This window comes from Nicotiana sylvestris, chromosome 6 (assembly GCF_000393655.2).
Source record: "Nicotiana sylvestris chromosome 6, ASM39365v2, whole genome shotgun sequence".
In the NCBI taxonomy this organism is placed as follows: Eukaryota; Viridiplantae; Streptophyta; class Magnoliopsida; order Solanales; family Solanaceae; genus Nicotiana; species Nicotiana sylvestris.
The window spans coordinates 31,514,375-31,586,463 of record NC_091062.1 but is presented as its reverse complement, the minus strand read 5'-3'; the positions used below and the strand labels follow the sequence as shown (position 1 = coordinate 31,586,463).

General features: G+C 38.6%; 2 protein-coding genes across 4 annotated transcripts; both read right to left on the bottom strand.

Annotated features, from left to right (window-relative positions):
• Positions 1-38,931: 38,931 nt before the first annotated feature.
• On the bottom strand, positions 38,932-41,134 carry LOC104244525 (protodermal factor 1-like). Its single transcript, XM_009799968.2, has 3 exons — positions 40,876-41,134; positions 39,678-40,230; positions 38,932-39,530 (listed from the first exon to the last, which is right to left on the bottom strand). Exons 1-3 carry the CDS (start codon positions 41,036-41,038, stop codon positions 39,200-39,202), a joined length of 1,047 nt encoding a protein of 348 aa, XP_009798270.1. The 5' UTR covers positions 41,039-41,134; the 3' UTR covers positions 38,932-39,199.
• Positions 41,135-45,648: 4,514 nt separating this feature from the next.
• On the bottom strand, positions 45,649-49,968 carry LOC104244524 (phosphatidylglycerophosphate phosphatase 1, chloroplastic/mitochondrial). Of its 3 annotated transcripts, XM_009799964.2 has the most exons (5): positions 49,146-49,966; positions 48,963-49,040; positions 47,577-47,650; positions 47,396-47,503; positions 45,649-45,936 (listed from the first exon to the last, which is right to left on the bottom strand). In XM_009799964.2, exons 1-5 carry the CDS (start codon positions 49,786-49,788, stop codon positions 45,823-45,825), a joined length of 1,017 nt encoding a protein of 338 aa, XP_009798266.1. In that variant the 5' UTR covers positions 49,789-49,966; the 3' UTR covers positions 45,649-45,822. The 3 variants fall into 3 exon arrangements, with proteins under 3 accessions (XP_009798266.1, XP_009798267.1, XP_009798268.1); XM_009799965.2 differs by lacking the exon at positions 48,963-49,040 and having other exon boundaries at positions 49,146-49,967; XM_009799966.2 differs by lacking the exon at positions 45,649-45,936 and having other exon boundaries at positions 47,410-47,499; positions 49,146-49,968.
• Between the last annotated feature and the right edge of the window lie 22,121 nt (positions 49,969-72,089).

Here is a 72,089-nt window from a genome sequence, read left to right as displayed (position 1 = left end):
CTTGATTGCTCCTAGGGCCATTACCATACACCGATTCTTGGATTCCTTGAAAATACCCCGAACAGTTCATCATCCAGATTTTGCAAAGGGTTTCTGCAGTTTCCGCTTCATGTATGATAGATATGGCCACGTGGGCCGGTTCAATAATCCAGCCTTTAAGCTATGCAGTAGAAGTAACCGACAAAAATGGGAGGAACACAGACGGGTGGCTTTTATGATAGCCTTTCTGGGCCTCATAATATTCCCAAGGAAAGATGGTAATATCGATTTGAAGATAGCAGGGGTCGTCAGTACCTTGCAAACCATAGGGAAAAGCACTTTAGCACCTATGATCGTGGCTGACATCTTCCGAGCTCTCACTGCGTGCAAAGCTGGGGGCAAATTTTTCGAGGGATGTAACCTGCTGTTACAAATGTGGATGACTGAGCATTTGTGCCCTCGCTCTCAGTTATTGAGTTATGGTTCGGTTGAGAAAACTTGTATAGGTGAATTTTACACAAGAATCAAAGGGTCTAGTCTACCTGAAGGAGTCACGGCCTGGGCATTATTATTTCGGAAACTCAATGCCAGCCAGATACAGTGGGTGCTTGGATGGTTGCCTGTCGAAGAAGTCATATATATGCCAGCAGCCCGACCGCATTTTTTGCTGATGGGACTCAAAAGTATCCAGCCCTATGCACCATATCGGGTTCTGAGGCAACTCGGGAGGTATCAAGTAGTACCGAGAGATGAAGATTTGAGTACCCAGGTGGTCGAAGTTATTCCTGACGGTCGGTTCCCCGAGGAAGAGGTTCGCCAAATCTAGAGTGAGTGTCAACATCTGATGGCAAACACTTGTGTGTCAGATAGGGTCAAAGGGGAAGTTGCCCAGGGTATCACGATTGGTTCAGAGGTGACGTGACATGTGGAAGACCGGCTAAAAGACCTCATATCGAAGATTTCGCCAAGTCGTCCCAAGAGCAGTGGGACTGGTTAGCAAAGGAAGAAGGCTATCGAGTTGAGATTGGTAAACTAAAGCAGCAAGTTGAGAGTCTGAAATTCGAAAACAGTGTACAGGTTGCCGCGGATCAAGGTGAAAAGAATAGACTGGCTCGAGAAAATGAAGCACTTAGGGCCCAAATCCGGCAGTTGAAGATAACCATCGATAAGCAACCGAGGAGCCGATCCGATGAGAAATTGATAAAAAGATTGGAAAACAAAGTCAGGGAATGGCGGGATGAATTAGAAAAATCTGAGAATGTCATGGCAGAACTTAAAGCACAGTGGGCTACAAGAACAGAGGAGCGTCGCCAATACTTGAATCAGTTGAAAAGGGACCATGAGAAAATTGTTGCCAATTTAAAGAGAAAAGTGGTTGCCCTTGAGGGTAAAGTGGTTAGGCAGGCTAGAAATTTTGAAATTGAAAGTGGACATTGTTACGACTTGTTGGCCCGAATGGAGATAGAAGTGCAGCGGATGCAAGACCAACACCTGCAGGACTCTCGAGCTTTAAAGACATGCAGCGATCAGATAAGACGCTTGCTCATAGAAAAGAAGCAAACAAAAGACAGGATTAGAGCCATTGCTCACGCCATTTTCAGGAGATGTCGGGTTTGTGAAGACATGACTCATACTACTTTTGTCTCAGCAGTGATGATCTATGTGAAGCGAACCATGAATGAGTTAGAGCAGCTTGAAAGGGATTTGGATCCTAGGCCCGCGGCGAGGCCGAACGACGCCCCGCAGACACCTAAGTTTGAAGAACTAGAATATGCATAGTCCGTGTCTGTAATTTTCTACCATTTTGAGTCAGTCTTTCGTATGTCCGTTATCTTTTCGAGTCAAGTATGTTCGCAGTCTTAGAGTCTGTATTTTGTTTTAATTTGCGTCCGTTAGTTTCATTCCAAAAGGTGTTGAGTTTGCAATAGTTTATTTTAGTATTGAAAGTTGAAAATTTTATTTCCACCCTTTATTTTCTCATTTATTTTCACAAACTACGCTTGGTCTGATTCGTGCGGGGTCGCGATACGTAGGCAATCTCCATAGGATTCGACCATAATCGTAAGAAAAATAGAAAGAAGAAAAGAAGAGAATAGAAAGAAAACCGAGAAAGAGTGAAAGAAAGAAAAGAGCGAAAAAACAAAAAGAGAAAGAAAAGCACAAGAGAGGGATGAGGTGAAGAAATTTGAAAGAAGGGTAAAAAGAAACAAGGAACGAAGTGCCGGGATGACGCATGCAATCGAGCAAACACATAATAGAAATAATTAATTGTATAAGTGCATTCATGCCAACGTGCGGTTGTTAAATCTGTTAAGACTTAATCGCTAACAAAGTGGTTGTCTAATGTGTGAGTCCAGGCAGGTAGTTAGTTGATTGGCAATTCTGGAAACTCACCCATACAACACCCGATCGAAGGATCAAGTAAAAATGACAGGGCAGGATTCGGAAATCAGCATCGTAGACCATTCAAATGAGGTTGAGGTAACAGATGTGGGTGCTATGAAAGAAGAAATGAGGAAGTTAAAAGCACAAATGGCTGAAATGCATCGGGCATGGTCTCAGGGACATCCGACACCACTATATCCCGCTAATCCATCTTACATCCCACCCTTGGCCCAAGCTCAGGAGCCCACAACTCCCCACGCATCTTCAGCTTGCCCCTATCATGCCCAGGGTTATGGTACCACTTCATATGCTCCCCCAGCTCCACCCCCTAAACAGAACCCTCCACCACCCATGGTTCCCGTCTTTGTGGCACCTCCCCTGGCCCCACTACATAGATCGTCTAGAGAGCCGCTATTCCAAGCTCACGACACCCAATATTACCCTCCCGAACCCACTTTCAAAGCACCTGAGTCATATACCTATTCTCCCCACTTTGAAATCCCTAGAGAGGTTGAGAAACCGGTTAAGAATACAGAACAGGAGGAAGTGATTCGTAAAGTCAAAAGCCTGGAGTAATCCTTCAGGAACATGCATGGTTTAGGTAACCAAGTCAGCGTCGCATACAAAGATTTGTGCCCTTTCCCTGATGTTCAGCTGCCTGCGGGGTTTAAAATGCCGAAGTTTGACTTGTATGAGGGGCACGGTGACCCAGTAGCCATCTGTGTGGCTTTTGTAGCAAAATGAGAGGTGTTGGGGGAAAGGACGAATTGTTGATAGCATATTTCGGTCAAAGCTTGAGCGGGTCAGCGCTAAAATGGTACACGAGACAGGACCCTGGCCGATGGTATACATGGGATGATTTGGCACAAGCATTCATTGGCCATTTTCAATATAACCTTGAGATAGTCCCCGACCGTTTGTCATTGTTAAAATTGGAAAAGAAGCCTAGGGAAAGTTTTAGAGAGTTTGGTTTCCGCTGGAGGGAACAAGCAGCGAGGGTTGATCCTCCGATGAGGGAGAGCGAGATGGTAGATTACTTCTTGCAAATATTGGAACCTACCTATTTTGGTCATCTAGTGACATCTGTCGGGAAGTCGTTTAATGAAGTGGTAAAGATGGGAGCCATGATTGAAGAAGGATTGAAATCTAACAAGATCTTGAGCTACTCGGCGTTGAAAGCAACCACCCAGGCCATCCAAAGCGGTACTGGTGGTGTGCTTGGAAAGAAGAAGAAAGAAGAAGTTGCTACAGTTGAAGCTAGTGCTTGGTCCAGGCCCAATAACCCTCCACTCTACTACAACCAACCCAGACCCCACCACCCAAACTACCAATATACCCAATATGGCCCACCGCAACACTATTACCCACCACCAGAACCACACTTTTCTGTCCACCACGCCCAGACCTACACTCAGCCCCTGGTGCATTCGCAATGGCGTACACCGAATCCCCAAAACACACATCCACCCCCACAAAACACCTATCCACCTCCCAAGGCAAACAGACCAGGAACCAGCTTCCGCCCAAACCAAGCTTCTAGAAGTGAGAAGGCCCCAAACAGGAAAACATTTACTCCATTGGGAGAATCTTACACTGCTCTCTTCCATAGATTGAAACAGTTGGGAATGTTGACCCCGATTGAATCCAAAGCACCAAACCCCCTTCCCAGAAACCTGGACCATTCTGTTAGCTGCGAGTATTGCTCAGGGATGCCGGGGCATGATACTGAAAAATGTTGGAAGTTGAAAAACGCGATACAAGAGCTCATTGATAATCGCCGTATTGAAGTACAGGCTCCAGAGGCCCCGAACATCAATCAAAATCCGTTACCAGCGCATTATGAGACCAACATGATTGAACTGATACATAAGGGGACAGAGCCTAAAAAACCTTCGCAGGTGGTTATGGTGATTCGTTCTACGGAAGCCAAAGAAAAGACAGTGAGTGCAAGGCCAGTGGTTCAGTTAAAAGCAATAAAAGACAAGCCAGTGTTGGTAATGGGAAAGGGACCATTTGTGGCTGCAAAAAAGCCGCAGCCAGTCAAGTTAGTGGTACCAGGGTCATCATCTGCACCCGTGGTGGTTGTGAAAGGAGCCTACGTAGAACCGGTTGTCATAAAACCAGTAGTCCAGTTACCCATGGTTGATAGCAAAGTCATACCGTGGAAATATGACAAGGTAGTGGTGACATACAAAGGAAAGGAAATTGAGGAAGAGAGTTGTGAAGCACAAGGACTAACCCGGTCAGGACGTTGTTTCGCTCCTGAAGAATTGAGAAAGGCTAAGGGCGCTAAAGACAATCCAGCGCCAGTCAAAGAAGTTGTGACGGAAGAAGAGGCAGAAGAGTTTCTGAAAAAGATGAAAGTACAAGATTATTCCATTGTTGAACAACTGAGAAAAATACCGGCCCAAATTTTGTTGTTGTCGTTATTGATTCATTCTGACGAGCATTGCCGAGCTTTGATGAAGATATTGAATGAGGCTCATGTGCCCGAAAAAATTTCAGTGAACCATCTGGAGATAATTGCCAACAAGATCTTTGAAGTGAACAGGGTAGCATTTTCTGATGATGAATTGCCTGTGGAAGGCATAGAACACAACAAAGCTCTCTATTTGGCGGTCAAGTGTGAAGGTTCAATGGTTACTCGGGCACTGATCGATAACGGGTCGAGTGCTAATATTTGCACGTTGTCCACATTGAACAAGTTGAAGATCGATGAGGATAGAATCCGCAAAAATAGCATTTGTGTTCGAGGGTTCGACGGAGGGGGAACAAACACAGTAGGGGATATTGTACTCGAATTGACTACTGGCCCAGTCGAGTTCACTATGGAATTTCAGGTGTTGGATGTTGCAGTATCCTATAATATTTTGTTGGGTCGACCATGGATTCACGCGGCGAAAGCCGTGCCTTCCACGCTGCACCAAATGGTCAAATTCGAGTGGGACGAACAAGAAATTGTGTTACATGGGGAAGATCCCACATGCGCCATGAATGATGTCATTGTGCCCTTTATAGAAACTGAAGATGATAAGGGACCATGGTTTTATCAGGACTTCGACACGGTCCCGGTAAGCAGGGTGCCCGAGGGTAAAAGTATGTCATGTCCCAGGGTGGCAGCTGCGACCGTCATGGTAGTATCAGAAATGCTGAATAACGGGTTCGTGCCAGGGAAATGTCTGGGGGCTGAACTTCAGGGCATTATTCAACCTGTGTCCTTGCCCAAAAATTTGGACACCTTCGGATTAGAGTTCAAACCAACAGCAGCAGATGTCAGAAGGGCTCGTAAATTGAAAAAGAAAGCTTGGGTTCTTCCTAAACCTATTCCACGTTTGTCCAGGTCCTTCGTCAGGCCAGGTATCAAGAAACAGTCATTGGAAAAGATGTCAGGTTCATTGATTGGGGCAGAGGGGAATTTGGATAAGGTGTTCAAGAGAGTATTTGCTGAAGTAAACATGGTTGAGGCCGGGGAAGGGTCAAGCGGAGCAGATATACAGTACATCGGACCACATGCCAACATCAACAATTGGGAAGCTACTCCTCTTCCAATTCGGAGGGAGTCATGGTAGTGGGTTTTGTTTTCCTTTTGTCACCTGGATTATTCCAGGGTTTGTAATCCAGTTGCTATGTTCCGTCCGTTTGGATGAGTTAAAACCTTGTTATCTTTACATTTAATGAAATGCAATTTTCTTCGTCCCTAATTCTCTTTCCATTTTCTTTTCTTTTCTTTTTGTACAGTTCTTTTTATGCTGATATCAATGATATGACATGCATGAGGAATCTTCGGCCCAGTTTTAAAAGCCAATCTAGCTCGGAAGTAATAATACAAGAAATCGAGTGTGATGATGGGGTGGATTGTAACAACGATGAAGCTTATGAGGAAATTAGTAAAGAATTAAGTCATTTTGAAGAAAAACCCAAACCTAACCTAAATGACACAGAAGCAGTTAATCTAGGGGACCAAGACAATGTGCGGGAAACTAAAGTAAGTGTTCATCTGGAGCCACAACTCAAGGAGGAGATAATTAAAGTATTGCATGAGTACAAAGATGTTTTTGCATGGTCATATGATGATATGCCAGGTCTAAGCACCGATTTGGTGGTTCATAAATTACCCACTGATCCGGCACTCCTCCCTGTCAAGCAGAAGTTGAGAAAGTTCAAAACGGACATAAGTGTGAAGATCAAAGAGGAGATTACCAAGCAGTTTGAGGCAAAGGTCATTTAGGTTACACGATACCCCACTTGGTTAGCTAATGTCGTGCCTGTGCCGAAGAAAGATGGCAAGACCAAGGTGTGCGTCGATTATCGAGACCTTAACAAGGCAAGTCCAAAAGATAATTTCCCACTGCCCAACATCCATATACTGATTGACAATTGTGCCAAACATGATATTGGCTCTTTTGTGGATTGTTACGCGGGTTATCATCAGATTCTAATGGACGAGGAAGATGCAGAAAAGACAGCATTCATCACGCCGTGGGGAACATATTATTATCGGGTCATGCTGTTTGGTTTGAAAAATGCTGGGGCAACTTATATGAGGGCCATGACAACCATCTTCCATGATATGATACATAAGGAAATCGAGGTATACGTGGATGATGTGATCGTGAAGTCTAGACAGCAATCCGACCATGTCAGAGATTTGAGAAAGTTCTTTCAAAGGCTTCGCAGGTACGATCTTAAGCTCAATCCTGCAAAGTGTGCTTTTGGGGTGCCATCTGGGATGTTGCTGGGGTTTATAGTCAGCCGGCGGGGTATTGAATTAGACCCGTCGAAGATCAAAGCCATTCAGGAGTTGCCACCTCCAAGAAACAAAACCGAGGTGATGAGTTTGTTAGGAAGATTGAACTATATCAGCAGGTTCATTGCTCAGCTCATGGCAACTTGTGAACCAATTTTCAAGTTGTTAAAGAAGGATGCCGCGGTCAAATGGACTGATGAATGTCAGGAGGCTTTTGATAAGATAAAGGGGTATTTGTCAAATCCACCCGTGTTGGTCCCGCCAGAACCAGGGAGGCCTTTGATTCTATATCTGACAGTTGTGGACAATTCATTCGGCTGTGTACTGGGGCAGCATGATGTTACAGGCAGAAAGGAGCAGACTATCTACTATCTCAGCAAGAAGTTCACATCTTACGAGGTTAAGTATACTCATCTGGAAAGGACATGTTGCGCCCTAACTTGGGTGGCACAGAAGTTGAAACATTATTTGTCATCTTACACTACTTACCTTATATCTCGCTTGGACCCTTTAAAGTATATTTTTCAGAAACCCATGCCTACAGGGAGGCTTGCAAAGTGGCAGATTTTGCTTACAGAGTTCGACATTATCTACGTAACACGGACTGCAATGAAAGCACAGGCATTAGCCGATCATTTGGCTGAGAACCCCGTCGATGAAGATTATGAGCCTTTGAAAACTTATTTCCCTGATGAGGAGGTGATGCACATTGATGAATTGGAACAAGCTGAGAAGTCGGGATGGAAACTTTTCTTTGATGGGGCTACAAATATGAAAGGCGCGGGAATAAGAGCGGTACTTATTTCGGAAACAAGTCAGCATTACCCTGTTACAGCTCGGCTTCGTTTCTACTGTACAAACAACATGGCAGAATATGAGGCGTGTATATTGGGATTGAGATTAGCTGTGGATATGTGTGTATGGGAAGTCTTGGTCATGGGTGACTCGGACCTACTGGTACACCAAATTCAAGGAGAATGGGAAACACGGGATTTGAAGCTTATACCATATCGGCAGTGTCTGCATGATCTTTGTCAGCGTTTTCAGGCCATAGAATTCAGGCATATTCCAAGGATTATAATGAGGTTGCTGACGCTTTGGCTACTTTGGCGTCAATGTTGCACCATCCAGATAAGGCTTATGTTGATCCATTGCAGATTCAGGTCCATGATCAACATGCTTACTATAATGTGATAGAAGAGGAAATTGATGGAGAGCCATAGTTCCATGATATCAAAGAGTACATTAGAGCGGGAGTATATCCGATACAGTCCACCGGTGTTTTTCTTTAGTGGAGGAGTGTTGTACAAAAGAACTCCAGATCTCGGGTTGTTGAGATGTATAGATGCAAGACAGGCCACAACTATCATGACTGAGGTACATTCCGGAGTTTGTGGACCGCATATGAGTGGGTATGTTCTAGCAAAAAAGATTCTCCGAGCGGGTTATTATTGGCTCACGATGGAGCGGGATTGTATTGGTTTTGTGCGTAAGTGTCATCAATGCCAAGTACATGGAGATTTGATTCATTCTCCCTCATCAGAATTACATACGATGTCCGCACCATGGCCTTTTGTTGCGTGGGGCATGGATGTTATTGGGCCAATTGATCCAGCAGCATCAAATGGGCACAGGTTTATTTTGGTAGATTTAGATTATTTTACCAAATGGGTGGAAGCTAAGACGTTCAAGTCTGTGACTAAGAAAGTTGTAGCCGACTTCGTGCATTCAAATATCATCTGTCGGTTTGGGATTCCAAAGGTAATCATCACAGATAATGGGGCTAATCTTAATAGTCATTTTATGAAGGAGACATGTGAGCAGTTTAAGATTACACATAGGCATTCTACTCCATACCGTCCCAAGGCAAATGGTGCGGTTGAAGCAGCCAATAAGAATATAAAGAAAATACTCCGAAAGATGGTTGAAGGATCTAGACAGTGGCATGAGAAATCACCTTTTGCATTGTTAGGATATTGCACCACCGTTCGTACCTCGGTGGGGGCAACCCCTTATTCATTGGTATATGGCACCGAGGTAGTAATACCCGCAGAGGTGGAAATCCCGTCTCTGCGAATCGTTGCAGAGGCTGAGATCGATGATGATGAATGGGTGAAAAGCCGTCTTGAGCAGTTGAGTTTGATTGACGAGAAGAGATTGGCATCAGTGTGTCATGGCCAACTGTACCAACGAAGAATGGCAAGAGCATACAACAAGAAAGTGCGTCCAAGGAAATTCGAAGTCAGACAATTAGTACTGAGGCGGATTTTGCCTCATTGGGCTGAAGCAAAAGGAAAGTTTGCCCCAAACTGGCAAGGACCATTTGTAATAACCAGAGTGTTGTCTAACGGAGCATTGTATTTGACAGATGTGGAAGGAAAATGTATAGAAATGGCCATCAATTCCGATGCGGTCAAAAGATATTATGTATGATTTCTTTATTTTCTGAATGTATCTGTTTGTAGTTGGCATATCTTAAAGATTGAAATGAGGAAGGCGTTTTGTTCTACTATCCAAACACTTTTTTTTCCATTGTCACCCCTCTTGAGCCGTGTCTATTTCCTTTCATACCCCTCTTTCGGAATCACCGGCACGATCAGGGAACACAGGTGCCGAACATAAAAGAAAGAAGAGAAAAACAAAAGGAAAGAAAGAAGAAAAAAACAAAACAAAATAAAAGAAAGAAAAGAAAAGAAAAGGAAGAAGAAGAAAAGGAAAAGAAAGAAAAGCAAAAGAAAAGAAAGAAGAGAAAAACAAAGGAAAAGGAAAAGAAAGAAAGGGAAAAGAAAAAGAAAGAGAAAGAAAAGGAAAGAAAGAAAAACACAACAACAAAGTTAATTATAATACAGTGAACTACGTTTGACTTGATCCCGAAAGAGTACGTAGGCAGCCTTACTCCGAGGTTTAGTCATACCAAAATAGAAATCCAAAAATCCCCAAGCAAGAAACTGTGGCAGAAGTTGTGATTTTTGTGAAAAATTGGATTCCGAAAGTTGTAATTTAAACCCATTCGAATTGTTTTGAGCCTTTTATACCTTTCTTTCTAACCCAATCCAAAAGCCTACATTACAATCCAAAGAAAGACCTTTTGATCAATTTCTAAGAAATGCCAGGTCGAACAGGGAGCGGTAATTCGTATCAGTGGCAACACTCTGGTTCAAACAAGAAAGAACAAAAGTAAAAATGAGAGAGTCTTATTGGTGAAAACCTTTACGGGCACCGTAAGGCGACGGGATCTGAGAGAAAATAAGATGAAAGAGTCTTACTGGTGAAAACCTTCACGGGCACCTCAAGGCGAAAGTGAGTTGAGGGATGGCAAACTGAGAAAGGTCCGTTGATGGAAACCGTTGCGTGGTACTGCAAGAAAACAAGGTTAAGGTCTGGGTAATTCAAACCATTGATGGAAGTTCTGGGCAATAAAGTATGGCAATTGAAAGTTGGTTATTCGGAAAGATTGGGCCGATCAATCCAAAATGCATGTCATAACCATTGGTACCAGCCGTCTCGATCAGATAAGTGTCTTTTCCTTCTCTTTTTAAAACAGCCATTTGGTTTTGGATTCTTCTTATCCTTGACTAAAAAAAACCATCGCATTTCATTTTCTTTTGAGGGTTCATTCTAGCTGAGATGTTTCAGTACTAGTTTTGGTCAATGCAAGCAGAAAGGACTTCAAAGCTCACTACCGGTTTCTAGAATTGTAAAGCACAACGTGGTCAGAGCATGTCAAAATAACTTGATGTCAAGTGGAATACAGGGAATTAACGGAGGTTTCATCGGTGAAATGATTGGGGAATGTCGTGGGAAAGGCAAAAGCTTAAACAAAAGGTCAGGAAATGAAATAACAGCGTGGGTGTAAAACATTTAGGTCGCCGGATGTTGGGAAATCTAAAAGTTGGTCAGGAAGTCAAGCGGTTCAGGGACAGTGCGTGGAAGGCAGTTAACACAAAGCAAGCCAGTGGAAGGATTTTTCAGCAAGAAAGCCATCAACTAACCACCGTTTTAAACTGACGAAATTTTCTTTGATTGTAACAGGGGCAGAAAGTTAGCCGTTGAGAAGGAATTCTCCAAGAAGGAAAAACAAGCAGTAATCAGGTTTGATCGCAAAGTGCGGTTTGATTAAATACAAGATAATCTTGAAATGCATAAGGGGAATGGAATTTGGTCGCAAAGTTTGCATGATTAGAATAAGTGCAAGTTGTCAGGACCTTCCTGGATAATAGGACGTAGCTCATATACCCGGGTAAGATACCTTGGTACAGTGAGAAGTAACACCTTAGGTTCATAATTGTTTGGAGCAGTTAGGAGCCCGCCTGGATAACAGAGGAATACATTCAATTTCAAATTTTGAAATCAGGAGTCCGCCTGGAGAATAGAGACATACAATTTAATTTTAGCAATCAGGAGTCCGCCTGGAGAATAGAGACATACAATTTAATTTTAGCAATCAGGAGTCCGCCTGGAGAATAGAGACATACAATTTAATTTTAGCAATCAGGAGTCCGCCTGGAGAATAGAGACATACAATTTAATTTTAGCAATCAGGAGTCCGCCTGGAGAATAGAGACATACAATTTAATTTTAGCAATCAGGAGTCCGCCTGGAGAATAGAGACATACAATTTAATTTTAGCAATCAGGAGTCCGCCTGGAGAATAGAGACATACAATTTAATTTTAGCAATCAGGAGTCCGCCTGGAGAATAGAGACATACAATTTAATTTTAGCAATCAGGAGTCCACCTGGAGAATAGAGACATACAATTTAATTTTAGCAGTCAGGAGTCCGCCTGGAGAATAGAGACATACAATTTAATTTTAGCAATCAGGAGTCCGCCTGGAGAATAGAGACATACAATTTAATTTTAGCAATCAGGAGCCCGCCTGGATAATAGAAGAGTAGTTTCAATTTTAAGTTCAACAGTCAGGAGCCCGCCTGAAAAATGGAGGTGTTAAATATTTTTAGCAGTCGAAATCAGGAGCCTGCGTGGAGAATAGAGGTGATATAATTCAGTTTTAGTTTTCAATCAATCTCTTTGTCTATTTTGAAGTCAGGAGCCCGCCTGAAGAATAGAGGCATGCAGTTCAAGTTTCGGAGGTCAAGAGTCCGCCTGGAGAATAGAGGTATTATCATTCAAGTCTTAGTTTTTCAAATCTCAGCCAGTAACATGTGCTCAGTTTTCAAACTGGGGCAGAAAGTTTTCGTTGTTGTATTTGTGTTGTGAAGTCAGGAGCCCGCCTGGATAACAGAGGAATACATACAGTTCAAGTTTCAGAAGTTGGGAGTCCGCCCAGATAATAGAGGAATACCTTCGAATTCGAGTTTATTCAAGTTCACCAGTTTGGAGAGAAGGAATAACATCTCAAGTCACCAGGGGAATAGCAACAGGGACTTTTATCGAGAAAGAACAAAACAATAAGGCAACAAGGAGACACAAGACAACAAGGCAGCAAGGAAGTACAGGAGCAAGTTTGAAGAATGTAGATAGGATTTTTTGTAATTCATAGAGAATAGTTAATTTAGCTTGTTTTATCTTTGACATGGGGTAATAAGGGAGGTCAGCAAGCAGTAACAACAACAGTAACAACAACAAGCGCAGTGCAATCACAGTTCCTGGTAGTCCCAGCTACCAGACATTCCCGAACTACACTGACCTGATTCCTGTTTAGCCCAGGATATGTAGGCAACCTCTGAAGCAGGACGCGGTCAAACTTTTCAAAAATGCTTCACACGGAATTTTCAAACGGGCAAAAATCGCTCGTATTTGCTCACTTATCTTTGCCCGAAAACCTTTCGTATTTCCGAGCAAAGAGGGGCAGCTGTGAGCACGTGATTTTTGCCCTAAATATAATTATTCCCAAAATCCCAAACAAAATAATTTTCCTTTATTTTTACAATTTTTGTACATTTTGGTGTCATTTTCTGATAATTGTTGCATTCTATTTGCGCATGTTAATTCTATAAAGTGCAAAAATATGCATTTTTTGCGTTTAGGTTTTAGTATCAATTAAGGGTTAATTTGTTTTAGAACAAATCATGAAAAATCACAAAATTAGTTCACTTTTGCATTTTAATTGTGAATTTGTCATGAAATAGTTTTTAAACAATTTTAGGAATTAATTAATATTTGTTTTGAAATAACTAGGATTTCATGTTAGTTTTACATCTCCATAAAAATTAGAAAAAAAGTATAAAAAATGTAAAAGTAAGAAAAGAAAATAAGAAGAAAATAAAAGTAAATAATTTGGTCTTACTAGAAGACCCAAATTTGGACCAGAATCAATCCCAACCCCAGCCCAAACCTATATCATCTTCCCCCCGCCCAATCACACAGAAACCCAGCCCAAGTACCAGCAACCCGGTCCGTTCCCCTTCTAATCGAAACGATTTCGTTTCGTGGTCTCCGAATCAGGACCGCTGGATCTCATCAATCCAACGGTCCGGAACTAACGAGGTTCCTAATTTAAAATGGTCTGAAAGCCCACCCCAGACCCTCGTCTTCCTCACCTCACCTCTCCTCTCAAACCCTAATCTGCGCCGCCCCTAAATCCATCGCCGGCGGTGAACGCAACCTACGTCGTTCACCCCCAGATTAACACCATAGATCCCACATGAATCCCTCTTTCCACTCCCGTTATTAGTTTTCCTCAAATGTTGTCGGAGCTCGTCGAATCTTAGTTTGAAGTTTTCCGACCAAGTGGCAAGCTCATCCAAACCAGCCCAAAATCACACCACATAATCCCCGGTCTTCCCTCAACACTAATCCATGGTTATTTTCCTTCAAATCTCTGTGAAACGGCTCGAATCTTAGATCTAAGAATTTCTGGCCAAAACCCTAAACCAAATCTTTGTGATTTCGAACCGTAGTATCCTTAACCATGTGTTCTCTTGTAAGAACACATGGTTAGGGATGTTACGCGTCAAAAATCTGAAAGGATTCAGATGTTAGCGACTGGCCGGAGTTCCTCGTGCTTCTATGAGTTTTTTTTCCTGTTTCTTTTTACTCGCATGGTTGAAGTTCTAGTTACAATTTTGGTTTCATTAAGTGTTCTATTAAATTTGTGATTTATTTTGTCCATTAGTACAATTCTGCCAATTGCTGATTAGTTCTGAGTTGATATTTGTTTGAATGATTGTGAGTTTATGGGTTAAGAATTAGTTTAAGTTCATTTAATGTTGATCATGTTAGCTTAAGCTTAGTTTGATTTCATTTAGTTTGATTGAGTTAGTATAATTGAACAATTGGGTTTAGTCAGTTTGATTAGTTGATTTCTGAGTGCTAATTAATCAATTTCAGTTAGTTTTAGATTAACTTAGGGGATTGGTTATAGCTGTTAAGGATGAGGGTAGGTTCAGTAACTTTGAGGAGCCTTCAGGGGTAGTCTAGGTATGGAAAAGGTTAATTCTGAGAGGAATAGTAATATTAAAGTATTTGGAAGGGCAGTATAGGTATTGTATGGGTAGGGGAACACCCTAGGGCCTTCTAGAATAAGATTTTAGTGCACATTTCAGCACAATAGGGGTGCTTACTTGTTTAGCAAGTCAAGAATAGCGGGACTAAACTGAAAATAGGGAAGGGACTAATTAGAAAATCAGAATCTGATTTATTCTCTTTTGGTTGCCTATAAAAGGGCATGAAATGCCTTGGGAAAGGGGGTTCTTCTTCTTCCTTCAGCTCTAAGCTCGAAAATCCCCACAAAAGGCTCTCCTCCCTGCTTTCAATTCCAGTTAGTAGTTCCATTCCAGTATTCAAAAAAATAAAAACATCAAAAAATGAGGAAATCAAAAACAATCTTACAGTTTCATTATTAGTTCTGGATTTCAGTTGGGTTTTGGGTTTAGCAGTATTACAGAGGTGTTTAGGTTCAGCTGGGAGGGCTAGGAGTGCATTTGAAGTGTGTGTTGAATTGATCTGTGGAGTCTGCCTGTATTTCTGGTTTTCAAAGCAGTTCCTGGCATGTTCTGTGGTGTATATTGTTGAGTTTGTTGTTGTTGCTGTTTAAAGTAGCTGACTCCTTTCCTTTTCTCTATTTACATTCCAATTTCCAGGTACATTTCTTTGAACCTCACTAATGTATGCTCGTTGAAGTTGAAATGAAATGTTCGAAGGGTCTGTTATTCAACTGAAAGCAGTCTTTATTTTAACTGATATTAATAGTGTAGTTTCATGTTATATAACTGGCAGTTAGGTGTATAATTAAACTTGTTCAGTAAGGTTGATTACATGTTGAATGTTGCATAACGTTGAACTGTTGAATTGGGCATTTGAAATAGTATCGAGCATAGGCCTGGTCTAATTTGAAGGTTTGTGTGAATTCAATAGTCATCAGTAGCAATTGGATCTATGTAAATGACATGTGAATTCAGGAGCAAGTCTGGTGACATTCAGCCTAGTTACTAGTACTTTTGTCATTGGTCATGATAGTGTAGTAGAATGTCTGCTTTTGATTAAAGGTTCTGAAATCATTTGGTAAGCAAACATTAGTTATTGTTGGTAGATTGGTATTGAAACCAGTTAAAAATCATGAAACAAAGCTCGTTCATAATTGGTTTAGTTCATTGAAAGCAGCAGGTCTTGATAGGTAATTGGCAGGACAAATCGATTTAGTAATTTTGGAATTCACAGCTATCAGCTAAATAAGGGTATACATTATCGCTGTGATGACTCGTTGGTGTTATAGCAATTGTTGCAGTTGGAATCTTACTCATATTTGTTGGGCCGTTTGGATCGCATCGAAGCCATGAGGCAGGCCCAATCTTTCTTTGAATTTGGTTCTTAGTTTACTTCAGTGTAATTCAATTATAAATTAATTAGTCATTTAGAATTGGTTATTAAAATGATTAGAATTTGGGATAGCCATTTAGCAAATTCCACGGTCTTCCCTAAAATAATATTACGTTAGAATCTTTAGGCACGATTTTAATCAAAGTACCTTCTTAAACTCGGGTGCGCATTGATGCGACCCAAATCTAAATCTCGACGAAGTCGAAACGTGTTGACAACCACGGGTGCATTGATTGCGACGTGGATCGAAACGCATTTTCACGACGTTGCAATTCTTTTAAAATAAATAACAATAAAAGCGGTTTACGAATAAAAGGCACATAAGCTAGCATGTATTAAAATCAGATGAAATCAAATACAACAGTTAAGCGACCGTGCTAGAACCACGGAACCCGGGAATGCCTAACACCTTCTCCCGGATTAACAGAATTCCTTACTCGGATTTCTGGTTCGCAGACTGTAACAGAGTCATATTTTTCCTCGGTTCGGGATTCAACCGATGACTTGGGACACCATTAATATCCTAAGTGGCGACTCTGAATAATTAATAATTAAATCTCGTTCTGATTGTCCTTTAAATGGAAAAACTCTTTTACGCCCTTGCGGGTGTAGGTGTAAAAAGGAGGTGTGACATGCACTTTAACCCAAACTTATGAAATTCTTTCCAAAAATGCTAACTTCTACTATAGGCGCCGAAATGCTCCTGGGCCATCCAAAGCCTGACCCGAATATACGCCCAAAACTGAAATCATCATACGAACCTATTGGAACCTTCAAATCCTGATTCCGAGGTTGTTTACTCAAAAATTCAATCTTAGTCAATTCTTCCAACTTAAAGCTTTCGAAATGGGAATTCTCTTTCCAAATCAACTCCGAACTTCCCGAAATTCAATTCCGACCATGCGCACAAATCATAATACCTGATGTGAAGCTGCTCATGGCCTCAAACTGCTGAACGACGCTCTAGAGCTCAAAACGACTGGTCGGCTCGTTACACATTCACTACCAAAAAAGTTTCAATTGAGATCAAGTGGCACAAAACGCCTAAAAATACTATTAAACTAAACTATGATGGAGCTTTCTCTACTAACAATAATGCAGCAGGAATATGTGGGTCATTCCGTAACAACAATGGAGATTGGATCATGGGTTATCACAAAGCAATACACTCCTCCTCACCAATTCATGCAGAATTGATGGCCCTGCTAGAAGGACTCAAAATTGCAAAACACTTAAATCTTACAAATATGTAAATGGAAACTGATAACACTGATGTCATTAAACTTATGCATGAGGATTGTACTAATTTTCATAACATTATTTTTTAATGCAGATGGTTAATGCACCAACTGAAGCTCCCAACCCTGAAGCATAACTTTAGGGAAGGCAACGAAGTGGCACATTTGATGGCTAAAGAAGCAATGAAGCACCCCCCCCCACCCAACACACACACACCAAATGTGTTTATCATGCTCGTTCGACTTATTTTGCTGAACAAGAAGTATTGACGAACAAGCATGAACTATGTAATAATGTTAGAAGTATCTCTACCAATATTTGTACTTACTTAGCAAGTATGGGCAATAGTAATGCCCTAAAGACTATGTCCTCCTATTGTAATATGTTTTAAGTAATATAATTATTCGTGCTTTTATGTTCAAAAAAAAAATTGAAAAGCCACTTTACACATTTTCGTACTACAGTATTTTCAAATTTAAAGTTAAATTACTTTTATTAAAAATATTATTTTTTGAGACAAACTAAAATAGAAATTGCGTCACACAAATTGGAAGTGTGTGTGTATATATATATATATATATATATATATATTGTCTATTTTCCCATTCTTTGCTCAAGTGCAACAATTTGGTATTAGCGCCCTCCAATTTCGTATTGGTAAAGTTGTTTCCATGTGACTTATAAGTTACAAATTCGAGCTGTGGAAGCAGCCATCTACATTATACCCCTTGGTGTGGGGCCTTCCCTTGACCTTGTGTGAATGTGGAATGCTTTGTGCACCGGGCTGTCTATCCCTCCGCTATTGAGAACCTATGTGATGGATGAAATTCAGAGAATGATGAACCTGGAACTGGAAGAAAATGTTAAGAAGATAGAATAATATCAAACTGCAGAAATATGTATCTACGAGGAAGGGTACTAAATAGTCTATTCATTAGACTCTTTCAATATTTTATAGCAGAACTCGGAAGGTGAATTATTCATACGACAGAAATTTTACTACCATTTAGCAAAATCCAGCATGCTATAAACTACTTCAGCTTCAGCAAATTGCTTCAGTTTATGATGAATCATCATTCTTCACAATATATTGAGCTTAAATTAAGTGACATGGTCGGTGATACTTCATATAGCTGTCTCTAACTTGAATTTGGGATTGAGGCGTAATTATCGTTGTTATAAACTTTTTTAGACGATTCTATCTGCAGCTTGCAATCTTGGAATGCCCTGCTGTCAAAGCTCTGGAAATTGGGTGATTTTGATGTCTCGGTTTTTAAAACAACTTAATAAGCTTTTAATTTTCACAAGGAAATTATTTAGCACAAAATATTTCTGTTGTCTTCTTCGAAACGGAAAAATTCAAACGTTTGTATGGTAAGGCCAACTCATTTTTACGGGTCGGGTTAGGTGTATGGGTGAGTTTTTCACTGAAAAGAGATACATTTAAATGACTTTTTGTTAGTTCAATGACTATAAATAAATGATCTTCATAACCATTTCGTCGTCACAAACAGTACACATGGAAGAAAACGAGATTGTTGCCATTGGCAGTTCATTCAATATCCCACACGAGATTGTCGTCCAGATTCAGAAAAGGTTCCTTCAAAGTCTTTAATGCGTTTTAGCAGGGGGTGGTGTTTAACCAGAAAATAGGAATTTCGGTCAAAGCTTATTTTTAGAAGAACTTGGGTTACTGATAATCAAATATGGAATAAATAAGAAGAATTAACTTAAACGATAACTGAATAAGTAAAAGAAAGCAAAGTAAATAGTATATTTCAATAATATTTTGTGTCCTTACAAATGTTATTTCTCTCTTTTTATAGTTATTTCTAAGTAAACGTTTCTTTCCTCTCATAACAGAGTCATTATGAGCAATTAATGATATTTAATGTAACGTTATAATTGGCAATCGTGACTGTTTCGTAAAGATTCTATAACGTTTTCCATCATTGAAGATCATTAATTACGAATAATACGTATTTATATTTTTTGCTATCTAGGTTCATTCCTCCGATGTCTCTTCGAATTACCAAGAGGTTCGAGTAACCGTTCCTTCCTGTTTTCTTGAATTTTTGCCCGTGCCTATTAAGGCTCGTATCTCTTCAACTATTCTTTGCCAGTTGTCATTCTTTTATTGATCCACGTGTCTTAACATATCAGCACATAATTAATTCCAAATGTTAACTTGATTTTTCCCAATACAGATAGTCCCCCCCCACTTGCCATTTATTCATCAATTGAATATTTGGGAAGTGAATCTCATTAAAGCGGGAATTTTTGCCACCATTCTTCATATCATTATAACTTCTCCAAAACTGAAGCTTCGCATGTCACTTCCATTTAATGTATGTGGCACGTGGTGACTTTTGATTGGTTCTGCAACCCTTCAGCGCCTTTTGAGGCTTTTTCTCGACTTACATCAATCACGAAGTGACAGTTTTTATTATGACGTCCCCATCATTACCTTTTTTGTTTGACGGTTGCTTTTGAATATAAATATAACATTTGTCTTTTCTTTCTCATAAAAGTTTCCCATCTTTGAATATTCATTCTTGTTTTCTTCCTCGTATATCCATGTCTTCTTCGAACCCTAATCCCCGAAGAGTTCCTATTGTTGATGAACTTACCCTGCTCCTGTTAGAAGCAGAAGAGGGGGAAGATTACGTAGTTTAGGATCATCATCTATTCGAGGTGCTTCTTTGCCTAGTTCTACCCCTTCTTCTTCTTCTAGAACTAGGGGTTCTCTTCCACATAGATCTTCAGCAAGAAGTAGAGACTCTAATGAACGAGTTCGTGAACTAGAGACTCTAATGAACCAGTTCATGAACTTATAGTAGATGAAATTATCCCCTCTGAACTTTCTTTTTATACTGACAGAGAGTCAATTAAGAATCAGGTTTCTTCTATGTCTTCTCTTGATCGTGCTGATGTTTACCCTTCTCAGATTACTGAGGGTTTAATCTCTGTTGTTCATAGAGATTGCCATTGGAAATCTGACTTCCCAATCATAATTCCTAGTGCAAATCAAAGGATCACATCCTACATGGCTGGATTTTCTTTCGTGTATACATATCCTTTTACACTGAATTTTAGACCCCCCGTTGATCTTGTTATCATCGAGTTCTATCATTTTGTCAATGTTTGTTTAGGACAAATTGGCCCCATTGTACGGAGGGTTGTTGCTTGTCTAAGGTACTTGGTGAACTTGGTTCAATTGCCTTTTACCTTTTTCCATCTGATCCACCTCTACTCCCCTAAGTTGTTCTGACATAGGATCTTTACTTTGGTAGCGAGGAGTAAGGGGGTTTTAGTTAGCCCTGAGGATGACAAGGACCGTGGCTGGTATGCCAGATTTGTCGCTGCTCCTGCCGCAGAGTTAGTAGGTGAAGAAAATGTATCATTCCCTGAAAAGTGGAATTTTCCATGTAAGTTTTCTTTACAACTTTCTTTCTTTTCTTTTTCCCTCCCCTTTTTTTAGAAAGGGTTTGTTCTCCCCGTGACTATTTCGCTTCTCTTTTTTCAGCAACCATGGGAACTTTTGAAGAGATTCCCAATTTTCGTGGTTGAGTAGAAAAATTGTTGACCATTGCTCCGATGGAGGTTATATCTTGGAAATACCTTTCGAACAGGTTTGGTTGGAAGGTTAAAACTCATGGTAAAAACCTTACGTTTTTCCTTTCTATTTTTGTCCACATTTCCTTTAGAAGGAATATAATTGACCCTTATTTTTATCAGGGTTTCCTATTCGTGGTGTAAGTGAGGAGTCAATCGTAGCTTCCAGGGTTTCTTTGGCAAGAACTCATGAGATAATCTTGAGTTCTTCATCGAAAAAGAAAGCCGACTCGTCCCAGGATTCTGAGGAAGAAGAAGAACAGGATGGAAGTTCTTTGGTTAAAAGGCCGCGAACTAGAAGTCACATCATTTTCAGATGACGAAGCTACTCCTCCCCGTTCTATTCCTATGACCGAGCCTGTTGAAGCCACCTTAGTGAGTTCTGACGATGATACTCCTACGGCAGCTCGTGACTCTGATGAACAGCTTTTTCATGTGGGTTTGATAGTGAAAGTTTTGATTTGGTATCTGATAAAGTACCTCTTGCCTCTTTCCCCGTGTCTATCCCAGTGGAATGCTCTTTACCTATTTCTATTGTTGTTGTTTCTGCCCCGCTTCAAGCTATTATGACTTCTTCTACAGTCCCCACTACTACTGTTTCTCGCACTGAGGTTGGTTCTTCAAGTGGAAGTAGAGTGATGAAGCAGATTACCATTGAAGTCATTGCCGATGGTAGTCTTTTGAAAAAATCAAGTCGAGCTAACGTATGGTTGAAACCCTTGATTGGTCCGGTTGAAAAGTCCAAACTAGAAAGTCATAGTTCTTTGACTTGGATGAATGATATCGTACAGTCATCACTAAAGGTATTAATTTCTTTTCATGCTTTATTCCGTTCTACTTTTACTAATATTCTTACCCTTTTTTTAGATCAATCTCATCGGTACGGAGATGATGAAAAAGGTTTTCCATACAGAGCAGTTGATGCATGATTACCAAATTGAGGCAGACAATTGGAAAGAACAATATAAAAGTCTTTAGCTTTAGATGGAAGTTTTAGAAGAAAGCAAATGTACCTTAGAGCAGTAGTTGAAGGTCATGGCTTCGGAGTTAGCAGTTGAAAAAGCTTCTTCCAACCAGGCAGGCAAGGACAAAAATCTCCTCGAGTCATTATTTGTCTAACAACTCTCCAAAGCCACCGAGGAGATCAGGGGTTTGAAGGCCTTGTTAAACGAGAAAGAGGTTTATGCAGGTGAACTTTTTTAAACACTCACCCAAACCCAAGAAGATCTCCGTGTGTCTTCTGATAAGGTCAAATTTTTAGAGAGTTCACTTGCCCTTTTACAATCTTCTTACGATGCTGTTTTGGCTGAGAGGGAGGAGCTCAAGAGTGAAATTGACCATTGGGAAAGAGACTACGAGGCTATTGAGGACAAAGCTGTTGTCGAAGTAAGTTGGTCTATATTGAACACACGCCATGATACCCTTATGAAGGTTAGCCAAGAAGGCTTTAACTTGGATGCTGAGTTAGCAAAGATTAAAGAGATCATTGAAAAAACTCAGCAAAGCCAAAGTTTCTCTTCTCCCATGGCTGATACTCCTGAGCACGTTGAAGTTGACTCTAGTGTGGTGGATGTCTCATCTCCTTCAGATCAAGTCAAGCCTTCTGTTGCTGATGATCCCGTTTTGAACCCTTCTCCTGCTCCACAGTGAAAGTTCATTTGTGAAGTTTCACTCTTTTTTTCATTTTTTGGTGGAATATGTGGTGGTTTTACCCCTGGTCCCATTTTGGGGGTTATGTTTTTGGTGATGGCAAGTCCCCGAGTCTTTTCAGGGCTTTTTGTAAAAAGGGAATTAGTTTATAACTAAGTACATACTTAGTTTTAACTTAATTCTTTCAAGTTTCTGTTATACTCTTTTAATAATTTGCCTTGTTTTTTATAAATCCAAGGTCTTGCTTTTTAATTCGTGGGTTTTTGTCTTACCCTTTTGACTTTTTGCATTTTAAGCAATGCTTTATTAACTTCATGGATCTTTGAATCAAACATGAATTTATAAAAGAGGGCTCTTTTATATACGACACTTAATGAAGAAGACATCTCAACTTCATAATGGTGTAAATATACGAAAGAAGAAATAGGAACACACATGTTTCTTGAAATAACTTTGATAAAGTTTTCATTCGAACTTTGTCAAGTTTAAATAACATCTTACATGTATTTAAATATCTTCTATTACTCTTTCATAACTGTTTTCTTTACAACAGATTTGCAAAAAAAAGAAATAAAATCCAAGGATTTTTTTATGACCCATAGCTAAATACTGCCTTTAACCTAAACATCGTAAAATTTTGAAATCTATATCCACGAGTGTATTCTTCACAGGTTTTTTTATCAGGCTTGTGTTATTCGCTCGTGAATTTTCTCTGAACTTGATATTTGATGAGTAGACTTTTAGGCTTGACTTGAAATTTAATTGTTTACAGTCTTCTTTGCCTTCCTTATACATATATCGTATGTATATTATAGTCTCCCAAGTGTTTGAGCTTTGAAGTATGAAATCTCGAGCACTTGATTATTCCTTCCATGTTGTCCTTTTCCTGAAAAGGAAAAACATACGGGACTCGGAGGTACGATTTTAGATGAAGACTGCTTAACCCATTTAAATTTCCATCAGAATAGTTGTAACCCTAGAACGAGAATTATGTTCTTTCCACGTGATTTTCTGGTCGTAATTCATCATTTAGTGCGGGCTAGCTTTCTACCTATCATCTAAAATCAATAGTAAAATTTTAATAATTCAAAAATAAAAATCGTTAGTGAGGATACCTGCCCGTGGGTATTTCCTTTCCTTAGAAGTAGTATCTCTTTAGATGAACAGCATTCCAATTTGAAGGTAGAATCTTGTCATCCAATGTTTCAAGCTCGTATGCTCCTTTTCCTACGATATCATAAATCTTATAAGGCCCTTCCCAAGTTTGACTTAACTTTCCTGCATTGGCTGCCCTCGTGGATTGGAAAACTTTCTTGAGTACGTAGTCCCCAATCTTGATGTATCTGAGATGAGCTTTCTGATTGTAATACCGCTTCATAACTTGTTTTTGTGCTGTCATCCTTATTAATGCAGTTTCCCTCCTTTCTTCAAGTAAATCCAGGTTTATCTGCATCTCTTCTTCGTTCGATTCTTCAGAAGCTTGAGCATATCTCGTGCTTGGTTCCCCTATCTCGACTGGAATTAAGGCTTCAGCCTCGTATACAAGTGAAAATGGTATTTCCCCCGTACTTGTTTTCGTTGTTGTTCGATAAGCCCACAAGACTCCAGGTAGTACCTCTGGCCAATTGCCTTTAGATTCTTCCATTCTTTTCTTCAAGTTGTTGATAATGACTTTATTTATTGATTCAACTTGTTCATTACCCACCGGATGGTAAGGCCTTGAGGTAATCCTTTTAATTTGCCAACTTTGGAAAAATAGTGACTTGTGCACCTATAAATTGCGGGCCGTTATCACATACAATTTCCATTGGTACCCCGAATCGGCATATAATGTTCCGCCAGATGAAGTCTCTGACCTCTTTTTCTCGTACCTGTTTGAAAGCTCCCACTTCTACCCACTTAGTAAAATAGTCAGTGAGCACTAATAAAAATATTACCTTGCCTTTGGCTTGCAGTAGTGGACCTACAATATCCATCCCTCGCTTCATAAAAGGCCATGGTGCAACGACTATATGTAATAACTCAGCTGGTCGATGCATGTTGTTACCATATCTTTGGCACTTGTCACATTTTGCCAAAAAGAATTCCGCGTCTTCTTCCATTTTTGGCCAATAATAGCTAGCTCTAATCATGGTTTTTACCAAAGATCTTCCTCCAGCATGATTTCCACAATGTCCCTCGTGTATTTCTCTCATCACGTACTCTGTTTGAGAAGGCCCGAGGCATCTTGCTAGAGGACTACCGAACATTTTTCGATAAAGATTACCTTGATTTAAACAATAGCGAGTAGCTTTTTTGCGAAGTGCTTGAGCCTTTTCTTATCTTCAGGTAAAATTCCATACTGCAAAAAATTGACAACCTCGTTCCTCCAATCCCAAGTTAGATTATTGTAATTTACCTTGTTTTTCTCTTGATCAAGTACTGAATGAAACAAATGAATCACGGAAGCATTTTCTTCATTTGTTACTTCTGCAGCAGATGCAAGATTAGCTAGAGCATCTGCCTCGGCATTTTCTTCCCTTGGTATTTGCATGAGTTTCCAAGTTTGAAATTACCTGACCAAATCCCGTGCCTTTTCCAGGTATTGCTGCATTCTCACCTCTCTGGCTGTATACGTCCGCTGCATCTGGTTAACAACGAGCTGCGAATCGCTTTTGATTACTACCTGCTCTATTTCGAGCTCCCGTGCCAACTCTAAACCTGCAATCACAGCTTCATATTCTACCTCATTATTAGTGATTGGATGGCACTTTATTTCTTGTCTTATGGTTTCACCCGTAGGTGGTACCATGACAATGACCAGACCTGCTCCTTTGACATTTGATGAACCGTCAGTAAATAAGGTCCAAGTACCTGGATTATATCCGTTAAATATCTGCAGCTCTTTTTCTGCTTCTAACTATATCCTTTTGCTAAAATCTGCCATGAAATTTGCTAAAACATGTGACTTTATTGCAGTTCTAGGTTGATATGTAATGTCATATTCACTTAGTTCTATAGCACACTTTCTAATCTACCCGATAACTCTTGTTTATGCAATATATTACGTAAGGGGTAGGCGATTACCATGGAAATAGGATGACATTGGAAATAAGGTCTTAATTTCCTAGATGCTATAATCAAAGCTATGCATGTTACTCTAAGTGAGGATATCGAGTCTCAGCATTGAGCAAGGATTTGCTAACATAATAAATTGATGATTGTTTACCTTGGTCTTCTCGAACTAATACAGCACTTACCGCTACTTCTGAAACTGCAAGGTAGACAAGCAATTTCTCCCCATCTTTTGGTTTGGCTAGTAGTGGTGGATTTGACAGGTATGCTTTTAAATTTTTAAGCGCTTGTTTACATTCTTCAAACCATTCAAATTGGTTTTGCTTCTTTAAAGCTGAAAAAGAATTTGAAGCATTTTTCTGATGACTTAGAAATAAACCTGCCCAAGGCTGCTATTCTCCCTGTCAGCCTTTGTACTTAGTTTTTGCTTGTGAGTATGTCCGAAATTTCTTCAATAGCTTTAATCTGCGCAGGTTTACTTCAATGCCATGGTTAAAATGAGAAATCCCAAGAACTTACCTAAGGAGACGCCAAAAGCACATTTCTCTGGATTTAATTTCATGTTAAATTTGCGAAGAATATGAAATGTATTAGTCAAATGTTGAATATGGTCCCCTGTTTGTTGTGATTTGACCAACATATCATCTATATACACCTACATGGTTTTGTCTAAGCGTTCTTAGAACATTTTGGTCACTAGCCTTTGGTATGTGGCCCCAGCATTCTTTAAACTGAAAGGCATGACTTTGTAACAGTAAATCCCCCTGTCTGTGATGAAGGAAGTCTTTTCTTCATCTATAAGATCCATTTTAATCTTATTATATCCTGAATAGGTATCTAAAAAACTTAACAATTCATGCCCTGCAGTAGTATCAATTAGTTAATCTATGTGCGGTAATGGAAAAGAATCTTTAGGGAAAGCTTTATTCAGATCAGTATAATCTACACAAACTCGCCACTTACCATTCTTTTTAGGTACTCCAACAGTATTAGCCAACCAATCTGGATACTTTACCTCATGGATAGACCCAATTTTTAAAAGTTTTTTCACCTCATCTTGAATCACCTGGTTCTTGAAGGAGCCATGCTTCCTTTTCTTTTGTTTGACAGGTGGGTACGATGGATCTTCATTTAATTTGTGGGTCATTACCTCTGGTGGTATACCTGTCATATCTTAATGAGACCAAGCAAAACAATCTGCATTAGCCTTTAAAAATTCAATCAACTTACGTTTCATTTCTGGGATGAGGTTGGTTCCAATGTAGACTTTTCTGTCTGGCAAATGTACAAATAGCACCACAGCCTCCAGTTCCTCGATCGTCGTTTTGATATTTTCATTTTCCTATGGTTCTTGAATAGTATCAGGCCTCGAATCTACATCTGTTTGCCCATCTTCAATTAAGGTTAGTGTTGATGCGTCCTCAACTACATTCTGTAATTGCTATTTTTCTTCACTTTTTGCGTTTGAATCTGCCACGGAATTAATGTTTCGTGAAGCTTGTTGGTCACCACGGATTTTCCGTATCCCCCATTGTGATGGGAATTTGATAACTTGATGCAAAGTAGATGGAACATCGTCCATTTCGTGAAACCATGGTCTGCCAAGAATCATATTGTAGGCCATATCCATTTCTACCACCTAAAATTTTGTATCTTTGACCACTCCTTCTGCGAATGTGGTGAGTATTATCTCCCCTTTTGTTACGACGCTCGAGTTGTTAAAACCAGACAAGGTGTGTGCCTTGGATGTCAGCTTATCATCAACTTGCATCTCGTTTACCACTCTTAACAGAATGATATTCACGGAACTACTTGGATCAATCAAAACTCGTTTTACATTAGTGTCATGTACAAGTAAAGATATTACCAATGCATCATTATGCGGGATTAGCACGCCATCTACATCTGCATCATCAAATGTAATGTTATCTTCTTCCAAAACTTGTCGAACTCGCTTCCCGTGTATAACTGTTATTTTTGACACTTTCTTAGTTGTCGTATATGTTACGCCATTGATTCCTTCTCCTCCACTTATGACATTAACCGTCCTTTTTAGTGAAGAAGGTTTTGGGGGCTCCTGCATATTCTTCATATATGCTTGCTTTCCCTTTTCACTAAACAATTCGGGTAAATATCCTTGTTTTAATAAATATTCAACTTCACCTTGCAACAATCTACAATCCGTCTTTTTGTGACCGTGATCGTTGTGAAACTCGCACCAAAAATTTGGATTTCGTCTGTTCGGGTTTGATCTCATTTCCTTTGGCCACTGTACCTTGTCTCCCATGCTCCTTAAAACAACCACCAATTAGGATGTGCTAACATTAAAACTATAATCGCCGATCTTTGCCTTCGAGCTTCTACCATCATCTCGTGTCTCTCGCGTGTTTCGTTCTTTTCCGAACCTTGATGATGAACCTGGCTATCTATCTCTTGATCTATGATCGTACCTCGGGTTTTCTTATTTTGAACGTGAGTCCCTTCCTGTTGGTCCCATGTAAGGCTCGTACCTATTTTTACCGGACCTTTTTTTAGTTTAAGCTCGTCTCGAACTTACCATTTTATCTTTTCGAGATTGAGTGATGGTATCCTCTTATATTCGTAGCTTCGTGTTGTATCTGTTATAAACGTCATTCTAAGTTGTTGCTGGAAATTCTTGTAGACTTTTCTTGAGTCTCCTCGTGGCTTCTGAACTTTTTTCATTTAGATTACTGGCAAACGCCATAGTCGCCCAATTATCAGGTACACGTGGCAACATCATAGTTGTCAATTCGATATTGATGGTTTAAATTTATTTTCTAAATTAAAAGTATTAAGGAAAATAGTACAATTAGAAGATAACAGTTTAATTGATACATTTAATCAAATAAGATTTAGTTCTTTTTTAAATGCCTAAATTTCTTATGGAATAATGTTAATAACTCATGTTACCGTTACTTCAACGAAAAGAAGTTTTCAAAATTAAAATTGATAAAATCTTACTTAAGAACAACAATGTCACAAGAAAGGTTAAGTGGATTAGCTATATTATTAGTTGAGAAATACTTATTAGGAGTTATTGATTATAAAAAATTATTAATAACTTTGTATCTAAGAAAAGCTATAAAAAATAGACTTCAAATAAATAATAATAAAAAATTTAAAAAGTTAAGGCCCCTCATAAAGTTTGGCTTTAGGCCACAAAATTCGTCAGGCCGCCCCTGCGTTTTAGGGTAAAAATAGCACGGTATAGTCAGTTTTCGGACTGGTCATTCAAAAATAGCCAGTGTTTACCAAGTCAATGAAAAATAGCCACTATTTTGCTGCAACAGAGACCGATCTAGCATAATATACTGGAGTTCGGTGCACTTGTGTATGAACTCCAGCATATTATGCTGGACCGGTATACTTACTGGAACTCCAGTATATTATGCTGGAGTTCCAGCATACTTATTCTGGAACTCCAGTATAATATGCTGGAGTTCAAGTATACTTATGTTGGAACTCCAGCATAATATACTGGCGTATTTTCCGGGTTTTGAACAGTGTTTTCGCTCAGATTTATCTTTACATGAAAAGTGGCTAAATTTCGATTACTTTTAAAATTGGGCTATTTTTGAACGACCAGTTGTAAATCTGGCTATTTTTTAATTTCTGCCCTTTTCCAAATTTTTTTACTTCCTTAATCAGAACCCTTATCCCTTGAAGCACATCAAGGAAGTTGTGTGGCTCAATTCCTTATAAATTACCCTGCTTTCACTTCCAAATATGTCAGATATAATTTATCCTCTAGAGAAGAACATCAACAGTTAGCTTGTCCCGTCTAGTATTTGAATCATCCTGTGTTTCCGTGAAGATAACTATATGTAATCTATGTATTGGGAAAAATTAAGTTCATGTATAGAATTAATTATGAGGTGACATGTCATGACACGTGGTATGGTAAAGGAATGACAGTTGGCGAAGAATAGTTGAAGAGGCACGAGCTTTGGCAGGCACGAGCAGAGATCCAAGAACACAAGAAAGGATAGGTGCTCGAACCTCTTGGTATTCTAAAGATGCATCAGAAGAATGAACCTAAATAGCAAAAGGGGGTATAGATACGTATTATTGGTGATTAATAGGCATTAATTACGGAAAATGTTATGGAATTTGTATGGAATCAGTTATGATTACCAATTATAACATTACATTAAATGTCATTAATTGTCCATAATGACTCCATTATGAAAAGAGAAAAATGTATTACTTAGAAATAGCTATAAAAGTTGAAGATTGAACATTAGTAAGGACACGAAATACTATTGGAATATACTGATTTACTTTTCTTTCTATTTAGTTATTATTTACGTCAATTATTCCTATTTCTTATTTACGTCAATTATTCCTATTTCTACTTGATTATCATTAACCCGAGTTATAAAAATAAGTTTTGACCGAAATCCCTATTTTTGGTTAAACAAATTGGTTCCGTTTGTGTAGATTATACTGACCTAAACAAAGCTTGTCCTAAAGATTCTTTTTCATTACCGCGTATAGATCAACTAATTGATGCTACTGCAGGACATGAATTGTTAAGTTTTTTAGATGCATATTCAGGATATAATCAAATCAAAATGGATCCCCTAGATGAGGAAAAACTTCATTTATAACAGACAGGGGGACTTACTGTTACAAAGTAATGCTATTTGGCATCAAAAACGCTGGAGCCACATATCAAAGGTTGGTGACCAAAATGTTTCAAGAGCATTTAGGAAAAACCATGGAAGTCTACTTAGATGATAAGTCAAGTCACAACAAGCAAGGGATCATATTCAACACCTGTCTGATACATTTCAGATTCTCCGTAAATTTAACATGAGGCTAAATCCCGAGAAATGTGCATTTGGCATTTCATCAAGTAAGTTTTTGGCATTTCTTGTTTCTAACCGTGGCATTGAAGTAAATCCCGCGCAGATTAAAGCTATTAAGGAAATTCCTGATATACTTACAAGTAAAAAATAGGTACAGAGACTGATAGGAAGAATATCAGCGTTGGGAAGATTTATTTCCAAATCATCAGAAAAGTGCTTTAGATTTTTTTCAGCTCTAAAAAATTAGGATCAGTTCGAATGGTCAGAACAATGTCAGCAAGCGCTCAAAAATTTGAAAGTATACTTGTCAAATCCACCGTTGCTTGCGTAACCAAAAGATGGGAAGAAATTACTTATCTACCTTGCTGTTTCAGAAGTAGCGGCGAGTGCCATTTAGTTCGTGAAGACTAAGGTAAATAGTCTCCAATTTACTATGTTAACAAGACATTATTAGATGTTGAGAGTCGGTATCCTCATCTAGAAAAACTTGCACTTGCATTAATTATGGCATCTAGGAAATTAAGACCTTATTTTCAATGCCACCATATCTCTGGAGTAACTGCCTATCCCCTACGTAATATATCACATAAACACGAGTTATTAGGTAGGTTAGCCAAGTGGGCCATAGAACTGAGTGAATATGACATTACATATCAACCTAGAATTGCAATAAAGTCATAGGTATTGGCAGATTTTGTGGTCGATTTTAGCCAAGGGATGCAACTAGAAGCAGAAAAAGAACTACAAGTATTCAACGCGTCTAATCCGGGAACTTGGATTTTATTCACTGATGGTTCATCAAATGTAAAAGGGGCAGGTCTAGAAATTATTTTGGTACCACCTACGGGTGAAAAAATACGACAAGCCATAAAATGTCACCTTGTTACTAACAATGAGGCAGAGTATGAAGCTATGATTGCAGGTTTAGAACTGGAACGCGAGCTTGGCATAGAACAGGTTGTAATCAAAAGTCATTCGCAACTCGTAGTTAACCAAATACTGGGGATTTATACAACAGAGAGGCAAGAATGCAACAATACCTGGAAAAGGCACATGATCTAGTTAGGCAATTCCAAACCTGGAAAGTTGTGCAGATACTAAGAGAAGAAAATGTCGAGGCAGACGCCCTAGCTAATCTTGCATCTGCAGCAGAAGTGACAAAAGATGAAAATGCTTCTGTAATTCATTTATTTCATTCAGTACTTGATCAAGACAAAAACAAGGTAAATTTCAATAATTTAACTTGGGATTGGAGGAACAAGATTGTCACTTTTTTGCAGTATGGAATTGTCCCTGAAAATAAGAAAAAGGCTTAAGCACTTCGCAAAAAAGTCGTTCAGTACTGTTTAAAGCAAGACAATATTTATCGTAAAATATTCGGTGGTCCCCTAGGAAGATGCCTCGGACCTTCTCAAATAAAGTATGTGATGAGAGAAATACACGAGGGACATTGTGGAAATCACGCAGGAGGAAGATCCTTAGTGAAAACCATGATTAGAGTCGGCTATTATTGGCCCAAAATGGAAGAAGATGCTGAAAATTTTGTGGCTAAATGTGACAAGTGCCAAAGATATGGTAACAATATGCATAGATCTGTAGAATTATTACATTCGGTCATTGCACCATGGCCTTTTATGAAGTGGGGTATGGACATCGTGGGACCACTACCGCTAGCCAAAGGCAAGGTAAGATTTTTGCTAGCACTCACTGATTACTTTACTAAGTGGGTAGAAGCAGGTGCTTTTAAACATGTACGAGAAAAAGAGGTCAGAGATTTCATTTGGCGAAACATCATATGCCGATTCGGTGTACCAAAGGAAATCATATGTGATAACGGCCCACAATTTATAGGTGCACAAATTACAGAATTTTTTCAAAGTTGGCAAATTAAAAGGATTACTTCAATGCCTTACCATCCGGTGGGTAATGGATAAGCTGAATCAACGAATAAAGTCATTATCAACAATTTGAAGAAAAGGTTGGAGGAATCCAAAGGCAATTGGCCAGAGGTGTTACCTAGTGTTTTGTGGGCTTACCGAACAACTGCAAAAACGTACGGGGGAAACACCGTTCTCACTTGTATATGGAGCTAAAGCCTTGATCCCAGTCGAGATAGGGGAGCCAAACACGAGATATACACAAGCAACTGAGGAGTCAAACGAAGAATAAATGCGAATAAACCTAGATTTACTTGAAGAAAGAAGGGAAGCTGCACTAATAAGGATGGCAGCGCAAAAACAAGTTATGGAACGATACTATAATCAGAAAGCTCATCTCAGATACTTCAAGATTGGGGATTTCATACTCAATAAGGTTTTCCAATCAACAAGAGCAGCTAATGCGGGAAAGTTAAGTCCAACTTGGGAAGGACCTTATAAGATTCACGGTATCGCAGGAAAAGGAGCATACGAGCTGGAAACAATGGATGGAAAGATTCTACCTTCACATTGGAATGTTGTTCATCTGAAGAGATACTATTTCTAAGGAAAGGAAATATCCACGGGCAGGTACCCTCATTTTAAAATTTTATTTTTGAATTGTTAAATTTTACTAATGATTTTAGATGATAGGCAAAAAGCTAACCCGCACTGAGTGATGAATCACGACCTGTAAGACACGTGGAAAAAATATAAATTTCCGGTCTAGGGTTACAACTATTCTGATAGAAATTTAAATGGGTTAAGTAGTCTTCATCTAAAATCGTACCTCCGAGTCCGGTATATTTTTCCTTTTTAGGAAAAAGATCGCATGGAAGGAGTAATCAAGTGCTCGAGATTTCATACTTCAAAGCTCAAACACTTGAGGGACTATATAATATACATAGGACATATATATAAAGAAGGCAAAGAAGATTGAATGCAAGTTAAATGCAAGTCAAGCCCAAAAGTCTACTCATCAAATATATCAAGTGCAGAGCAAAGACACGAGCCAATAACACAAGCTAGTCAAAAACCCTTCATATAGATTTCAAAATCTTATGATGTCTAGGTTAAAGGCAAGGTTTAGTCATGGGTATAAAAAACCCTTGGATTTTATTTCCTTTTTTGCAAATCTATTGTAATAAAAACAGTTACGAAAAGTTATAGAAGATATTTAAATACATGTAAGATGTTACTTAAACTTGACAAAGTTCAGATGAAAATTTTATCAAAGTTATTTCAAGAAACATATGTGTTCCTATTTCTTTTTCGTATATTTACACTATTATGAAGTTGAGATGTATTCTTCATTAATTATCGAGTATAAAAGGGCCCTCTTTTATAAATTCATATTTGATCAGATATCCATGAAGTTAAAAACCATTTTTTAAAACAAAAAATGCAAAAGGGTAAGACAAAAACCCACGAATTAACAAACAAAACCTTAAATATAAAGGCAAAAAAGAGCAAAACAGAAGCTCAAGATAATTAAGTCAAACAAAAACTTCATAGTATTAAGTTTAGACTAAGTATGACCTTAGTCCTAAACTGATTGTCATTTATACAAAATGCCCCGAAAAGGTCTGGGGACTTGACATTTCCAAAAAACCAAACCCCCAAATGGGACCAGGGGTAAAACCACCAAGAAAAAAAAGGGAATTACACTTCACAAACTTTCACTAAGGGACAAAAGAATGATCTAAAGCAGTATCATTAGCAGCAGAAGGTTCGGGTTGACTTGAAGGAGCTGGGGCATTCACCGTACCCATATCATCTTCAACATGCTCAGGAGTGTCAGCCATGGGAGATTGAAAATCTTGGCCTTGCTGAGTTTTTTCAATAGTCTCCTTTATCTTGGCTAATTCAGCATCCAAGTTGAAACCCTTTTGGCTAGCCTCCACAAGGGTATCGTGGCGTGTGTTTAAAATAGCCCAACTGACTTCAATAGTAGTCTTGTCCTTAAGAATCTCATAATCTCTCTCCCACTGATCAATCTCGTTTCTGAGCTTTTTATTCTCAGCCAAGGCAGTATCATAAGAAGATTGCAGAAGAGCAAGTGAACTTTCGAAAGAACTGACCTTATCAGAAGACTCACAGAGATCTTCTTGGGTCTGAGTAAGTGGTTGCACGAGTTCGCCGGCGTAAACCTCTTTCTCGCTTAGCAAAGCCTTCAACCTTCTAATTTCCTCACTAGCCTTAGAGAGTTGCTCAGAAAATGATGTCTCGAGGAGATTTTTGTCCTTATCAGCTTGATTTGAGGAAGCCTTCTCAACTGCTAACTCTGAAGTCAAAACCTTCAACTGTTGTTCTAAGGTTCACTTGCTTTCTTCTAACATTTCCATATCAAGTTGAATGTTTTCGTATTATTCTTTCCAGTTGTCCGCTTCAATCTGATAATCATGCATTAACTGCTACGTATGAGAAACCCTCTTCATCATCTCTGTGCCAACAAGATTGATCTAAAAAAAGAAGAGAAAAGGGTAAGAACTTTAATAAAAGGATAGAATAAAGTGTGAAAAGTAACAAATACCTTTAGTGATGATTGCACTATGTCATTCATCCAAGTCAAAGAGTTGTGACTCTCGAGCTTGGATTTCTCAACTGGATCGATCAGAGGTTTCAACCACACGTTAGCTCGACCTGACTTTCTCAAAAGGTTATCATCGGTAGGAACGTCAATGATAATCTGCTTCATTGCTCCACTTCCACTCGAGGAACCAACCTCAGTATGAGGGACAATAATAGGGGGAATTGTGGAAGAAGTCATAACAGCTTGGGACGGAGCAGCAACGGTAGCAGTCACAACTAGTAAAGAGCGCGTCACAGGAATAGGCATGATAAAAGAGGCAAGGGGTACTTCATCAGAAACTAAACCCAAATTATCACTATCAAACCCACAAGAAAAAAGCTGATCATCAGAATCATGAGCTGTCGCAGGAGTATCATCATCAAGCTCACCAAAGTGGCTTCAACATGCTTGGCTATGGGAATAGAACGGGGAGGAGTTGTTTCATCATCTGAAAAGATGCGTTTCTGGCTCGCGGCCTTTTAATCAAGGAACCTCCATCTTGTTCTTCCTCTTCTTCAGAATCTTGGGTCGTATCAGCCTTCTTTTTCGATGAAGAACCCAAGATTATCTCTTAAGCTCTTTCCAAAGAAACTCTAGAAGCTACGACAGCATCAGCACTAATACCTCGAATGGGAAATCTTAATATAAAGAAGGATCAAAACAAATTCTAAAGAAAGGGTGAATAAAAGTATGAAGAAGAGATGAGAAAAGCCTTTACCATGAGTTTTCACCTTCCAACCAAACCTATGCGACAGTTTTTTCCAAGATCTATCTTCCATTGGAGCAACATTCAATAACTTTCCTACCCAACCACGGAAATTGGGAATCTCGTCAACAATTCTCATGGTTGCTAGAAAAGAGGAAAAAGTTAAATGGTAGCGGGAAAAATAAAGGGAAAAGATAGAAAAAGTTGTAAAAGGAAAACTTACGTGCAAAATTTCACTTCTCAGGAAATGGAACATTTTCTTCACCCACTAAACAAACAGTGGGGGCAGCAACAAACCTGGTATACCAACCACAATCCTTATCATCCTCTGGACTAACTAACACTCTCTTACTTCTCGCTACTAAAGTAAAAATTCCATGACGGAAAAGTTTAGGGGAGTAAAGATGAATCAAATGGAAGAAAGTAAAAGAAATATTAGCCATATTGGTTAAATGCCTTAAGCATGCAATATCCCTCCATACAATGGGGCCAATCTGTCCTAAACAAACGTCGAAAAAATAACAGAATTCGACGATAACAGGATCAATGGGAGGTTTAAAATTCAGCGAAAAGGGTATGTATACACAAAAGAAAACCCGGTCAAGTAAGATGTAATCCTTTGGTTAGCATTGGGAATTATAATGGGAAAATCATGTCTCCAGTGGCAATCCCTACGAACAACAGAGATCAGACCTTCAGTGATTTGAGATGGGTAAATATCAGCACGATCTAAAGAAGACATAGAAGAAACTTGGTTTCTGATCGACTCTCTATCAGTGTAAAAAGATAGTTCGGTAGGAAAAATTTCATCTACCAAAGGCTCACGAAGGGGTTCATTAGAATCTTTACTTCTAGATGAAGATCTATGGGAAAGAGAACCTCTAGTTCTAGAAGGTGGAGTAGAACTCACAGGAGGTATAGAAGAGCCTCGTATCGATGAAGACCCTAAACTACGAAGTCTTCCTCCTTTTCTGCTTCTAAGAGGAGCAAGAGGAAGGCCATCAACAATAGGGACTTTTGAGGGTTAGGGTTTGAAGAAGACATAGTAGTACGAGAAAGAAGAAAACAAGAAGTGAATATTCTAAACTTTTTATGAGAAAAACAAAGACGAAAACTATATTTATACTCAGAAGCAACCGTCAAAGGAAAAGGTGTAATGATGGAAACGTCAAGATGGAAGATGTCACTTCGTAATTGATGAAGCCGTAAAAAAGCCCTAAAAGACGCTGAAAAGTTGCAGAACCAATCAGAAGATGTCACGCATCACGAGCATTAAATAGAATTGACATATGAAGCGTTAGTTCCAGAAAAAGAATAATGGCAGCAAATATTCCCGGTTAAATGGGATCCACTTCCCAAATATTCTATTGATAAATAAATGGCAAGTGGGAGGACTATCTGCATTGGAAAAAATTAAGTTCATGTATAGAATTAATTATGAGGTGACATGTCATGACACGTGGTCTGGTAAAGGAATGGCAGTTGGCGAAGAATAGTTGAAGAGGCACGAGTTTTGGCAGGCACGAGCAGAGATCCAAGAAAACAAGAAGGGATAGGTGCTCGAACCTCTTGGTATTCTGAAGACGCATCAGAAGAATGAACCTAAATAGCAAAAGGGGTATAGATACGTATTATTGGTGATTAATAGGCATTAATTACAGAAAATGTTATGGAATCGGTATTGGATCAGTTATGATTACCAATTATAACGTTACATTAAATGCCATTAATTGTCCATAATGACTCCATTATGAAAGGAGAAAAACTATTACTTAGAAATAGCTATAAAAAGTGAAGATTGAACATTTGTAAGGACACAAAATACTATTGGAATATACTGATTTACTTTGCTTTCTATTTATTTATGTCAATTATTCCTATTTCTACTTGATTATTAGTAAACCGAGTTCTTCTAAAAATAAACTTTGACTGAAATCCCTATTTTTGGTTAAACAATCTATCAATGGCTTAGTTTCTATTTCCAATCCTTTCATAAAACATGTCTATCTTCCTTATGAGCAACCTAAGGAGAGATTTTACACTTTAATGACTTGTCGCTCCCTTGGTTTTGATCACACCACCAAGAAACATTAAGTACTCACGGCACAAATGGCTTCTCACGAAGAAAATAGGAAATTTGAAGCAATTTACTGGATTTCAACCATTGGGGTGGACAAGTCGTGGAGAGAGATTTCCTGTTGCGCCAATTTTCACCCTAGGAAGCAAAGTTGTGTTTATATCGACAGGTTCATTTATTTTGTAAATAAATCTCAATGTGACTGACATAGGTGCATTCAGTGTTAGAGATGAAAGTTTACTAGAATGATTTCGTTCCCTGATGGGAAATGGTCATTCAGTTTTTCAGAATCTTTGCCAAGAATAGTAGAAATAAAGGGACAAGTTGCACTTTTAGATCACAAAAATTTCGGAGGTGATGAAATGATTCTTCTACTACCTTTTATTGCTACATTATGCATATACAACTTTGTTTTTGTTTATAGTTGCTAAGTATTGTGGCACTAAATATCTACAAATTTCAAAGTGGATGGATATAAGCTGCAGAGGCAAGGTTATAGCCCCAGTGAAGAATGAGCTTCTTTTAGAATTTTCGGCTAAATTAGCAAGGAGATCAGCTGGAATATTGCCTTTCCTAAATGTACGAAGGAATTGAAATTGACTTTCCAGGTTCATGTGTTAGACTTATCTGATAGATCCTCTTGAATTTGCCATGAACATCTAATCTCTCCCTTTATCATTAGCATAATTTGGAGGGAGTCTGATTCCACACTCTAAATTTTATTGTAGCTTATTTTCCTCAAATTTTCTTACGAGATTAATTGTTGTGCTTAATCCATACAAGAATACAATGTAAACATAAGAACTAGTGTTCTTTTTAACGAAACAACTATGTGCAAACATAAATCTATGCTAGGAAAATTAAAGTTTCTTCATAGTGATTTGTTTGTGATGTTTAGTCATACAGAGCCCATCTTCATGTCATCTAATTAATTGCTAAATATATTTTCATCTACTTAAACATCATATCACCATCCTATGCTTTTCATTGCATATTTTTGTTGGGGATTTTTTTTCTTGGGGGGAGGGGGGATTTCTAGCATATGAGGATAAACAATCTACCTTGTGGAAGCAGTCATATATTGCGGAATATGCTTGAGTTATTATCAACAGTCTGTACTTTTAATTAAGACCGTATAGTGTAGGTGGTTGATGAATATATTTATTCACTCTCATGTAGTATTACCCAAAGAGCTAGACAAATAATATGAAAACATAGACTTATAGTATGACTTTGGACTAATTGTCTCGAATTTGGAGCTGATAATACAGAGAGATACATCAGCTTTCAAAGTGTAGCATTAAAGATTCTGTAGATATGGAAATGTGTGTAGTTATCTATATTAATGAACCTAATGCATCAAGAAGATCCTTAGTTCTTTAATTTAAAGGAGAAAAAGTAATATTTCTGAATTTGGAACGTGGCATTCACTCATGTAGCCTACAACAACAAAGGCATACATTTGACTAATTAACTCATAAAACAGAAAGTTGGTATCCTCTTAATGTTGTAAGATACAAAAGCACAGAGAAAAAACATTACTAGTATTCAATCCTAAGTAATTAAACACACAGGATAACACTATAAAACAGGACATAGCAAGAAACTGAAAGTGACTTTGATGGAAAGAAATTCTGACTTAATTCTCAAGCTCTGGGCTTGAGCCGACCCTCGTTGGCTAACTTGAACAGCTGTGCCTGAGCTGATGCAGATTTGTCTGAACTGAGTGCTGTGACAAAACTATTCCTCACTTGGTCTGTAGTGTAGGTGAACCTCCTGCTAACCATGGAGTTCAATAAAGAAGCTGTTCCTTCTCTGTAGAGCTCCCCTAAGCCATCCGGGCGAGTGTTTGAAAGTGCTTGCAGTAAGTTCATGTTTGCACCCAAAGCTGGAACACTAGACACACCAAATGCATTGCCTACACTTCCCCACCAGCCGAGTATGCCCCATATTAGTGTTGGGTGAGTCCTCCAGTAGCTGCAATTCATAACATTTCATGTTAGGACAAGTTCTCATTAGGTACATTAGGTATGCGTTAAAAAATTCTTTTTCTTTATTAAACTGTATGTCTAGTCAAATACTGTAATATAAAATGAAACAGCAAATAATTTTCACTTGACTTACTCGCATGTAAAAGGTGGTGAGTTGGGGTCAATTGGAAAGACTCCTGGAGCACTTGGAGTGCCTGGATCAATAGTAGGAGTAGTTGGTGGTGTTTCAACGACAGGAGTAGTTGGTGGTGTTTCAATGATAGGTGTAGAAGGGGTAGTGGGTGTAATACTAGGGGTACTAGGTGTAGGAATACTTGGAGGACTTCCACCATAGTAACCACCCCCTGGAGTGCTTGGAGTGCCAGGGTCAATGGTAGGAGGTGTAGGCGGGGTGACAATAGTAGGTGTGGAGGGGGTGGATGGTGTACTGGGGGTACTAGGTGTAGGTGTAGGAGTACTTGGAGGGCTTCCACTATGAGATGGAGGGGAGGGATAGTAACCACCACCTCCATGGCCTCCTGAAGGAGGCGATGGGGTAGGGTTGTGGTGATGCCCGCCACTAGGGGCGGGATTACCACAGTTTGCAGGTGGTGTTCCTCCATGGCTACCGCCTCCATGCGAAGGTGTTCCGTGAGAAGGTGATGTTCCATGGCCACCTCCTGAATGTGATGGAGGTGTGTGAGAACCTGTTAATCATAAAACTATGTCGTGAGTACTGCAAAATGGTATATATAAAGAGGAGTTAATATATATACACTGACAATAACAGAAAGAGTTTTTGCACTTACTTTAACCTATTGTAACAAGAAATTTGTCTTATTTTCATGTTACGTAACTATAGTTATCTTTTAGGTGACCTATAATGTATAGAGAAGTTAAACTCTAGGTAAGATCATTCAAAATAATATTTGAATAAATGCTCATGTCTCCAAATTTGGGAAGACTTGGAAAAGATGTTGGTTTAGCAAACATATTCTATTATGTACATCTGTGTTGGTTCTTGTTTAGCTATTTTACCTTTATAATTTCTGCTACTACCAGCAAATCAGCCCATTTTAGGTTCATAAAGTAGTTAAAGAAAACATATTAGCTTTTGTCAACTAAACTTTAAAATAACTAGTAACAAGAAGACTATGAAACTATATACGATAAACATTAATCCAAATAACCGCTCACCTAATCTCTTAAACTGAAAATAACCAAGGATATACAATGTGTATAATTCATGTATAATATGTGTATAATTGTGCATAATCAATGTATACCGACTAGAAAAAGTAATTAAACAGCGAATCTGTCCGGGTATTTGAATTAAAGATATGAGAAGAGACCTGTTGGGGGACTTCCGGCATTTGGATCAGGAGAGTAATAAGTCTTTTGTTCTTCAAAAGAAGCAGTAGACATGACAGGAATGACCAAATTCTGTGCAAACAATGCAGCAAAGGCAGCCCAAAGAATTAGAGAAGTCTGCTTTCTTCTTCCCTCCTTCCCCATCTTTGTTTGCTTTCAAAGGAGAGTGACTTAGAGAAAAAAAGAAGAGAGAAGGTGAAAGAGTTAAGTGATGGGAATTGACAAAAGAAAGGAGCTGGATATATAAAGAGTAATGAGATATAGAAGTTAATATAAGCAGGTGAAAGAGTATGTGGTTAGTTGTGTACGTTGCAGGAGCATTTAAATTGTCATTTAAATCTCACTGTGCTGTAGTATACTCCATAGCTCTACACATATCCAAGTATAAGTATTTACCCTGACAAATCAAATTATGTTCCATGTCTTCAGTTATGGAATTGTGGAAAATCAGTATGATAAATTGCTTGTAATATTTTATTAATATGTTGGTGATATGTGCCCATGTTAGAAGCACTACTTATGCTTGTGACTACTAATGCAGTGTCCAGAAGTATAATGTCTTAAGAAAATAAAGTTAGATCTGCTCTTTCCCCCAAAAAAAAAGGAAGTTAAGTTATATGAACTATCGACATATAGAATTTTGTATGCAACCATTGTTTAGTTTAACCTCTACTAGTACGTTCGTTATTATTTTTACTAGATTACTAATAAAATACTATGATAGAGAATTACATGTAATTATCTTACAAGTGACCTAATAATTGTAATATATTTCTAGATTGTCTGTTATTTTCGGGTTAGATTGTATTATTGTATTTTTTATTACCTACATCCAGTTTCATCAGGTTTACTTACTCTATAAGGAGCTAGTTTACCAAATGGCCGCTCGAAAATGGCCAAATAGGACAAGAGGGGTTGCTCAGACGGTCATTACAACCCCCACCTACTCCCTCGGATTATGGATTCGAGTCACCGAAGGAGCAATAGCTCCAAAAAAGGTATCAAAGAGGAATCAGGGTGGGAATCTAAAAAAAAAAAAAAGAATGGCCAAATGGAGCTAGTTTACCAAATAGCCTTGTAAGCATAATCATTTTGTGTGTTATTTGTACATCATGTCCCTTTACAATTTTAAAATTAAGAAAATGATATTTTTAGATCTCTTACGTGTAAAAGACAGATCTTTTTAATTCTCTCATGTATAAAAAAAAAAGGTAGCTAGGATCATAAAACTAAAAACAAGTTTTTAAAGAGCCACATAATCAATTGACCCTATTTTGTTTCTCTGTCAATTGTCTAATGCAGATGGAATACAGAAAGAAACGAGATACATTGTTGAAAAAGGAAATGAGTAGAAGGAACTGATTGCCTGAGAAGTTGTTTCTTTCAGTGCCACTTCCTCCCTCCTGTGCTTTATTTCTTTTTTTGTGTGTTTTTCTCGTGTAAAAAGTGACAAGATTTCTTGTCTTTTTCATTTCAATAAAGAAATTACTAGCATTTTTGGTCTTTTTGAAGCACTTTCTTATAGATCTATTCAAAAGTTCACAACCTTATTATATGTAATGAAGGTTTCAACTCTCAATCATAATAATGGCAAGTGTGAAGATGCCTCTTTCTATATCGATTTCAGAATGTCAAATGTTGCACGAATTAACAGTTGTATATTAGTCAGTGGTGTACGTAAAATTTTGCATGCGCGGTGTCGACTAATTGTTATCACAATTCTACTTGTATGTGAGTTTAAGTTTGGAGTTGTAGTCTTGTAAAGGTATTAAAATTTGACTTCTCGTCCTAAATTGATGTTTATTTTGCATTATGCTCTAGGGTTATCAATCTATAATCATACATGTACATTATTTTTTAATTAAGTACTATTATCTACCCATATATTAAGTATATCATTAGTGTCTCCTCCACTGGATCTAGGGTCAAATCCTTTTTCTTGCGGTTGTGCTGGTCTATTTTTAACTCAAATGGCCGTTCGCAGCATTGAAGAAAGCATGATGCAAAATGCTCTAAGAGAGTTGATACTACCTGCGGTCCATAATAAATGATTTTTTGTTTTTTTATTTTAGTCCAAAATAAGTGACTTTTTATGTAATCAAGAAGAAATTAACTTTATTTTTTCCAAACTTTGCCCTTGTTTACAAATTCCAATACATCAAGTTAACAATATGTAATTTAGTCAAAATACCTTTTTTCTCCGGGAGTTAGTATTTTCTTAAATGGTGTGTGAAAAGCAAAAAGGTCACTTATTATGAACTCGGGGGAGTAACTAGTTTATGAAAATAGCCACTCCCAATGGAGGTTTACATGTCCCTGAATTTGTTGTAATATATTGCACTAAAGATGTTTGAAATCAGTCGTCAATCTAAGCAAATGGTTATAATGAAGGTTGTTAGAGCTGTTAAATGGATGTTTAAAACTGTCATTATACTGCTGCCGACAGTAGATGTGTTTATAATTCAATATTAATGATCACATTTCTAGTTTGACGTTTAATATTCTGCATATTGATACAAGAGGTTCAGCAATAAGGTGACACTTGGTAAGCATGGTACAGTATAAAAAATAGTAGCCCTGAGTGCCCTGATATATCAGGTTTAATGCCCCTGACAGACAACTAGGTCAAGCAGTACGTTGTGAATTGCAGTAGTAAATGAGACAGCAAAACAATTGTCCCTACATTCGCATTTTAATTAGAATTTTCACTAAAAAAACAAACATAAAAAGTTAAACATACGAAAAAAAAAATACTAAGGGGTTTCAACATCTCCTATGTATACATAAAAAAAAAAAATTAACCAAATAAACACGATACACACTCCTCGTCCTCCCCCCCCCCCCCTCTTTCTGTGTTAGTCTTGTGTTTAAGACACCTTTGACTGTTGGCTTCGGTATCGAGAAAAAATTGGATTACCTTCAAATTCAATGGTGGTTGGAGTACCACTGTACTAGCTAGGTTTATATGGTTGTTGCAGCCTAAGTTGTAAGGATGTACATGAGGATCTCTACTCAACCTTTAGCAGTACAGGGGAAGAAATCGGCGGCAGAGCCAGGATTTGAATCTTATGGGTTAGGAATTGTTATCCTTTTAAGTTACTGATTCTAAATTAATAATTAATACATATTCAATAAATTTCTTAAGACAAATATATAGTTTGAACAAAAGCTAGTAGATTCGGCCAAACCCGCATATCACACTCTGGCTTCGCCCCCGGAAGAAATGAAACCAACATTATATGAAGGGTCCCTTATATCAATAAGATTTTACAAGTATTCGCTCTATTCCATTTTACTTATTCATTTTAGCAAATCAAGATAAAGATAATTTTTTTTTTAATTTTATCTTTATCATTAATTATTTATTTTCTAAGATTTCTTGAAATGCTATTATTATTATGGATAAAATTATAAAATACATATTTTATTTGTGTTTTTCTTTAAAAAAAAAAGTGCAAAATCAAAAATGAACCATTAAAAATGAACGAATGAAGTATTTGGTGAAATAGTAAGAAAGACCGAGACCATCATTAATATAATGGAGGCCCCATTTCCATGGGCATAATTGCCCATAAAAAACAAGCCAAGTGGTAGGTTTGTCATCTAGGTGATATTTAATGATTTACATTTACCTCCTTTGTTCTGTTACTTAGGGTATCATTATCATGGAAGCCTAACTAGTCTTCCCAGAACATTTATGTCAATTTGATACACGTGTCCCTGTTTGGTGAAAAAATTTAAATTACAGATGAAAGACCAAAAGAAAATATCATTGCAGATCCTTTCGAGCTTCAACCATTGCAAAAAAAATCACAAGTTACGGATAGACAACAAAAGAAGATATATAATGGCATTGCTTGTCATGGAAGCAGACGCGTATTTAGAATTTTCAAAATATGGGTGCATCACTGAAGAGAAAAAAAGATGCTAAATGAGAATCAATCCCTATTCTTTTAGATAAATAACTTAATTTTCGATCAAGTGCATCATTCAACCTTTTTATAGCATGGGTGCCCAGGGGCGGATTTAGGGGGCGCAAGGGTGTTCACCCGAACATCCTTCGCCGAAAAATTACACTGTATATATAAGGCAAAATCTGTTTTCTATCTCTATATATTAAGTTTTGAACACCCTTAATACAATCCAAAAGTGTAGTTTAGTGGTCAAGGGGGTTCAAAATGCACATAAGGTCATGGGTTCAATTCCCACTAGCTATAAAAAAAAAAACTTTTGTGAACCCCCTTCATGGAGATCCTGCCTCTGCCACTGTGGATGCCAGTAGATAATATTAGATTAGTTTTAGGAAATATGTATACAAAATACCTAGTTTGACGGTGATAACATGAGTTCATGTACACCTTTTTTGGGGGCAAAATCCTCCCCTGCATGGAAGTGCATATAATAGGTTAATATATTTTTATATGTTTTTGAGCTAGTATGATGAGTTTCTACAAAGGTCTAAGGTTAAGTTGGTGCAACCTGCGTGGATTTAGGGGGCGGAAGGGGTTCGACTTTAGGAGGCGGAAGGAGTTCACTCAAATCCCTTTCGTCGGAAAATTACATGGTACATATAAGGCAAGATCTATTTTGTACTTCTATATATTATATTTTGAATCCCTTAACACAATCCAAAAGCATAGCTCAGTGGTCAAGGAATTTCAAAACTGGTGAGGTAGTTGGTTCAATTCTCACACTCCGCCATTGAGTGTAAAATTATAGTAGTCGGATTAAACTTAAAAGAATGTTAGATGGGGTTGGAGAAATGAGACATGTTGTTTGGTCGAAAATATGATGTTTTCCAGCCATAAGTTGTATCTTTGGTCTTGTATTTTACTCTTCACTGGACTACTCTGTATAATAGCTAGTGGCAATAACAAGATGGCTGATGAACAGATATTTTTCTAAAAAAGGAAAAAAATTCCCTAAGACTAAAGTAGTTCGTCCTTTACACACTGCCGGCAATTAGGAAGAAGCCAGTGACTGATTGGTTTTATCCCTTTCTTAGACCATCTGTTCACAAGGGCCATTTCAAGTATTCGGACCTGCAAACATTTTGCTTCTATGATTAAAAACTTCTCAAGAAAAGCTAAAGCTTAAAATGCAAAGACAAAAAAGAGGGATGCGAAAATATAAGTCCAAATTAAGTAGAAGCAGAAGTTGTCTTCTTAAAATCAGCAATTTTAGTAAAATGGCATGACCAGTAGCAAGATAGCACCCAATAAGGTGCCACGATCCTTGTTAGTTTTTCCTTTTAATTCAGCGTACATGACAATTGTATGCAATGAGAGGCAGCTTGAAGCGAACAAGTTATATAACAACAACACAACAACAACAATAAATCCAGTGTAATCCCATGAGTGGGATCTCGGGAGGGTAGTGTGTACGAAAACCTTACCCTTACCTTGAGAAGCTAGAGAGATTGTCTCTGATAGACCCTCGGCTCAAGGAAAGATGCAAAATAAGCATTAGCAACCAGTGGCGGAGGCAGAATTTCCACGAAACGGGGTTCAAAAAAAAAAAATGTAGCTAGTGGGAATTGAACCCATGACCTTATGTAGATTTTGAACCCCTTGACCACTAAACTACACTTTTGGATTGTGTTAAGGGTGTTCAAAACTTAATATATAGAGATAAAAAACAGATTTTGCCTTATATATACAGTGTAATTTTTCGGCGAAGGGTGTTCTCGGGTGAACACCCTTGCGCCCCCTAAATCCGCCCCTGTTAGCAACAGACAATAACATTACCAAGATAACAAAGAAACTGAAGCGAAAGACGAACAAGTAGTATAAAAAAAACTGATACTCCCTCCGTTTCAATTTATGTGAACATATTTGACTCGACAAGGAGCTTAAGAAAAAAAAAAAAGACTTTTGAACTTGTGGTGTAAAATGAGGCACATATATTTTGTGTGGCTATAAATTATTACATAAAAGTAAATTATTTTCAAATATGGAAAGAAATCATTTTTTTTGGCACGGACTAAAAAGACACATAAATTGAAACGGAGGGAGTATATCAAACAGGCCAATCAGCAAGATGCTAAAACCGTTTTAAGCACAGAAAATTGGATTTTCTTACAACTTCATCTTTAGTTAGCGTGCTAGAAGTTCATTGTAATAAAGATGCCAAATTTACAGTCACTACCAAGGATTTAACTAAGAGATGAAGTCCAGTAAAGAATAACAAAGGAAATTTGACTACATATATTGCATATCTGTAACTTTATCAAGAGATGGTCCACAAATCACTTATCAAGAGATGGTCTACAAATCAGTACAAACATTAAAGTTAGAGAAAAATCGTAAAGCACAAATTGTCAAAGCAGTACTATAATATATTTTCCTTTTCTCATCTTCCTTATTTAATCTATAATCTGTTTAGTAAGTAAGTTGAAGTTCTATAATTAACATGATTGCAAGAGGAGTATTATAACCAACTATTTATTCATTAGGATAAACCAAGAGTTTTATCAGAGAAGGCAGGATTGAAAAACCAAACCTGCCGCACAATAAGTGGCTCCTGTGAGAGGCTTAATGGTGCTGTCAAAATAGTAAGAAAGCCATTTCTGTTTCCATAAACGATATCTGTGAAAGGCCGATCGCCTACCTGCAAAGGACACATATGAGGTAAAGGAGAAAAAAATTACAAAAGAAAAACAAAAATGAAGAACCACATCTACCATAATAAGTCTTGAGGATTTACAACCAAATTGCCTTTCAATTTCTTCAGCTGTTCCAGCTGGCTTCTTCACCCCTATATTTTAGTGTTAAAGGAATCAGCAGATACTAATTGCATTAACTCAAGGCTAGGGTAAGTGACAAGAAAACATGACAGATAACTGGATTTACTATTCGAAGGGTACCATAGTAAATATGCCTTAGGCCCAATTTACGTAGTACCTTTTTAGTCTGCCCCAAAAAGAATATCTTTCTGTAATTCGAAATAATTCATCTTTAAACTCTCCATATTACTTTTAATGGGATGTTTTAGACCACAAGTTTCAAATGTAGTTCTTTTTCAAAAAATTCATATTCTGTCAAACATCATCATATAAATTGGGATGGACAGTAAGACATTTGAGATTTTGTACTCCCCTCAAAGTTTATATTGCACACATATTTCACCCTGTTCAGCTAACATAACAGTATTATTCTACACAATTTTCGTAAATTTCAACAACAATAAACCCTATATGATATCATAAATAGGTCTGGGGAGGGTAGTGACTAGTGTGTACGCAGACCTTAACCCTACCTTATAACGGTAAAGAGGTTGTTTCCGATAGACCCTCGGCTCAGGGAACAATGGAGAAAAGATAAAGCAGCCAAGTAGCAAACGATGGTAACAACAATGTAATATGGTATCGAGTTAATGACACAACATGTAATAATAAAGAACCATGATAAGATAATACAAAACTGGTAAGCTTAGGAGAAACACGCTACTATCAGTCAACCTACCACCCTAATCCTCGACTTCCACACCTTTCTATCGTGGGTCATATCCTCGGTAAGCTGAAGCAACGACATGTCATACCTAATTACCTCTCCCAATACTTCTTAGGCCTACTCGTTCCCTTCCTCAGACCCGCCATGGACAACCCCTCACACCTCCTGACTGGGGCATCTATGTCTCTCCTCTTCACATGCACAAACCATCTCAACCTCGATTCCTGCAACTTGTCCTCCATAGATGTCACTCCTACCTTATCCCTAATATAAGGTCATTCTTAATCTTGTCTTTCCTGGTATGCCCACACATCCATCTCAACATCCTCATTTCAGCTATTTTCATCTTCTGGACATGAACTTCTTAACATGCCAGCACTCAGGGCCATATAACATAATTTTCAAGAATTCAAATCCATTTAACTCCTCACTAAACTTTGATGTGATGTTTTCTCTGTTAAACCAAATTTTAACTATTACTTCAATATTTTCTTCCAATATCAGTAATATAACACGTAAGATACAATAACAATCTTAAACTCCGTTCTAGTCAAACACTGTCACACAAAAGTCGATGCAGGTTGTACCAAATAGCATATGCATAGAACACAACTTACTGTGTCTAATGACTTTAATTCCAATTGCACGTTCAAGAATTCGTGCTTTTCTACCATCAGGGTCATATTCATCTAGTCCTACAAATTCCCAAATCATCAAACACTTAGTTCTGCAGAAAAAGAAAACACATTTAAAGTTACAACAAAACCCACAAAACCAATCATAATTCCTAATAAGATTACCTGCAGAATTGCTGAAAACTGCAATATTATCACCAAACAAAGATTTACACTGGCCTATGGATGAAGCAAGAGGAGACCACAAGTTCAAAGAATAAGGAACAGTAATAGTATTGTCCTTGTCAAAAACTACACCTTCAAAACCTCTTTTCTTCAGCTCAGCCCAATCAATATACCTTATATCTGGCACAAACACATTTGGTATTGCCAAGTTCTTGTTTTTGTAGAGAATCCCTGTAAAACAAGCAATTCCCTCCACGTTAATCCTCTGTCCCAATGCAGCTTTAAAACCTGCCCACCAACTGTTTGTTCTAATACTCGAACGAGTGATCACTGCAGTTTCTTGCTCCTCATTATCTTTTCTTTGATGGGGTTTCTCGTTTTCAACAGAAGGATAGAATTCTTGCCAAAATATATTGTTCAGTCTATCTGGGCCTGAATTTTTCTTGTGTTTTTCTTGTTCTTGATAACAACTGTGCGTAGAACTGAACACAAAGGAATTGTTTGTGCAGCGGGTAGGAGTGTGTGGAAAATGTGAGAGAAAAACAAATGTTTTCTTGTGGAAATGAAGGGAATGATTGGAGGGGAAATGCTTAGGAATGTAATAGTAACAAGTGTGCCATGGTGTAACTGAAGTTGACTGCATAATCTATCCTATAATTTATTTGTTGAATATTAAGGAAGTATGTGTTCAATGTGCAGATAAGGAAACTTTCTCATGGCATTATTAATGGAATCTCCATCTTTGTACGTCATTCTACATTCCCGCAGAAAGTAGAGGGGTTGGGTGGCCAAGATATGGTCTTAGCCACTCAATTGAGGGACAAAGTTTTAGTTGGAGATTTTCTGAGGTTCTCAGAAATTGGGCCAAGATCTACAAATGAAAGGGTGGAAACTGGCATTATGGCCCAATGAGATATACAATCCAATCAATGGGTTGACCTAAGTGGAAAATCTCTAAAAATTGCACGGGGCGCCCTATTTGGTCGCCCCCATTTAACCTATACCCATTTTTTTTAAACTTTTAACTTGTACCCACTTTTTAAACAATTTCCGCCCCTTTCTCCTCCTCCTTCTCCTCCTCAAAGTTATATCCGCCTCTTCTTTCTCAAACTTCTCCTTCTCCCTTTTCTGCAAGAAATTTGTTGCGGCTATGTATATAACTTGTGAATGCAAGTTCCTTGGTGGTTGTCTGAGATTGTACAGTGTGGTGGAGCTACTGAATCTTTTGGATATGTCATCTTAGGGATCATTACTGTTCTTGGTAGTCTAAGTCTTTGTTGTTTTCATTTCAAAGTGGAATGCTTTTTCTGTGTTGCTTCTCTTTTACTGCATAACACGACATTACCCTTAATCATTGTCATTCTCTTATTTTAAAGTTGTAACTGAACCTATAAGCCAGACTTCGACTCCAACATATCATAAAGATAAATCCTCATAAGGATTTCCTAATTGTTTTATATTTTCAAATATCAGTTGTTTAGCAATAAAAATGGCTGAGCAAAGCTGAGTGTGAGTTAGACAAAATGAGGTTTGCTGTATTTAAAGTGGACGATAACATAAAAAGTTTATTTTTCCAGAAAAAACTTCAGCTCTAGAGCTGAAATTCGCTAGTTATAAACAAAAACTTCAGCTCTAGAGCTGAAGTTCGCCAGTTACAAACAAAAACTTCAGCTCTAGAGCTGAAGTTCGATAGTTACAAAACAAAAACTTCAGCTCTAGCGCTGAAACTTACAAACAAAAACTTCAGCTCTAGAGCTGAAGTTCGATAGTTAAAAAACAAAAATTTCAGCTCTAGAGCTGAAGTTCGCCAGTTACAAACAAAAACTTCAGCTCTAGAGCTGAAGTTCGACAGTTACAAAACAAAAACTTGAGCTCTAGAGCTGAACTTCAGGCCCGGCTACTAGAATGCTGAAGTTTTGCGCGATTGTCTTTGCTACTTCAGCCCCGTATGCTGAAGTTATGCGAAAAAGCGGGTACGCTTGCAATTTTTTTACAAAGCGGGCACAAGTTAAAACGTGACACAAAAAGCGGGTATAGATGCAAATGCCCCGGAAAATCTGGTCTGACCCAAGCATTTAGATAAAGAAGAATTAACTTAAATAGCCACACACACACAAATGATTAAACTAAAAATAGCTAGTAGATGTATAATATAGTGTGTATAACCATGAATAGTTAATGCATAATTTTATATACTGGCTAGAAAAGTAAATAGTGAATCTGATCGACTATTTGTGTAAAAATTCCTTAGATAAATAGGCCATTTGCATAAGCTTATAAGCACATTTAGATCCCCTTTTCTATGCTTTTGATAAAAGTATGTATAATAGCTTGTTTGGAAAAAACAGCTTATTTTGAGAAGTGCTTTTAAAAAAAGTACTTTTGGAGAGAAACAGTTTGTGTTTGGCTAATCACTCTGAAAAGCACTTTTGAGCAGTAATTTGTGTTTGGCCAAGCTTTTTAGAAAGTGCTTTTAAGTATCAAATTACGAATAAGGACATGAATAGATTTACTTAATGATTAATATTATAAGTAAATAAATAATTTCAAAAATTTGTTATTACATGCAATAATTAAATCTTTTCATTTTATTTAAGTAAACTATAAAAATAATTTAAAAGTACTTACTTTTAATATAAGTTAAATATATTAAAAATCATTCAACAAAATATAAAAATATTCACCCCTAAAGTCACTATATATTAGAAAGCTATCCTAAAAATAATAAGAAATATTTATACATTAATATTCTAAGTATTAGGTTTAACGGTTATGTTGGTATATACTATATTTTGTTATGGGTATTCTTAGTAAGAAGAAAAGTCAAAACCGCATCTGCTTCTGCTTTTGCGAAGAAGCTACTTTTTCTGTTTCTCAGAAACTGATTCTGCTTCTTCCCAAAAGCATTCCCCCCCCCCCCAAAAAAAGCTTGGCTAAACACCTCAAGTGAGGGGAAAAAAGTACTTGACGAGAATCGGTATGTGTTTGGCTAATTAATTTGAAAAGCACTTTTGAACAGCAATTAGTGTTTGACCAAGCTTTTGAAAACTGCTTCTGAGTGTATTTTTCTCAAAAGTGCTTCTCAAAAAAGTGTTTTTGAAGAGAAGCTACATTTTTATGCTTCTCAAAAAATGCTTCTGCTTCTCCTCAAAAGCACTTTTTCCTTCTAAAAGCTTAGCCAAACATCTCAATTTTTTACCAAAAGCACTTTTGGCCAAAAAAAACATTTTTGGCCCAAAAAAAAGCTTGGCCAAACATTATGAGTCATAAGCAGCCAAAAGTCATAAGTTTGATCAACCCAACTAAAAATATTTCAGTTGATAAATTGTTTTAATATATAAAACGACAATTCTTGCATTTATTCGAGAAGAAGTTGATGGATCTGATTACATGTACACCTATCTATATTCTATATCTATCTATATCTATCTATATTATTATAAAAGCACGAATAATTTATGCTAAATATTGAACGATTAAAATATTCTCGAAATATTGATCGACTTTTGTGCCCTTAAATATTTGTATAATTTAAGGATCTAATTGTAAATTACCTAATGATGGAATTCTTTTTCGACTTAAACTACATATACACCACCCTACAAAGTTGATTCTACTTGGATTCAAAAGGCATGTCCATAATTTTCTTTTAAAAAGAATTATTATTCCTAATTACAATATATATATATATATATATATATATATATATATATAAAATTGTGGGAGAATAGGAGATTTATATAGCATATTGTAAAGTCAATACAAGATTCTTCCCCACGATGTATTGTATTTGAAAAAGGAAGAGTCTATATGCTTAATTTCCCCTTCCGTACGGCAATTCCGGAACGTGCGAATTTTGAATTCTATTTGGAGAAGGGAAAAAAATTTAATTAATTTAGGGGTCTTAAATTTTTACAATTATAAAAGAAAATTTAGTATTAAGCACTTAAAAAATTTGTAACATTTTAAGTTAAGTAAAAAATCTTACAACCCTTTAAAATCTTAAATTATATTAGTTCATATAAAGTTAAAAACTAAATTAAGTTAGATATCTTTTATAACATACTTTGTTTTCCTAAATATTATAAGTTACTACATAATTCAAATAATTGAGTTAATTTTAAAATATTAATTAATAAAAAAATAATTAAATAACAATTTTTTTTAAAAAAAATCTAATTTTAAAGGAAAAATAATGCGTGGGCAAGTTTCTATGAATATCTTTCTTTTACATGACAATAAAGTAGTTCTAATAATGCAGATGAGACTTAAGAAAATTTATCATCTTTGTAAGTTAAGACGATATCATTTGAATTCAAGTATTTTGTTTATGTAATACCATTAATTTCTAGATTCAAAATGATTGTCGTATTTTTATCACGTCAATTACTCTACAATGATCATTTCATCTTGTAAATAATTTGTTGATAAATTTAGTTAGTTGTTCTTTCACATAAGAGTTCTGACTAAAGATTTACGTGCAACGCAGGTACATAATGACTAGTCTATATTATATTCCTTAGCGAAATGTTGTTCGTCTTTTTTACCCTTTAAAAATAGCTTTCACATTAGACAAAACTGTAATTTAAGTTATTCTCCTAATATTTAGGATTTTGAGATCAATTTAAAATTTTGCATATTAAATCTTTCCTTATTAAACTTGGTAAAAAGTTCTATTATTTAGGAATTAGGATTTATTAATATGTTACCGCATATAAATTATACCAATTGACTATATCGTTGATTCAATACTTATAAACTAAGACGGGAATGATTAAATATGCATTAAGAAAATTATTATTTTATTCATACAAAATAATTAATTCATATTCAGTTAACATCCAAATGATTGTTTGATAACATATTTAATCATACTAATTTGTACAAGCCTAAATCTATTTATATCTCTATCTATCTATCTATCTACTATATTAAAGCCCTATCAAAATATCGTTCGGCTTTTTTACCCTTTGTAAATGTATTCCACGCCGAATATAATTGTAATCTTAATCATTAATACTTTTTAGGCAAATTTTCTTTTTTTTCCCGGTTTAGAACTCTTTAGGCTTTTATTTGCTTAGGATTAGGTTTCTTTACTGTCGTATTGCTTTCTTTTAGGTTTAGGCTTCTTTAAGTTTTTTTTTTTTTTTTTTTGGATTTCCTTAAATTTAGAATATTTTATTGCCAATATTAATTAGTCGCAAGTTGAAATACAGCGGAAGGTTTAGGATTCTTTAAAATGTTGTGCCTTTTCTTTTTATATTTATGATTCACTTTAGTTGTCTAGAATGTTAAGATCAAAATAAAAATGTCCGTGCATCCTTAATACACAATTGCAAATTGAAAGATGGTCAATTGTGATTTTTATTTACAATGTCTTATATATGATCATCAATTTAAAACTGATTTATTTATAAATTTTGCATAGGTTGTTTAGGTCATTGCATTCATAATTTAAAATTAATTCCCAATTAAAGTGAGCCTATTTATTTGTTTAAATTTTTTTATCTATAGCTTATATATATATATATATATATTATATATACTATATCTATATCTATAATATAGATATCTATATCTATATTATATTAAAAGCACGAAGACCCTTAGCAAAATGTCGTTCGCCTTTTTTACCCTTTAAAACATAAAGTTCCCATTGGACAATATAATAATTTAAGTATTGTAATATTTTTTGGTAATTTTGGTAAATAATCTTGAATTATTTGTTATTATGTTAAATTTCATTCATGTTTCTTATTTCTTCACGTTTCTTACACAAGGAAACCTAACTTTAACTCTCATTAAATGACATTATCTCATTAAATTGGTTAGATTCCTTTTACTCTTTGAAGTATTAAATGAGTTTTTATGTTTGCCTTAATTATTTGGTAAAAGTTTTCGTCACGGCTGTTGCACAAGGAAAGTTCGGACTTGAGACTTAGTTAGATTCCCTTTACATTTGGTAAAAGTTGGGACTTGGGACACAAGGAATGTTGGAGTATTAAATGTGCCTTAATTATTTGGTAAAAGTTCCTTCACGTTGGTTACACAAGGAAAGTTTTGACTTGGTTAAATTCCTTCACATTATGACTTATATTTCAGTAGAAGTCTTTATTATTTGGTAAATTTTTCTTGTCTTTTTGACCTACACACAAATTTACTTTATATAATTCCTTTCACGTGTCAAATTGTGTACCATAATACTTTTATAAAAAAAGCTACAGTGTCACAATTTAATCGTCAAACTTCGCCCTATTCTAACATTGCGATTTCAGATTTTGTTTCTTTTACTAATATCAACATCTCTTTGCCACTTCATACTTTGCAAGCACGTTTGTATGCACCAGTTTTTAGTGTTGCATCAAGAAATTATCTTCAGTGTTGCATCAAGAAATTTTTATTATATAATATTTTGTTTCATGTTTTGGACTTGGCTAATTTCAAATCTCACGTAATTTATTATTTTGCTACAGATTATTGAACAATTACAATTCATCACAGAAAATCGGTTAGACATTCGGTCTAAGTCTTATTACTTAAATATTAGTATTATTTTTCTTTTGTTGTATAATTAATAATACATATTGCTATGCCAGCTCAAGTTGCTTGTTTTACAAAAAAAAAAATTAAATATTAGATTATCTCCTTCAATTATGTGTAATATTAATACTACATGATTTACAATTTTGTTATTTGCAATTGCCATGCTTGAATCACTCATATTTCAACAATTACCTCCGTTCAGGTAAACAATCTTTTTTATATCATAGAAATAATCAATTATTGAATTAGTCACTTTGATAACTTGTAAAACTTTTATGCATGCTTTATTTTAGGTACACCTGCAATGACCAGTGAAAAGGAATTGTCAGACCAATTTGTCTCAATTAATAGTCTAAGAGTATCTGATTCATCTTGGGTAATACGAGTCTTAGTATTTGGGAGTGGAATAGTACAAGAGTTCAATAATCTATATTTATCTATACTATATTAAAAGCACGAAGGCCCTTAGCGAAATGTCGTTCGCATTTTTTTCCCTTTAAAAATAAATTTCACATTAGACAAAATAGTCATTTAATTATTTTCCTAATATTTAGGAGTTATAAATCAACTAAATTTTGTGCATTTTATTTTCCTAATATTTAGGAGTTCCAAATGAACTAAAATTTTGCATAACAAATATTCCTTGTTTGAACTTCTGTGATGAGACCCAACGTGCAATAAGCATGAAAAACTAAACAAAATATTTCCTATTTTGAGAATAAGCAAACTTAACGCTTAGAATTGGTAGTAGATTGCTTCGTTGGCAATGAGAAATTTTATTTTTATGTCCTAATTTTGGTATAAGAATATTCAGCTTTCAAATAATCTTTTCTGTCTATATTTACTTTTACCAAAGTAAGAAAAAAATAAGAAGCCCAAACAATTAATATTCTTTAATTACAATTAGTGCAAAAAATTGTTAAGCAAAATTATAGTTAAGCATGAAAACCTAATCAAAGCTAACGATATAACATTAGAGAAGTAAATAAATTTGAGTGGACTTCATTTTCTAATTTCTCATATTATTCAATGAGAATACATGTCGTACCTACTTTTGAAATTCTAATTACCATTAAGTTCTAACTTTCTAGATATTATTTTTGTATAATATTTGAAAAGCACACTGATCAATAATAAGATAAATTACTAAAAAGATATATAAGAATATAAAAGGTGGAGAGAGAGAGAATGGTTGATAGTTCTATCAACACAAAAATTCAAAAGTGAAATATTAGATTAATTTTTTACTTCAATAATGCAAAATATTTAGTGGATAAAATTATAATTACAATTAAATATTTAAACTATGAATGAGCTAATATATGAAGAATTTGAATGAATAAAAAATATATTATTTTCTTTAATGCTAAGAACAATAATTAAATCTTTGAATTACTAATTAGCAAAAGAACTCAATTTAGTTATTTTTAATAAAAGTATTTTATGTTATTTGTTTGTTTTCAGTATTAGGCTATAGAAATAACAATAATTTTCATAAGATACTTCTATAAAATTCCTTAGAAATCACAATAAGGTATATGAGGACTTTTATTGGTAAAATTTCTTCCCCATTGAGCTAATAAAATAGGATCTTTTTACCCATAAAAAATAACTTTCATATTAGATAAAATTGTAATTTAAATAATTTTCCTAATATTTAGGACCTTGGAATCACCTAAAAATTTGCCTATAATATCCTTCCTTATTAAACTAGATACGAAGTCCTACTATTTAAGAGTTTAAAATCTATCAATATTTTACCTTATATAAAGTGTGCTATTTGAAAATAAATCCATATATGTAACATGTAGGATGTTTATTGTGATTAGCAAATAATTTATATGAAATCATCCGTTCATCACGAAGCACTATAAAGAAGATATAAAATTCATTCAAAACACTAAGCACGTAAAATTGTGTGACGACCCAAAGGGGTCATCACCGGTTTTTTCCCTTTTTTCCGTGCTTCCGATGCCTTGAAAACCTCACCTTTAGTTGCCTCGATTTACGTGCGCAGTCCAGGCGCGTAGCCGGAAAAGCTTATGTGTTAAATTATGTGAAATTTGATAAATTGTGGCTTTAAAATGGTTAAAGATGACTTTGGTCAACATTTTGGGTAAACGGACCCGGACCCGTGATGTGATGGTCCTGGAGGGTCCGTAGAAAAATATGGGACTCGGGCGTATGCCCGGAATCGAAATCCGAGGTCCCGAGCCTGAGAAATGAATTTTTAAAAGAAATTATTTTCTGAAATTTAGTATGAAAATTTGAAATGAAATGAATTAGAAAGCATTGGTATCGGGCCCGTATTTTGGTTCCGGCGCCCGGTACAGGTCTTATATGTGGTTTAAGCGCTTTCTGTGAAATTTGGTTGAAATCGGACGTCGTTTGACGTGTTTCGGACTTAAAACTCTAAGTTTGAAAATTTATGAAGTTTAATGAGAAAGTGATGATTTTGAGGTTTGATTCCTCGTTTATGATGTTATTTTGGCGATTTAATCGCATGGTTAAGTTCGTAGGATGTTGTTGAGTTAGTGTGAGTGTTTGGTTAGGATTCCCAAGGGCTCGGGAGTGTTTCGGAAGTGTTTCGGGGTGGTTTTGGCCTTAGAAAAATTGCAGAAGTTTCAGTTCTGGTGTTCTGGTATCTAGTTCTATGCGATCACATAGGTAGCATTGCGATCGCATAGAGTAATCCTTCAGGTGCCCCACATTTGTTCTATGCGATCGCATAGATTCATCCGCGATCGCATAGCTTAGCCAGATCCTTCAATGCGAACGCAACCTTTAATCCACGTTCGCATTTCATTAAATCCAAACCTGGAATGCACAACCTTTTCTTCTATGCGTTCGCAGCAGCCCTTCCGCGATCGCAATGACCAGCTTCCCCTTACCCTATGCGATCACATTACCTTCTTCGCGATCGCATAGGGCATTTTTGCCCAGCGATTTTTAAATACCCAAAACAGAACAGTGACGAGATTTAGTCCATATTTCACACGAGTTCTTCTTCTCCACGGCTCTTGAGCGAATTTTTGAGCACTTCTTCACCAAAGTTTCTTGGGTAAGTAAATTCCCACTCATTTACTTCATCTTTCTTCATTAATTAGTGAGTTTCTAAACCTAAATCATGAAATCAAAGTAGAAATTAGGGGTTTTGGGTAGAGTTAGGTTTTTGGGAGTTTTGAGTGATTCAACCTCAATTTTAGGGTCAGATCTTAAAATAAATTATATATTCGGGCTCGTGGATGAATGGGTGATATGAATTTGGTCCGAACCTCGTGTTTTGACCAAGGGGGCCCGGGGTCGATTTTTGGAATTTTGGGAAGAAAGCTTAGAAATCTATGTTTAGACATTAGATTTGATTTGTTTAGCTTATATTGATACTATAAAGTCGTTATTTCATAGATTTAATTGAGTTAGAGCCGAAATCGAGAGGGAAAGCGATCGTTGTGGATTAATTTAGCCGTGGAAGTTGAGGTAAGTGTTCGGTCTAACTCTAGCTTGAGGGATTAGGAGTTGAGTCTTACTTACTACTTGCTTTCTGTTGTGTCCGACGTATAGGCATGGTGACTAGTATCTATACGTTGGGGGTCGAGCATGACCGTGAGTCCTAAATTGCTAAATTGTTGTATTCTTAAGTAATGCTTATGAGAACTTAGTTGAAGATCTTTGAAACTGAGCAAGTAAATGTTATGATTGAGCATTTGTATTAATTTTGTTAAGTAGAAATTGAGTAAATTGGTTATAGCTGGATCTCCCTTGCCGAGATAGTTGATTTGATATCTTGTTCCCTTGCCGGGAAACTTATTATGTTATCTTTCTCCCTTGTCGGGATTATCCTGTGATATTGTGTTGGACTGAAATGGGAGCGGGTGGTACGCCTACCACAAATTATGAAATGAAATGGGAGCGGGTGGTACGCCTACCACAGGATAAAATGAAATTGGAGCGGGTGGTACGCCTACCACAAGATAAAATGAAATGGGAGCGGGTGGTACGCCTACCACAAGATATGATGAAATGGGAGTGGGTGGTACGCCTACCACAGGATATGATGAAATGGGAGCGGGTGGTACGCCTACCACAGGATATGATGAAATGGGAGCGGGTGGTACGCCTACCATAAGATATGATGAAATGGGATCGGGTTGCACGCCTGCAACAAGAGAAAACTGAGACAAGTGAAAGTGGTTGTTTTTTTTCCTTATTCTGCGGTAAAAGTGAGCAAATGTAGTTTTCCCTTATTATTTCTAATATTTTGTCTTATCTGCTATCCCCGTACGCATGCTCCCCCTCCCAGCTTTAATTGTTTACTTTCCGCTGTTTTCCATTGTACTTGTATATATATATATATATATATATCTACACAGGTTTATTTGGAGTCTGGGTTTAACCTCGTCACTACTTTACCGGGGTTAGGCCAGGCACTTACAAGCACATGGGGTCGGTTGTGCTGATGCTACACTCTGTGCTCTTTTGCACAGATCACGAAGTTGGAGCAGCCTTTGGACAACAGCAGTAGATCGGGAGAAGGCCTTCAGTCCAGAGACACCGAGGTAGTTTTGCTGACGTCCGCAAGCCCGGAGTCTCTCTCTCTTTATTCAGTTTGTTATCTTTTGTACCGAAACAAACAGTTTAAAATTTTCTTTCAGACGATTGTATTTAGTAACCTTAGAAGTTCGTGAGCATTGTGACACCAATCTTGGGTAGAGGATTTTGTTAAACTTTCCGCAATTCTATTCAGTTTTTATATAAGTTGAGACTTCCACATGAAATTTTAATTATGTTGCCTCTATTACATGTTGATAATTACGGAAAAGAAATGCGCGTTAAATGGAAGGTAATTTAAGTTGGCTTGCCTAGCTCCTATTAGTAGGCGCCATCACGACTCCCGAGGGTGGGAAATCCGGGTCGTGATAAGTTGGTATCAGAGCACTAGGTTACATAGGTCTCACAACTCATGGACAACCTTAGTAGAGTCTGGGGGATCGGTACGGAGACGTCTGTATTTATCCCCTAGAGGCTACAGAGTTAGGAAAACATCACATCTGTTCTTTCTTGTCGTGCGGTTCTGTTTCCCCAATACTGATTGAATTTCTACTCCGTTCTTTCGCAGATGGCGAGGACACGCGCTTCCTCATCGACCGCGCAGCAGCCCGAGCCCCCAGCAGCGGCTCCTATTACGGGTAGAGAGCGAGGCCGAGGCTGTGCCAGAGGCCGAGGCAGAGGCAAAGCTCAGCCCCGAGCAGCAGTTCCAGAGGTGCAGCCTCATGTTGATTATGATGATGAGGTTCCAGCTCCAGCAGCTCCGGTGGGCCCAGCTCAGGTCCCAGAGGGTTTTATAGCCACTCCAGTGCTTCAGGACGCTTTGGTCCGATTGGTAGGCTTCATAGAGAGCGTCTCTCGAGCGGGTTTGCTCCCAGTAGCACCAACCACTTCTCAGGCTGGAGGAGGGGTTTAGACTCCCGCTACACGTACTCCGGAGAAGGTAGCTCCCCAGGTTCAGGTTCCGGTGGTTTAGCCAGCAGTGGCAGTTTAGCCGGGTACAGCGGCTCAGACCGGCGATGGTGCGGCTATGTCTGCTGATGCTCTGTGGAGATTGGATCGATTCACCAAGCTATTTACTACCACATTCAGCGGTGCTTCTTAAGAGGATCCCCATGATTTGTTATATAGCTACCACGAGGTTCTTCGGAACATGGGTGTTGTGGAGACCAATGGGGTCGATTTTGTCACCTTTCGTCTATCTGGACCCGCCAAGACTTGGTGGAGGGATTATTGCTTAGCGAGACCAGCCGGATCGTCGTCTTTGACTTGGAACTAGTTTGCAGATTTATTTTTGGAGAAGTTTCTCCCAGTCACTCAGAGGGAGGCTCTTCGTAGGCAGTTTGAGCACCTCCAGCAGGGCTCTATGACAGTCACTCAGTACGAGACCCGGTTCATTGATATAGCTCGCCATGCTATTGTCATACTCCCCACCGAGAGAGAGAGGGTGCGGAGGTTTATCGATGGTTTGATTCAGCCGATCCGTCTCCAGATGGCTATGGGAGACGGGAGTGAGATTACATTTCAGGAGGCGGCCAATGTGTCCCGCAGAGTTGAGATGGTTATATTACAGGGAGGTGGTCATAGGTCGGATAAGAGGCCCCGTCATTCAGGCAGATTCAGTGGTACCTCGTCTGGAGGTAGAGATTCGTATGGTAGAGGCCATCCTCCTAGTCCCTTTTAGTCAGCCCTACAAGTCTCTCACGGTACTTCGGGTGGTCGTGGTTCTCAGCCGCATTATTCAGACCAGCAGCCTTACAGTTCACCATCAGCACCTATCAGTGCACCACCGCTCCAGAGTTTTCAGGGCCGTTATCCCCAGCAGCCGAGGGCTTGTTTCACGTGTGGAGACATGAGGCACATTGCCAAGTATTACCCTCGAGCTTCGAGCAGCTCTCAGCACCAGAGTTCTCGTACTATGATTCAGGCACCGGAGGTTTCACAACCTGCCCAGCCAGCTAGAGGTGGTGGCAAGGGTGTTAGAGGTAGAGGTAGAGGTCATAGAGGTGGAGCTCAGGCCGCCAGAGGTGGGGGCCAGCCAGTAGCTGGTCGTCCTAGAGAGACAGTTCAGGGAGGTGGGGCCCAGCCCCGGTGTTATGCTCTTCCAGCCAGGCTAGAGGCTGAGTCATCAGATGTTGTCATTACAGGTACTATTCTGGTCTGCGATAGAGATGCTTCAGTGCTATTTGACCCTGGATCTACGTATTCATATGTGTCGTCCTATTTTGCACCCTACTTGGTTATGCCTAGTGAGGCCTTGAGTATTCCTGTATATGTATCTACACCTGTGGGTGATTCTATAGTGGTTGATCGGGTTCATCGTTCCTGTGTTGTGGTGTTTAGGGGTCTTGAGACCCGTGTTGATTTGTTGCTCTTAGATATGGTGGATTTCGACGTTATATTAGGGATGGATTGGTTGTCCCCGCATCATGCTATCTTGGATTGCCATGCCAAGACCGTGACCTTGGCTTTACCAGATTTGCCCCGACTAGAGTGGAGAGGGACCCCAGGTCATGCCACTCGCAGTATTATTTCATATGTGAAGGCTCGGCACATGGTCGAGAAGGGGTGTTTAGCTTATCTGGCGTATGTTCGCGATTCCAGCGCAGAGGTCCCTTCTATTGATTCTGTACCTATTATTCGAGAGTTCCCCGAGGTTTTCCCTTCAGACCTGCCAGGTATGCCGCTCAATAGGGATATTGATTTTTGCATCGATTTGGCTCCGGGAACTCAGCCCATTTCTATTCCGCCATATTGCATGGCCCCGCTAGAGTTGAAAGAGTTGAAGGAGCAGTTATAAGACTTGCTTGGGAAGGGTTTCATTAGACCCAGCGTGTCGCCTTGGGGTGCGCCGGTTCTGTTTGTAAAGAAAAAGGATGGCTCGATGAGAATGTGCATTGATTACCGACAATTGAACAAGGTTACAATTAAGAATAAGTATCCACTGCCGAGGATTGATGATTTGTTCGATCAGCTTCAGGGTGCCAAGGTATTTTCAAAGATTGACTTGAGATCTGGCTACCATCAGTTGAGGATTAGGGCATCCGATGTCCCTAAGACAGCATTCCGCACTCGGTACGGGCATTATGAGTTCTTGGTTATGTCATTTGGGTTGACCAACGCCCCAGCAGCTGATCGCAGCGGACTCAACCTAAGGAAGAGTGAGCGCTAATACTTTTACCCAATAGCGGTATCGGGGTCAATTTTCCACAGGGAGCTTCAATTTGGAGTTGAGTGTTTGTATGGTCTAGGACTATGTTTTAGCTCCTAATTGATCTTCTAACATTTTTGGTTTTCTTTTGATTATCAACTACAATTTATCAACTACAAGTTTAAAGCTAAGTTAGGCTAAGATATAGATTCTAAGTTGTATGCAATATAGAGAAAGGCACTAGGGTACCTAGGTGGTCAACTAACGGGTAAAGATTCCTAATGCAAGAATGATGAATATGGGACTTATGCTATAACCGTTGCACTTTCGTACCCACTCTCACACCTCTCGATTGAGAGAGTGATTTTGCCCAATTGCCTCTCTCGAGACTAATTGGGTAGGCCAATTTGCCCAAGCAACTTATGGTTCAAGTTGGGTAATTACTCTCTCGAGTTTAACCCATTAATTGGGACTACCATTCTCATGGGTCCATCCCAATTCCTTGTTGGAATTAATCTTGGGGTCATAGACTCTCTTTCTCAAGAAGAGTCAAGACTCACTAAGCTAGACTTAGTGTTTGCAACCACCAAATCTTAATGAAAACATAAGATTAATCCAAATAACAAATACCCAACATCATTCATGCACTAAACAATCACACCCATTAATTACCCACACTAGGGTTGAGCCACAACCCTAGCTAATGGGTTTAGCTAGCCATAATAGAAACAGAAATTGAAGAAATAGTAGATGAAATTGACATAATAATTAACTACAATGTTAATCTACTCAAATCCACGTTAATACTAGAAGAAATTGCCCAAAATAGGCTAAAACCATGAAGTCTCGAGTTCAGCTGCTATCTGATAAAAACCAGAAACTAAAAACTCCACCTAAAAAGTAAAATATTATATTTATACTACATAGGAAAAACCGGACAAAAATACCCCTGAGGGTCTGGCGCGGACCGCGCACAAATGACGCGCGGCCGCGTAGGGGTTTGGGTCTTCATATCTTGCTTCCGACACTTGGGGACGCGAACCGTGCAAATGCAACGCGCGACCGCGTAGGGCGTTTCTACGCAGACCGTACTGATTAGGTGTGGGGCCGCGTGGGCTTTTGCCTTGAATGACCAAGTCTCTGACACTCTTGGGCGCGGACCACATGGAAAGGAGCGTGGACCACGCGTCTTGACTTGAAAATTGCATGGTCTCTAAACTATCCTGCGCGGCCGCATGGCAAAGCAGTGCGGACCGCGCAGGTTGACCTGGAAATTGTCCAGCCACTGAACTCTCAAGTGCGGCCGCGTGACAAATCAGTGCGGACCGCACGGGTCATTTTGTTCCCCACTTCAGTTGTCTTTTGACACTTGGCATATTTCACTCCTTTTTAGCCGATCTTTGGTATTTGTCATCTTGTCGCTCAAACCTGCAATCAAGCGCAACTTGTAAGCATTTTGGGACTAATTTATGGAAGTTAATGCACAAAGCTTAGGTAAGAATGGGTATAAAACATGTAGAAATCACAGTTATCAACTCCCCCAAACTTAAACCTTTGCTTGTCCTCAAGCAAATAAAATGAGACCTACCCCTCAATGGAAAACACCCAAGTAATTCCTGTTTATCCTAAAGTAACCTCAACAAGCATCAATTGGGACTAACAATTGCCCTCAATGCGAATGCATTATTAACACATTTAAACTTTGAAAACTTGTGGATCAAGTGTGACACAAGAGCATCAAGAGTTGACACATTTCATCAAGGAACCTTTCTCAATTTCTTTGTTCATTGTGGAACCCAAACTCACACATCCTCGACTTTCCCCAAGTGAACCTCACCTTTTTAGAGTATTTGCACACAAATCGAGGTGAATGGACTTCTCTCTCATCTCTCACAAAGAAAAGTCCCTAAGTCCGGCTCTAAGTACCATATGTTTTCCCCTTATGTAAGTATCCACTAATGTAGGCTTCCCTCAACTCAAGTTCATATAGGGCTTTTGAGGAGTCATTGAGGCTTTGGGTAAAGGTAGGACATGTTTTTGTTCAAATGGGTTTAATCTTCCCTTAAACACTTCTTTTGATTTATTTTGGCGCACTTTCTTGACTCAATTGAGTAATTCATTTCTTTCAAGGGGTTAGAGAGACACATTGTCACTCTTTCTTTTGCAATTCAAACCTTTTTTTCCTTTTTACCACTTTTTCACATCTTTTTCACTTTTTTGTTGTCCTTGGATTCCCTTTTTGGTTCTTATTCATTTTTGTCTTTCTTTTTGTCTTTTTCTCTTTTTCATTGCCTTCCTTTTCTTTTGCTTTTGCGCCTTTTTACCACATTGATGCCTTTCTTGTCTCTCCCCCCAAACTTAGACATTTGCCATTTACTCAAGGGAAGATTTGGGTGCCAAGAGAGGGTCTCATTAAGAACGGGTATAGGCTTGTAGCTTGGTTCATGAAAGAAAAAGGTTTAAGGCTCAAAAGGGGTGAACTAGGGATTATTTCATTGGTAGGTCATGGAAATTGTTCAAGTTTTTCATTTTTGATCAAGGAGAGCCTATAATCACGTCTCAAGTCAAGTTCCACCTATGATTTCGCCTCAACAAACATTCAGGTCAAGTTCTAGACTATCGGCTCGGTACTTGGGTTCACGATTCGAATTCTTACTACACACACTCAAGGATTTCCAAAGACGGAGTCGAGGTCCCACAACGACCTTAGATATGATTCAAGCGCACAATGGCCCAAAATGACCACATGATGATTGTTTGGTCAACACAAGAGTCTCAAGGCCACAACTTTCACCATCCTAAACACAACATAATGTCTTTGACCATAGGATCAAAGGCAAATGTGCTAGGCCCAAGTGAAGCTTTGCCTGAGGTACCCTTAACTACAAAAACTTGAAAATCAAAAAGAAAAATCAAAAACAGACTCAAACCCTTAAGAAGGTTGTCACGCCATCTATCATTGGGAAGAGTCACCCGGTTCGCACAACACTCTACCCTTGAAAAGAACCGTGGCATTAAGAAAACCAAGGGCTTATTGCAAACACCAAAACAAAACAAAAAGGCTACGAGCCTGACTTTGCAACTAAAACGAAAAATTTTAACAAAAAATAGAAAACCAAAATGAAAACCGAATGAATATGTACAAAAGGGAATTAGAATATACAACCAGGGGGAATGAATATATACATAGAGTTTAAGAGCATCTAGAATGAACAATTATATACAAGCCATCTACAACTACGAATGTGCTGAAAGTAAAAGAATATATACAGTAATCCAACAGTCAATCAAAATAGTAGGGCCACACCCCACGAATAAAAGCTAGCATTGTCCCCAATGCTAACTATCAAAATAAGCACCAAAATGAAATAAAGGATATAGAAAGGCCCCTCAAGCCTCATCCGTCACCCTGTGCTGGTCAGTGGCTCCTAAGTCCTCTGTACTGGCGGGGACCTCAGATTGGTCCCCGGCCTGCTGCTACTGTGCTGCTAGGCTAGGTGCCTGCTCAAGAACTGGCTCATCAACTGATGGGGCAGTGGAGGGACTCTCCTGAACCGGTGCTACCTCAATCATAACTCCCTTAGTGCTAGGGAGTTTCCTCTTCTTCCTCGGCCTCTGATCCTCCTCCTGTACCTGTGCTACTGCTGGCTCTACAGCCGGATCCCCAAATAGTAAGTCAAGTGGCAACTGATCCTCCATGAGCTTGTCTACCTCCACTCTCAACTGTGTCACTGACTCCTTGGAAGCCTTCTGCTTCCTCAGCTTCTTGTGCTCCCGAGCCAATTTCTCCAACGCTTTGCCATGTGCCCCAACCGCCTTAGTCAAGGCATCCTGCATCGCCATCATCTTTTCCTGGTTGGCCAGGATCTTCTTCAGTGCATCCTCAATGGAGGAAGGAATCTCAATAGTAACTGGTGCTCCCTGTGTCTGTACAGCAGTGGTCAAAATAGACAACCTGGATGTCGCAGCTGACATCCAGTTGTTCAAACTGGCAAGGGAGTGGGTGAGCTAGTTTGCAGTGAACCGGTGAGTCTTTGATGAAGGGACTACCGGTTCAGCTGCAATAGAAGGACCAGCTGCTGACGACGGACCTGGAGGCAATGCCTCATCAGTAGCAGGAATGGTGGAAGGCTTACTGGGTTGCTCAATGACCACTGGCTCCTCAGACTGGCCAGGTGCAGTGGAAGTGGATGCCACATTCTTCTTGCCCCTCTTTGGGTTGTCTGGACCCAACTGACTATACCATGAGTACGGGGCCACCGGAGGTACCTTGACATCATATTTCTTTTTCTTCACTTTCAATTCTCTGAAGTAACAAAGAGAGTGTGTTTGGGAAGGGGTAGTTTGTTTGGGTCTCATTACCAACTGTAGAAATCACTCTCGACATAATATTACCCACATTCAGAGGGAAACCCGCCATGATAGATGCTACCAAGACAGCACGAGGAAGGGGAATGGAGTGATCATGTGTAGACGGGTCAAGTCGACTACACACGAAAGTCAACCACCCTTTGGCTTCAAAGTTCAGGGTGTTCCTAAAGATCTTTTCTTGTGCTTTCAACCAGACTGGGACTGTACCCGGGGCTGCCAAGTGCTCGGATAACCAAGGACGAACCTCCTCTTTCATTGCTAGCTTTTCTAAATATTGCGATTCATCCTCTTCTTCGAACCCCAGGAATCCATTTAACGATTTGCCATCAAACACAACTGTCTTGTCCCTCACTTTAGTTGCTTTTGAGTCCCGAATGATATGGTGAACATTGCTGTAGAATTCCTTCACCATATGCTCATTCGCCATCTCAACACGTTCTTTGAAGAAGCCCCAACCCTCTCTAGTGCGGAATTGTGCTTGCACATGAGGGTTGAGAGGGACAAGATCGGCATCTATGAACCGCCTTTCCGGAATTTCCTTTTGGGCCACCACTCCCGGAATCTGTGGAAAACAACCTCACTAACAAACCTGTCTGCCCATGCCTCCGTTTTTCTAGTACGCTCTATCCCCCCTACCTGTGGCTCACCTCCCTCAGCATACCCTCCACTCTCCCCTGATGATGAAGCTGTGGGAGATGTGGAGTATTGCTCTTCTTCTCTTGCTACGGACTCATCAAACGAGTCTGAGATGACATTAACCAGTTTCTTGGAGGAGGCTACATTACCATGATCCGGGGAAGGGGAATCACAGAGCTGAAATGAAGTGGACATGTGGGTGGGAGCAGGCTCCGAGGTAATGCTCCGTGAAGGTGCATACTCACTCCCCGTGGAATGAGATGCAGCTCTATCAGCTTCCCGGATTATCTTCCGGGTTTTCTTTATCAATTCCCTGATTTTTGGAGTGAGTTTCACAGTCTGCTTGCTTTTCCCCCCTCGGGAGGAACCACCTCTCCCGGGTTGTTTTTCTTTGCCCGCTCATTTTTGAACCATTGTCTGCAAGAAATACATGTCTAACATTGTTAGTAGAAGCACATAAGGTGGAGTAGACAGTTCAGTTGAATGCAAAGAGTGCAGACACAGTGACACAAACAGAGGGGCGCGGACCACACCAAAAGGCACGCGGTCCGCGCAGTATACTGACACCCACACATACCTTTCTGAATAAACCGACGCGGACTGCACAGAAATGGTACGCGGCCGCGTTGGTTTAGCGCGGACCGCACAGAAATGGTACGCGGTCCGCGCAGGTGAAATACCCAAATGTTGACCTCTCTGAACTCTTCACACGGGGTCCGCACTGTTTTGGACCGTGGCCACGCTGGGATCATGCGGACCGCACACAAATGGCACGCGGACCGCGTAGAGAGGTTCATCATCTCTTAACAAGAGTCACGCGGACCGTGCACAAATGCTGCGCGGCCGCGTAGGGCTAATTTAACTGAGCCGGGTGTTTGTTCAATTAAATTCAATTTTTTTGTTCACCTTTGTGGGTCCTAAGTGTCCCTACTCAGTTATTTAACAAGATTCCATGCCCAAGATTAAACAAAAACACACAAAAATCTAAGCTAACAGTTAAACTAAGAAGAAAAAGATGAAAGTAAGAAGTTACACTAGTAAAAATTAATTAAACAAAACAAAAAATTAGACTATGATTGAAATGAATGAGAGTTGTTACCAGGGATTAATGAGATTTCAACTATGTGCACAATTAGTCTTGATGAACAGTGAAAACTATAGCTCAGGTGAAAATTTGGCGAAAAGGTTAAAATGAGGCCCAAGGCCTCTATTTATAGAAAAACCCTGGGACCCAGTACCTACCTACCAGCGCAGCCGCACAAAAAGGGACGCGGACCGCGCTGGATTTTGCATCCTACACATTGGCTGTTCAATCCACGCGGACCGCACTATTTTGGTGCACGGCCGCGTGGGACTTTGTCAGAGAGCATGTAATTCTGGGTCCTCCAGCGCGGACCGCATAGAAATGTCACGCGGCCGCGCTGGGTCTTCTAGGCCTTAACCCTTCAGCTGCTCAAACCTACGCGGACCGCACTATTTTGTTGCGCGCCGCGTAGGCAATTTTTAGAAATTGACCATTTTGCACTTTTGCCTTGCACTGGTTCAACATTATCCCTGTAACACTTCACAAACTATCAGCTCAAAAATCCTACTCTACAACAGAAAAACAAAGAAAAAGAAAAAGACATGGGTTGCCTCCCAAGAAGCGCCTGATTTAACGTCGCGACACGACGCATGTTACCATCACAGTCATTTCAAATAAATGAGTGCCACCACGTGGCTGTCATCAATCTTGCCCAAATAATGCTTGACACGATGCCCATTGACCCGGAAAACTTCACCATTCTTATTTTTGAGATCAATGGCACCAAAAGGAGTTACACTAACCACTTCAAATGGGCCGCTCCACTTAGACTTCAGCTTGCCCGGAAATAACCTCAACCGGGAGTTGAAAAGAAGAACCATGTCACCAACTTTGAATTCCTTCCCTCGGGCATACTTGTCGTGAAGGTGCTTCATCTTGTCCTTATACAAGGACGAGCTGGAGTAAGCATGAAACCTAAACTCATCAAGTTTATTCAATTGCTCAACCCGCAGATTTGCAGCGACATCCCATTCTAAGTTCAACTTTTTCAGGGCCCACATAGCCTTATGTTCCAATTCTACCGGAAGATGACAAGCCTTCCCAAACACCAACCGATACGGCGACATACCAATCGGAGTCTTGAAAGCTGTACGATAAGCCTAAAGAGCATCATCCAATTTCTTCGACCAGTCGGTCCTATTTGCATTGACAGTCTTGGACAAAATACTCTTGATCTCACGGTTGGACACATTAACTTGGCCACTCGCTTGAGGATGATAAGGAGTGGTCGCCTTGTGATTTACCCCATACTTGGCTAGCAAAGAGGCAAAAGCCCGGTTGCAAAAATGAGAACCTCCGTCACTGATGATAGCACGTGGAGTGCCAAACCTCGTGAAGATACTCTTTTTCAAGAACACCACCACGCTTCGAGCTTCATTATTTGGCAAAGCTATGGCCTCAACCCATTTCGACACATAATCAACCGCTACCAAGATGTAGGTGTTGGCACAAGAACTTACGAATGGTCCCATAAAGTCTATCCCCCAAACATAAAAAATGTCAACCTCTAGAATCGTGTTAAGGGGCATTTCATCTTTCTTCGAAATCCCTCCGGCACGTTGGCATTCATCACATCTTTTCACAAAGTCATCGACATCCTTGAACAAAGAAGGCCAATAGAAACCACAACTCAACACTTTAGATGCCGTCCTCGCCCCGCCATGATGGCCACCATAGGGCGAAGAGTGACAAGCTTCCACAATACTCAATTGCTCTTCTTCGGGGACACACCGGCGAATTACACCATCGGTGCAAATTTTGAAAATATACGGCTCATCCCAATAGTAATCCAAACAATCCCGCTTGAGCTTCTTCCTTTGGTTAGAAGAGAGCTCATACGGAACCACACGGGTAACAAGATAATTGGCAATGTCGACAAACCATGACATGTCTAGCATTGAAACCGAGAGGAGTTGTTCATCCGAAAAAGCATCATTTATCTCAAGGCCGTCCAAAGGCCTCCCTTCCTCCTCCAATCGAGACAAGTGGTCTGCCACTTGATTTTCACTACCATTTCTATCATTTCACTACCATTTCTATCAACAATCTCCAAATCAAATTCTTGAAGAAGAAGCACCCATCTCATTAACCTCGCTTTTGAATCTTTCTTCATCATTAAGTACCTAAGGGCGGCGTGATCAGTATGAATAATCACTTTGGCCCCCATAAGGTATGGGCTAAACTTCTCCATGGCAAAAACAATGGCAAGCAATTCCTTCTCGGTGACCGTGTAGTTCCTTTGAGCTTCATTCATTGTCTTACTTGAGTAGTACACCGGATGGAACATTTTGTTGATTCTTTCGCCCAAGACCGCCCCCACCACAATATCACTAGCATCGCACATGAGCTCAAAGGGCAAGCTCCAATTTGGTGCGGTAATGATAGGGGTAGTAGTCAACTTTTGCTTTAAAAGCTCGAAAGCCTCCATACATCTCTCATCGAACACATATTTGGCATCTTTCTCTAGCAATTTACACAACGGGTTAACTACCTTAGAAAAGACTTTGATGAATCTTCGGTAAAAACCCACGTGTCCAAAAAAACTCCTCACCCCTTTGACAGAAGTAGGGGGAAGGAGCCTTTAGATAACCTCAATTTTTGCCTTATCAACCTC

Excerpts from the sequence above, each read along its gene's own strand:
- LOC104244525 (XM_009799968.2), bottom strand. The coding sequence starts at position 41,038 with ATGGGGAAGGAGGGAAGAAGAAAGCAGACTTCTCTAATTCTTTGGGCT. Across the intron at positions 40,231-40,875 it reads TGCCGGAAGTCCCCCAACAG|GTTCTCACACACCTCCATCA; the intron begins GTCTCTTCTCAT and ends TATGATTAACAG. Across the intron at positions 39,531-39,677 it reads TCACCACCTTTTACATGCGA|CTACTGGAGGACTCACCCAA; the intron begins GTAAGTCAAGTG and ends TATGAATTGCAG.
- LOC104244524 (XM_009799964.2), bottom strand. The coding sequence starts at position 49,788 with ATGCAGTCAACTTCAGTTACACCATGGCACACTTGTTACTATTACATT. Across the intron at positions 49,041-49,145 it reads AGTTTTCAGCAATTCTGCAG|GACTAGATGAATATGACCCT; the intron begins GTAATCTTATTA and ends GGGAATTTGTAG. Across the intron at positions 47,504-47,576 it reads AATCCTCAAGACTTATTATG|GTAGGCGATCGGCCTTTCAC; the intron begins GTAGATGTGGTT and ends TGTCCTTTGCAG.